The sequence below is a fragment of the Rhinoderma darwinii genome, chromosome 2 (assembly GCF_050947455.1).
Source record: "Rhinoderma darwinii isolate aRhiDar2 chromosome 2, aRhiDar2.hap1, whole genome shotgun sequence".
Classification (NCBI taxonomy): Eukaryota; Metazoa; Chordata; class Amphibia; order Anura; family Rhinodermatidae; genus Rhinoderma; species Rhinoderma darwinii.
The window spans coordinates 259,285,850-259,357,938 of record NC_134688.1 but is presented as its reverse complement, the minus strand read 5'-3'; the positions used below and the strand labels follow the sequence as shown (position 1 = coordinate 259,357,938).

General features: G+C 40.5%; 2 protein-coding genes across 3 annotated transcripts; both read right to left on the bottom strand.

Annotated features, from left to right (window-relative positions):
• Nucleotides 1-16,130: 16,130 nt before the first annotated feature.
• LOC142742933 (gap junction alpha-4 protein-like) lies at nt 16,131-30,949 on the bottom strand. 2 transcript variants are annotated; one of them, XM_075853187.1, is made up of 2 exons: nt 30,864-30,949; nt 16,131-17,804 (listed from the first exon to the last, which is right to left on the bottom strand). In XM_075853187.1, exon 2 carries the CDS (start codon nt 17,784-17,786, stop codon nt 16,728-16,730), a length of 1,059 nt encoding a protein of 352 aa, XP_075709302.1. In that variant the 5' UTR covers nt 17,787-17,804; nt 30,864-30,949; the 3' UTR covers nt 16,131-16,727. The 2 variants fall into 2 exon arrangements, with proteins under 2 accessions (XP_075709302.1, XP_075709301.1); XM_075853186.1 differs by lacking the exon at nt 30,864-30,949 and adding an exon at nt 25,286-25,414.
• Nucleotides 30,950-31,026: 77 nt separating this feature from the next.
• On the bottom strand, nt 31,027-47,290 carry LOC142742934 (gap junction alpha-4 protein-like). Its single transcript, XM_075853188.1, has 3 exons — nt 47,215-47,290; nt 46,295-46,430; nt 31,027-32,071 (listed from the first exon to the last, which is right to left on the bottom strand). Exon 3 carries the CDS (start codon nt 32,051-32,053, stop codon nt 31,049-31,051), a length of 1,005 nt encoding a protein of 334 aa, XP_075709303.1. The 5' UTR covers nt 32,054-32,071; nt 46,295-46,430; nt 47,215-47,290; the 3' UTR covers nt 31,027-31,048.
• Nucleotides 47,291-72,089: the final 24,799 nt, after the last annotated feature.

Genomic DNA, 72,089 nt, shown 5'->3' with positions numbered 1-72,089 from the left:
ACTTTTCTAGGCACCACCAAAAATATACTGCATATTTACTAGGTGCAAAATATGACACACCTAAATTGGACCATGTACAGCATAACCACAAGAAAGCAGTGAGTGTGCATAGAAAAACATTTGCATTCTGTATTTATAAAGCAATTGTTAGAAAGTTTATTCATCCGACATCTATGACAAGGATCCATCCTTAAAATATATACCAATAGACATACATATACTGGATAAAGAATAATGAAACATAAATAATCACAAAGTAAAGTATATATATTGAATATAACATCAGATGTCCAACACGTAAAAATGCAGTATATCTGAACTTTTTTTGTGTGCTTTTCCTACGTAAATTGTTTTTTTTTAACAATTTTTTTCTAAATACAGTATGCAAATTTGTTTCTATACACACCTAATGCTTTCTTATGGTTTTGTTGTGAACTATCCTGTGAATATGCCTTAAATGTCAAAAAGAATAACCCCTTTAAGGGTGGCTTCACTTGCAGCATTTGTTGAAAAAGCGCCACATTTTTTGTAACGCTTCTACTGCTGTCTTTTTTGGCATGTTTTTTTAGGTGCGTTTATTCTCTTTGGTTTAGCGTTTTTTAGCTGTCATGTTTTTAAAAAATAGTCCTCTCAGACCTCATAGGTTTTTTTTGTCAATGTGTGTGGTGTTTTCTTCATGGTGATTTTGGTGGTGTTTTTTTGAATAAATCATGTGTTGCAAAGAGTAAGGGCACGTTCAGACGTGGCAGAATTTTTCCGCTGCAAATGTTGGTGCAGATTTGGGGCAATTACGCAACGAATCTGCACCAACATTTGCATATTTGACAGGTAATTCAGATGTTGCAGAAAACACAGCGGACTTCTCACAGTTTTCAGTTTTTGCATTGCAAAGGCTGAAATCTGCAGTGAAATTCCGCTTCTTCTCCGCAACAGACAGTGTATACTGTGGAGGGAAAATTCCCCATCGCAGCCTATGGTCCACAGCGGAGTTTTCCGCAACGTCTGCATGAAGATAACTAAAAAGGTGTGGAAACCAATGGACAAACTGTCTGCAAATGATTTCCACTGCGGACTGTCCGCAGTGGAATTAAACAGCAATTCCGCCACATCTGAATGTGCCCTAATCCTTGCATCACATGATCTTTGAATCACATGATTAGCAATGTAAGAAAACACCACCTAAAAGAACCGCAGATTGTAAAACACACTATCAGCAAAAAATTCCACCAAATACGCCATATACAACCCATATAAAAAAAAGCATATAAAAAAAATAGTAAAAATGGTACATGCAGTTTTATGCCGTTTTTTTTTGTTGCAAATTGTGTGTATGACTACCTGTGTTTTTTTATGTGCCATTTTTCACATCGCAATTCATGTCATTCAGAGATCATCTGATGCAAATATTCCTCATTGAAAAAACTCCACAAAAAATGCAATGCATTTTTTTGAAGAGGAAAAAAAATCTATTAGGTCCATTAAATAGTAAAAAGAAAAGCAGCACCAAAAAAAGAGAGAAAAATCTCTATAATACTGTGTGTACAAGCCTCAGGACCTCGACCAAGCTTGAGAAAGGCCCACATCGGGGCTGAAACGTCGCACTTTATATGGGTGAATAAAATCTATTTTCACTTGACAAATTTGTGTGGAGTGCTGCCTATCTTCTGGATATCTATTAGGTCCATTAACTACTTGAAAAAAAAAAAAAATGCCAAACCAACCCTTGCTGCAATTTTGAAAAAAAACGCCACTGAGCTAAAAAAATAAATGCAAGACAAAAGAAAAAAAATGCCACCTAAAAAAATGCAAGTGTGCAGTGGGTTCTATATTTCCACATTGACTTCCATCTAACATCTGCCCGAACAACAAGAAAGACGCCTAATAAATTTGCAGTTTTTTTCCAAAAAATGCTGCAGGTGATGTCCACCTAAGGGCACGTTCAGACGTGGCAGAATTTTTCCGCTGCAAATGTTGCTGCAGATTCGCGGCAATCACACAACGAATCTGCAGCAACATTTGCATATTTGACAGGGAGTTCAGATGTTGTGGATATCCCTGCGGACTTGCCGCAGATTTCTGTTTTTGCATTGCAAAGGCTGAAATCCGCAGTGAAAGTACGCTGCTTCCCCGCAAAAAAATGTGCATGCTGCGGAGTGAAATTTTCTGCAACATCTGAACTAAGTTACCTAAAAATCTATAGAAACCAATGTAAAAAACGACTGCTGCAGAATTCCACTGCGCTCAGTCTTCAGCGTAATTCAACGGCAAGTCCGCCACGTCTGAATGTGCCCTAATGGTGACTTCCCTGGTGGTTTAGGGTGGTGAAGGGCATAAGGATGACATCATCGTTTGTTAAGATAATAAAGGGGTTTAAAGCAGATCTGTTTTTTTCTTTGGTTTCTATTGCTTTCTAGGTAACATAGTGTAGACGTTGCGGAAAATAACAGTGCAGAAACTAGCTTGCAGTGCAGAATTTACATTCTGCAGCATGCATAGTCTGTTGCAGAGAAGCAGCGGATTTTCACTGCGGATTTCAGCATTTGCAATGGCAAGACTGAAATTTGCGGCAAGTCCGCTGCTAAATCCTGCTGTATTCATAAGGGGAGTGCCCCTCTGCCTCTCCCTACCTCCTCCCGCCCTCTCACCATTGACTGACGGCTTCCATATATCTGCATGCTTGCAAGGTGTCCGTCATATTAATTGCTCAGGTTAATAAATACTGACATTACCGGACAGTTTGCAAATGTCATTAGTAGGAGAATGTTCTTCACAACTGCATAAAATGAATGTAAATAAACTCACAACAAGCAAGAAAAAAGTATTGTCCAAGCTGTCATGACATCATATGTGTTTTTTGTGTGTTATTTTTTATTTTTTTGAAAACTCCATACATTACTGATAATTGCTTCTTGTGAATGAATCGTTGATCGGCGCTTGTTTTCACGGCCAGTATCGCGCCTTCTAAAAGGATCCTTGCTATTTGTTTTCACAGTTGATACTTATTTTTAAGGTTTATTCTCCTTTTAAGTGAACAGTAGACAGAAAAATTACAATGTTGACAAGTTTGTGGGATTTTCTTTTAACTTGGTAAGATATATTTATTATTACTTTTGCTGAACCTAGTACTGTGTTGTTATAATTATACAGTAGTATAGTTTCTTTCACTTTTCACTTTTCAAAACTATCTCTCTAGTTCATGTTTCACTCACTGTTTTTCCATTTGTGTGACCTTTCCCAGGACATAAGTGGAACAGGAACTATATTCTGTCGCATTTCACTGAATATTTTTTTTCCCTAGAGAGTATCTTTATTAAAATGTCTACCAGAAAATAGTTTATCAAAAATATCCCAGATGTAATTGTGAATCGCTAAACCGGGGGATACTGTATGTCTGATAACAGCTGGAATACGGGAGAAATCTGGTTTAATGGCATATTATCAGAACTTTTCTACACCAAGTAACGATTATTTATTAATATACATGTTGATCGTATGGTCTAAACCAGGGGCGTAGCTAGGGGGCGGGGGTGGGCATTCGCGGCATGTGCCCCAGGTACAACTAGGAGAGAAGGTGGGGGGGGGGGGGCGCCAGGCTGGCCGCAGAATACTCCTCCTGGTGCGGAATCCCCCCTTATGTTACTATCCATATATGGACAGTGACATCGGGGGCTCCCCCAGGAGAGAAGTCATAGCTCCCAACCATCCCAGATTCAGCGATACAGTCCCGGATTCCGGGCGTTGTCTCGGGCAGCCGGGGGTATGTCCCACTGTCAACCGTATCTGCATCAACAGGATGAAGATACAATTAAACCCAATGCTGAAACAAGGGACTCTCAGCTCCCTGATCCATCATTAGTTCAGAGTGGAGGACCAAAGGGAGCTCCTCTGCTCACCGAGGACTCCCTGGACACACCGCTACTTTAAGCCCCAGGGAAGCTACTTTAAGCCCTGTGCCTGGGGAAGCCCTTGAAGTCACTGTCCATATATGGACAGCGACGTCAGTGGCTCCTTTGGAGTTGAATCCCCGCAGCCGAAGCTCTAGCAGGGGATTCTGCTCCAGGAGTAGCCCATGATGTCACTGTCCATATATGGACAGTGACATCAGGGTGACCCCTCTAGGAGCGGAATACCCGGCCTATGCTCTGGGTGGGGATACCGCTCTTAAAGGGAGCTCCGGTGGCGCAATCTAGGGGAGTAGCACTTTCTATAGGGATGGTGACACTATCTTCAACGGGGGGGGTGGGGGGTGTTACTATATACATGGGCACAGTGGCATTACATGGGCACTGTGGCACTATCTATGTGGGTACTGGCACTGGGGCCAGCTAAGAGGGCATATACTTTATGGGGGCATCTATGGCGGTATTATACTGTATAGGGGCATTATACTGTATGGGAAAGCTATAGGGGCATTATATTATATGGGGCAGCTGTGGGGGCAGTATACTGTATGGTCGCAGCTAAGGGGGCATTATACTGTATGGGGCATTATACTGTATGGGGAAGCTAGTACTATCTACAGGAGGGGGGGGTGTGGCACTAGCTACAAGGGGGAGGGTGGAGGGTGGCAATATCTACAGGGGTGGTGTGGCACTGTCTGGAAGGGGGTGGCACTATCTACAGTGGGGGGGGGGTGTGGCAGTATCTACAATGGGGGGCGGGGGTGGCACTAGCTACATTATTTTCTTTTAGTTTACTGATATGATAACTCACTTATATAACTTTATTGCTTGTAAAATGTACAAATGGTTTTATGATCGAGTTACGCAGAAAGAAGGTGGAAAAAAAAAAGACATTTCATTGATTGTTAGAGAAAGCAAACATGGCGAGGGGGAAGGAGATGTCTGTAAAGAAGTTATGGGGGGAGGGGGCGCACTAAACGGAATCTTTGCCCCGGGTGCTGGAGAACTTAGCTACGCCTCTGTCTAAACCTTGTCCTAAGCACAAGAAAGTGAGATTTATTTTCTTCTATTTTTATAATGTGGCATGCTTCCATGTAGAAATGAAAGTACACAAAGTAAGTGAATCTTGAGGAATAGTATATGAGATATATCAGCTATGCAAATTTTAACCAATGCACTATTGGATTGCTGCTATGAAATGGCCCAGTGACATTCTGGCCTTTTAAAATTCAAAAACCTACAAGTGATAGCAGTGGCATTGCTTCGCCAGAGTTTCCCTTTAATGGTTGATTTTAGCCTCATGTATTAGAAAAAACCTTAAAGGGGTATTCTGGTTACAACAAGTTACCCCCTATCCGTAGGGTAAGGAGTAACTTGCTGATCGGTGGGTGTCCGAAAGCCCGGACCTTCACCGTTTACGAGAACGGGGAGCCCATAGAGAATGAATGGAGCGGCAGTGCGCATGAGCGACCTGCCACTCTGTTTAAACTTGGTGTTCGGGCAACTTCGGGCTCCCTGTTCTCGTAAATGGTGGGGGTCCGAGCTGTCGGACGCCCACCGATCAGCAAGTTTCCCCTTACCCTATGGATAGGGGGTAACTTGTTGTAACTGGAATACCCCTTTAACACTTTTATGAAAATAGGATTTCTTTAATCCTTCAATTTAAACATGATTTTATGTACCAAATTGGAACACCCTTGACACCTGCACTACATAGAAGAAAGATAAGCAGAATATAATATTATCCCTGGGATTCACCATTGATAAGTGATCAATGGGGATCTTATCCCCTGGTCATTCATGATCAAGAATGAAGGGGCCACTGCGCTAGCTCGAGTACTTCGTTTTCTTCACTGCAGTACCCCATACAACACCATCCATCAGGTACTGCAGCTGGGTTGCGCTGCGTTGGGTACTGTAGTCAATGGGCCACATTGGTCCCTTTGCTCTGCTGATTGGTGGGGTATCAGCCAGTTTCTATTGGTTAATAGGCTGTATGGCAACCTCTATGTGATCTCGCTTGTATCTGACTCTTAAAGGAAACCTGTCACCAGCATTTCACCTATTGAACTTTAGTTATCCCTCACTGGCCACTGCTATCAAAAGTTCATTGCCGTTATCCCCTCTCCTAATCTCCTCCTCCGACTGTAAATAACGGTCTGCAAACATTTTGTGCCTTTTATTGTAATAATCCGGTGTCCCTTGGTGCACGCACCCCTGAAGAGGACATCAATGCACAAGCGCGTGATTTTGTGTTTGGTGGGAAAGCGAGGAGCATACGGTGTGGGAAAACGAAAAAACTGAATACTAAAGCTACAGAGCCGACTAAGAAGACAATTATAGGTTACATAGAAATGATTTTTTACCCACTACCACCAGGTATTGCTGGTTTAATAGGTGAAATGCTGGTGACAGGTTTGACTTCTTTCTGTCTGGGCATTGGCAGAAGGGAGTCAGGAAATCAGCAATACGTTCAGCAAAATAGGAAGTAGGCAATTAGTTGTGTTCTGGGGCACATATAAGGTCAGAGCACAGGGCACTTACCAACTAGTCCTTATGGTACTTTTTCTTGTATGTTTTTGGAACAGGTTCCCAAGGCTTTGCTTGCGCTTGTTTTGACCCTTTTCCTGTTTGAAAATTATTGACTTGTTTTTCATTCTCTTTCTGCCAATTACATTTTGTGGCTCATCTTCTCCACAAATATACTGAGTACTTTTCCTGCCTTTCTGGATCTATGGTCCTTATCAGCCCCAGTCTAGCCTTCCCTCTAGGATTCTAAAAAAACAAGAAGGTATTTTATTTTATTTTTTGCTTAATTTGCAGTTTAGTTGGTTGATGGAGAATGATGGTAACTGCTGGGTAAACACTCAGCTCTCACCTTCTCCAAAAACACAACCAATGACCTGGAAAATATCCGGACTGTGGCTACATGTTGCTTTTGGAAAGACTTGCAGACCTGTTTCCTCCAGCTGTTTAAGCAGCAGAGGACATACCAGGGCCAACCATTTATTGGAATGTGTTTGTAAGAAGTGAAGGAAACAGTGTTGATTTTATCATTCCAAAACAACAAATGCAATAGTATCTCAACCATCAGCAGATTATAAATTATTATGTAAAACATTACATGAATAGTCAACTACTGTATAAATCACACATAACAGTGAAAAAAATGGGGCTTTTTTTTATTTTATTTTTTTTTAAGAAAAAGCACCATTCCTTTCCATGGGTTGTGTCTAGTTTTGCAGCTCATCCCCATTCTCACAAAGTTATGCAGTCGGCAATATTAATAAAAGGCCATCTGCCAGTGTGTCATATGGTTGCCAAGATCTGTCCTGGATTAAACAACTTGTTCACAATGTATTGTGGGATGTTATCTACACATGTCTACAACACTTGTCAGATGCCGATCCTCCAGGTGTGGTGTCTCTGCTATCGGCGAAAGCCCTGGATCTAACTGAGAAGACAATGAAGGAACTCTAACCAGGACAGGACATTTCCAGGACTCTAACCTTCAGATGGGTGAAATATTTTATTCACATTTGGCAATTTTATTGCATTTGTTTTCTGTAAATTGACATTGAAAAAATATAAAACACAATTTTCTACTTTTTGACATTACTGTCTGAACTCGTGCTTATTTCCTTATATGCTATATCTAAGAGGTTGAAAGCACCTCTTGTTGCACTACCTCACCAACAGGTTAGTTCACTACTAACGTCAGAAACCTCATACCTGAACCAATATTTTCTCAATGTCCCATAGTAGTCTAGAGACCATAAGCCAATTGGAGTCATGGTAAACAGTCAGGGTATGTTCACACGGCCTATTTACGGACGTAATTCGGGCGTTTTAACCCCCGAATTACGTCCGAAAATGCAGCACGTTAGCGTCGGCAAACATCTGCCCATTCTTTTGAATGGGTCTTACGATGTTCTGTTCAGACGGTCTTTTTTTTTACGCCCCGCTGTCAAAAGGCGGGGCGTAAAAAAGACGCCCGCGTCAAAGAAGTGCCTGTCACTTCTTCAGATGTAATTGGAGCCGTTTTCCATTGACTCGATGGAAAAGCAGCTCCAATTACATCCGTAATTGACGCAGCGAAAAAGCGCCTCAACATGCCATTACGGCTGAAATTACAGACCTGTTTTCTCCTGAAAACAGCACCGTAATTTCAGCCGTTACGGACGCTGCCGTGTGAACATACCCTCAAAGAGAAACATGTAATAAAGGCTATATTGTGTCAAGGACGTAGAAACAAAAAAAAATTAACAATACTCATATTACTCGAAACAAAACAAAGTATGGAGCCAAAATACAATATTTAAACAAAAGGATACAAATCCAGCAATACCACCTACCAGAGGTTGGGGAGAAAGTGACTAGAAGCCCAGGGCCAGTAACAGAATTAAAGAGAACTCTATATGTATCCTTCCTTACCTTTTTTTTCCTGTTTCGAGTTATGCCAACATAAGTGGCGTGGGATACCCAGCAATTAAAGAAAAAAAATTTGAACTACTATTTTGAAGGTTGAGAGTAACACAAAATATTTTTCTTTTGTAAAGCTGGTCATCTCACGCTACTTATCTTGGTATAACTCGAACCAGGAGGAAAGTCAAGGAAGGACACAGGGTCAGACTGGCCCACCAGAGAACTAGAGGATCCTCCAGTGGGCCCAGGCTCTAACACAATAAATGTCTAGCAGAAGACAGCTCCCATATGGAGCTTTTTGGAGCCAATCACTTGCCACTAGGGCTATTTTTTTATGGGATGATTCATAAATTACCTATTAGACCTTATTGATTATATATTCTATGTGTACAATGATAACAACAAGGACTATGATAAAATTATAAGTTGACATGTACACGTTCTATATAGATGGAGAGTGGGCCCTCAAAATCATGTCCTCTGGTGGGCCCAAGAAACCCCAGTCCGACGCTGGAAGGACACATCTGTAAGTGAAACAAGTAAGGACAGCTGATGAACGTGCAAACACTCATTCATCGGCTGATCGTATAGTTTATGCAGCAAAAAGTATTATCGTTGTCTGCAGCACATCTCCCTGTGTAAATAGGGAGACGTGATGCCGACATTATGGAAATGCATGGGGACGAGCGATCCTAGCGGTTGCTCATCCCCATACATAACAAATCATATCTCCTTTTGAATGGAGAAAACGAGCGCTGATCAACGAGCTGTTTCGTTGATCGCCGCTTTTTTCACAGCCCATATTGGTTGTTGTAATAGGACCCTTACTCTGCTTTGACTGCTAAGCGAGGATGCGATGGGGCATCATTAATCTGTTGGGATGTGCGTAGACAGAGTGGAAGTCCTGAAAGCATGACTTTGTAAGAGTGAATATTCATAGACTACCTGATTGGCCCAAAGATAGTTACATGATCTGATTGGAACTGTGAGCATGGGCAAGGTGGCGTGGTCTCATGCAGTGCTTCATGCAATGGTATGACAACAAAGACTATTGAGTGGCTGAGGTTCATTTTGGTTTCCTGCAGGGCTGAAATCAAGCGTGATGCATGAAAAGTATTGATAGCTTTTACTGGGTACTGCTCCTTAACATTTTGATCTTTATTCTCCTACTTCTGTTATATTTATCTTCTTGTCTTGCCGTCGGGAGACTTCAGTGAATTTTAACTGTGCTTGATGTCTGCTTAACCCATTAGACATTTTGGGGCATTATAATAATACCAGGATCCTAAATTAAGCAATTCAGAACTACACCTTCTTAAGGCCATTTTACACGCCAGTATTTCGGTCAGTATTTTGCTTCAATATTTGTAGGCCAAAACTAGGTGTGGATCGCTGACAGTGGTGATGCTGTCATGAATAGCACACGATGACTGAGCCAAGCAATTGGCTGCAGCTGCACGTGCCCTCTGTCACGTGACCGATTCAAGAGCTTCCGGGACCGGAACTGCGAATAATGGGGCCTCAGCACTGGAGCAGGGTGGGAACTTTAGGGGGTGAGTATTTGCTAGTTTATTATTTTATACCATCTCAAGCTTTGCTGACGATATTTAAAAGCCCCAGATAACCCCTTTAACATTTTTTTTTTTTGTCCCATTGGGGGACCTTTACATGTCATATATTTTTTTGTGCTGGTATATCTCTGTATATCAGTACCTATAATGTACTGGTATATCTATTTTTTTGTATAATACAAAAGTCATCCTCTAATTATCAGAGAATGGCTGGGGGCCCCTCCCCCCCATGTCAGAGACGTGCTCATGTAACAACACAACAGCGTCCTCTACATATACTGTGGTGGAGAAAATACACAGAACTCAAACTTAGATAGCAGTGGACTCTCCCTCATTCAGTGGGCCCCAGCATCCGCCCGACCTTGCCGGGTGCTGATGCTAGCCCTGTGTCAGTAAAAGAAAGACATAGGAGTGGATATAGATGTGGGCAACTAAAATATTCAAGGAAATTAGTGGCTTTTAGCACTTTGGGTTCAGGATTTTGGGGGTTTCTATTTAAAATGGATGTAACTAAAGCCGTAGAAACAATAGCGGAGAGAACACTCAAGTGCAGGAATGTTTTTGATCCTTTTTTTGTAGGGGGAAAAAGATTCTTTCAGTCTTGCTATTTCCACAATGTGGGTTCTCCTTTGTGCAGGAGATATGACACTATTATCTATCCTTTGGTTCCTGCACAGGTGAATGTAGAAATGTTGATGTTTGCTTTACTACAGTTCTGTTAATGTCAGTCAGCTGCAAGGCCCATTCTTGACTTGCTATACGGCCCTATGAATTCTAGGTTTGGAAAAAAGAGGCAACCTAATTTCTAAGTCCAAATATATTTACACAATACTGATTTCTATCTTAAGATAAACTCATGGGCTGTGACCATAACGGTGGGGTATGGACCACATCACCATAGACTTGGTGGTTTCTTTACGGTAAGAGAAGTGAGACTATGGAATTTTCTGCCAGAAGTTTTGATGGATGACTCATTGAATTAATTTCAATGGTGTTGAATTGCCTTCCTTTAAAAACATATTATTACAAATCACCTGTAGCATATTGCTTGAGATGGGTTGTTGATCCAGAGATTTATAAAATATATTATCATATTACATTACTGAATGAATATGGAAACAGCAGCAGCAGCAAAAAAAAGTTATGATAGAGGTGTCAACCCATTCCTATACCAAGATGTGCAGGTGAATTTATTGGAGACCTGCAGGGGTTAAAGCATGTTGTGTTGTACGAACAAACTATTAGCACATTTTTATTTCTGTGCAAAGTAAGGAAAAAGAACTAGAATAGTGGAAATCAACAAGAACTGCCATCATCATTAAGAGATACAGTTAAGTAAGGTGTTGGGTGGAGATGTGACTCTCATATAATCTAATGAAGGCACCAGGAGTCAGGAAGCAGAAGGAAATAGATTTTAGTGAGAGTTGGGAGGCACCGGCCAAATAAAATAGTGTGTGGTCAGGTGAAAAAACAAGGTTAACTGGCTGTAGTGAAGCCACTCGTATGGTGAAAGGGAAAGTTTTCCACTCAAGCTATTGGGTTAATAGAGGACGTCTATTTAGTAGAGTTGCACATTATTTTAAACATCTTTCAAACTTCTGCGGATCTTTTAGTGAATGGATTATTTTTTTTAATCGAAAAGATGCCGTGTTTTTGCTTGAATGGGTTTGCATAGTTTTTAAAACCACTTTGCAAATGCCCCCTGCATTAGTTTATTGGTAAGGAAGTGGAATATGAGATGGAGTTAGAATTTTATAAGTGCCTGTGTTTGTGTGGTATTCTTCTTATGGTATGTGGCAGATTTGTTATAGACATTTCTGTAAATCCATTCCATTCATCTGAATAGGTTTGTTTCTGCAGCATATGCATGGATTTCTGAAAGCCCCATTAGGATGCATGGGACAGTCTGTCACGATCCGTGGGTATGTGGACCCACAAGGCTGCACCGCTGTAGCGGAGTAGCAGCGGGCCAAACAACAGTTCTAGAACAAGAGTACCTTTAATAGTCCAGACAGTAATGTAAGCTTGGCTCAGATGAACTTGCAGACACCAGACGTGGTGTATATCCGCGGCCATGACAGGTGGCACAACACGACTCCAACAGTTTAAGGCACAGGAACAAATATAGCACGGGATACAGGATACAGGTAGCAGGGCACGGGAACAACGGGAACAGGATAACACTAAGGGACCATTTGCTAAGACTAACATGGGTAAACACAACAACACTCAGGCAAGGAGTAAAAGGGCAGGGCCCTTCTTATAGTTCAGGGTGATCATGGGCTAATTAATGATAATTTTCATGTGCGCGCGCTGGCCCTTCAAGGCCAGGCACGAGTGTGCACGCGCACCCTACGGGACACAGCAGAACGGAGCAGAAGTGAGTGATGGCATCTCCTAGGGAGGAGATGCTGGCCAGCTCTCACAGATCCATGGCTGCGGCCGTCGGGGGGGGGGGGGGGGGGGTGAGTAATCCCGACGATCTGCGGTAGTGGATGCTACACAGTCACATAACAAATCTGCCGCCTATTAACTTACCTTTATGCTAAAAATCATTACATTTTACAACATAATATGAAATTTAATTAAAGCTGACTTTTTTATTTAATTGTATTTTTTTTTCAGATTTGTGATTTTTGTGGTGGAATCGCAGCTTTTCCGCCGCAAAAATTTTAACATTTGCTCTTTTTTGTGTCTTTTACCTCCCCATTATACTCAATGGGGAAAAAACCATACCATGCTGATCCCAAGATAAATATTCAAATCTTTTGTTTCCAAATATGGAATAAAACTGACTTCTTATTACACCTTGAAAGACTACCTTATTGTATATATTGTGGTGGTTTATTGGAGACTACATGTTAATCTCTACCCAACTGCCTACTGTAGAAATCAAGCTTCAATCCCAATTTTGTCTGCTCTGTTTTCCCTAAAAGCAGTCACCCCAGAGATTAACTGGAACATGGCTCCTGGAACCCCCAGTATTCATATACAGTGAAGGAAATAAGTATTTGATCCCTTGCTGATTTTGTAAGTTTGCCCACTGTCAAAGACATGAACAGTCTAGAATTTTTAGGCTAGGTTAATTTTACCAGTGAGAGATAGATTATATTTAAAAAAAACCTGAAAATCACATTGTCAAAATTATATATATTTATTTGCATTGTGCACAGAGAAATAAGATTTGATCCCTTTGGCAAACAAGACTTAATACTTGGTGGCAAAACCCTTGTTGGCAAGCACAGCAGTCAGACGTTTTTTGTAGTTGATGATGAGGTTTGCACACATGTTAGATGGAATTTTGGCCCACTCCTCTTTGCAGATCATCTGTAAATCATTAAGATTTTGAGGCTGTCGCTTGGCAACTCGGATCTTCAGCTCCCTCCATAAGTTTTCGATGGGATTAAGGTCTGGAGACTGGCTAGGCCACTCCATGACCTTAATGTGATTCCTTGTGAGCCACTCCTTTGTTGCCTTGACTGTATGTTTCGGGTCATTGTCGTGCTGGAAGACCCAGCCACGAGCCATTTTTAATGTCCTGGTGGAGGGAAGGAGGTTGTCACTCAGGATTTGATGGTACATGGCTCCATCCATTCTCCCTTTGATGCGGTGAAGTAGTCCTGTGCCCTTAGCAGAGAAACACCCCCAAAACATAATGTTTCCACCTCCATGCTTGACAGTGGGGACGGTGTTGTTTGGGTCATAGGCAGCATTTCTCTTCCTCCAAACACGGCGAGTTGAGTTAATGCCAAAGAGCTCAATTTTAGTCTCATCTGACCACAGCACCTTCTCCCAATCACTCTCAGAATCATCCAGATGTTCATTTGCAAACTTCAGACGGGCGTGTACATGTGCCTTCTTGAACAGGTGGACCTTGCGGGCACTGCAGGATTTTAATCCATTACGGCGTAATGTGTTACCAATGGTTTTCTTGGTGACTGTGGTCCCAGCTGCCTTGAGATCATTAACAAGTTCCCCCCGTGTAGTTTTCGGCTGAGCTCTCACCTTCCTCAGGATCAAGGATACCCCACGAGGTGAGATTTTGCATGGAGCCCCAGATCGATGTCGATTGACAGTCATTTTGTATGTCTTCCATTTTCTTACTATTGCACCAACAGTTGTCTCCTTCTCACCCAGCGTCTTACTTATGGTTTTGTAGCCCATTCCAGCCTTGTGCAGGTCTATGATCTTGTCCCTGACATCCTTAGAAAGCTCTTTGGTCTTGCCCATGTTGTAGAGGTTAGAGTCAGACTGATTAATTGAGTCTGTGGACAGGAGTCTTTTATACAGGGGACCATGTAAGACAGCTGTCTATAATGCAGGCACCAAGTTGATTTGGAGCGTGTAACTGGTCTGGAGGAGGCTGAACTCTTAATGGTTGGTAGGGGATCAAATACTTATTTCTCTGTGCACAATGCAAATAAATATATATAATTGTAACTATGTGATTTTCTTTTTTCTTTCTTTTTTTTTTTATATATAATCTATCTCTCACTGGTAAAATTAACCTAGCCTAAAAATTCTAGACTGTTCATGACTTTGACAGTGGGCAAACTTACAAAATCAGCAAGGGATCAAATACTTATTTCCTTCACTGTACTTTTGCTAGGGAAATTTTCATCTGGCCATACCAGGGGAAATGCACTATTATATGGGGTTCATTCAAAGAAATGGCTGATCATGTAATACATGGCCAAACCGAGCCTTCCTCTTACTTAGTGTTGCTGCACTCTGTCTCATAGAAGGTGTCCCCAATGAAGGATCTGTGGCAAACAACTAAGATTTTATATATATATATATATATATATATATATATATATATATATATATATATGTAAATAAAATATATATTCCTATACTACATAAATACATAAAACAAACACGTACTAGGGATTACATAATAAGCTACTAGTTTAGTGTGATAAGAAAGCACCATAAGATTTTTTTTTTTTATATCACCTTTAGAATGGGTCATTCCAAAGAGTGAAAATTTGTTTCTGTCACCAGTGCTTAAAGAGGCTCTGTCACCAGATTATCAAATGCATATCTCCTATTGCATGCGATCGGTGCTGCAATGTAGATAACAGTGACATGTTTTTTTTTTGGAAAAACGATCATTTTTGGCTAAGTTATGAGCAATTTTATATTTATGCAAATGAGCCTTTCTAATGGACAACTGGGCGTGTTTTCTCTTATTTCCAACTGGTCCTGTATTGTGTTTTTAGCAACTGGGCGTGTTTACTTCTTTCACTGCACAATCACACTGTGCTGTGGATCATGCTGGGCTGGAACAATGAGAAGTGTAGGACGCTGATTGGTCACTGATTGGTCAGCCTCATACACTCCTCTGTACAAAAGTAAAAACACGCCCAGTTGTCCATTGAGAAACTCATTAGCATAAATCTAAACTAGCTCATAACTTGCTCAAAAATGATCGTTTTTCAAAATAAAAACCACTGCTGTTATTTATCTACATTACAGCGCCAATCAGATTATATAGGAGATAGGGCATTTATAATCTGGTGACAGAGCCTCTTTAAAGGACATGAAAGAGTCACCTTAAATTCAGCAAATATTGTATGCTCTTGCAAGCAGTATGTACATTTTTCTTTAAAAAGTTACATTTACAATTATTACAATTTAGCAATTTTTTTTATTACTTTATTTTTTTTTCATATAAAACTAGAAGAACATTCACATTAAACTTTTACAACTGGTATGTTACAATCTCTTTGCAAATATTTTTCCTTGGAAAAAATGGGCAATCACACATTTAAAAAAATAAGTGCTTAACAAGATCTGCTATCCATTGATATTAACTGTAGGATTTTTGAAACTGCTTCAGCAAACCCTTAAAACAATGTTCAAAAAAAACATAAAAATAAAATAAGTGTATGACAAGAATGCGGACTGAGAGGGGTCTGTGACCCTGGGCATTACATTTCTGGGCCCCTTACTAACTATTAATGCCATGATACAGTTGGGTTATGTTAAAGTGCTAGTCCAGTTATACACTACTGCCCGAACTAACATCGGCCGTGGAGAGATGCCCCTGCACGCTGAAGGTACTGTTGCCCTGGCAAACGTATGATGCCCAGAGAGTATCGCACACGGGTCCAATCAATAAGAATTGGACCCGTGCATTATACTCTCTGGGCGTCATACGGTTGCCACGTCAACAGTACCTTCAGCGTGCAGGGGCATCTCTCCACGGCCGATGTTAGTTTGGGTGGGAAAGTATAACTGGACTGACACTTTAACAAATTGCATTAGAGGAGCAACATCTCATGTTAGCTCTACAGTAAATTTTTGTGAGTGCTGTAGCTTACGTAGTAGCTGTGACCTACTCTTACTATGGACAGTGCCAGAATGCCCGTATATCTCCCCCTGTATTCTGCATTCCCAGCAAAACACACTGAACAAAAATCTGTGCTAAACAGTTCGTAAAAATTCATATAGTTATGTAAGCCTATGTATTATAGTCTGACCCACGTTGAAGGTCATACAGATACAGTTTTCTATTTATTGGATGCGAAAGCTTTTTTTGGTCACCAGAAGTCAAAATCAATCCAATGGCATTTCCTAATCATACCCAGGACATTGGCTATGTCCTGGGTAATGTACAGTCCTATGACTTCATTCACATTCATATTAATGATCTTTTACAGTGTTTTTCTTTATTATTCACTAGGCAAGGTTAATTGCATAGGCTAGAAGACTGACAAACAAATATTATGCAGTGATAAGAAACTATTCATATGTTGTAGTTAAAAACCACTGCAAAAACGGCAATATGACCATGATGTGTGAATAGACCCTAATAGTTTTCTCAAACATATTGTTGCTTAGAGGCCGAGCTACTGGCTCTACTTGGTTGATTCTCTACTACTGCATGTGAACTGGTAGGCACAGGAGTGAAACTACTAGCATAATGTTCAAGATTTGCTTGTTTTCCAACGTGCATTGCTATTTGTTTTTCTGTATTGAAATTAGCCCAGTTGTCCTCATTCTGAATTTTGTATCCTGGGTAGGGAATGTTTTCACTCATGGGAAGGTACATGTAAGATTTGTCATGAAAAGGAGCAGTAGCAGTTTCAGGGCATTTATTAGGGTAAACATCTTCTTCTTTCGGGTACCTTGGGTTAGAATTGTAAGGGGAATATTTTCTCAAGGTGTGTAGCATACTCTTGAAGACTAGATGGATGAGTTCTAGAAGGTTGAGTAGAAGAGAAATAAGTGACACCACTAACATAAAAAGGATGAAAATGGTTTTCTCCATGGGTCTAGACACAAAGCAATCCACTTTGTGAGGACATGGTTTTCTTTCACATACATATACAGCGGGCATAACAAAACCATAAAGGTACCACTGACCAAGCAGGAAGCCAGCTTCAAATATACTTTTGAAAATGACGCTTGTAACATATGTATACATCAGAGCTCCCCTGATTTTAACTCGGCCATCTTCCTGAATGCAAATTTTTAGCCGTTTCTTTTCTATTACTGCTATGGCTTGGTCCACTTGATGATCTTTGTCACTTATAGCTCTTAGCTCCTCCTCCTTTTGCTTGAGCTTCTCCTCTTTTCTAGACAAATAGATCACGTGGCCCAGATAAAATAATGTCGGGGTGCTAACAAAGAGAAACTGAAGTACCCAGAATCGTACATGAGAGATTGGAAAGGCTTTGTCATAACACACATTTGGGCACCCAGGTTGGTCTGTATTGCAGACAAAATCTGATTGTTCGTCTCCCCAAACCGATTCGCCTGCAAGACCGAGAATCAATATGCGGAAGATAAACAGCAATATTAGCCAGACCTTTCCAAAGCCAGTGGAGTGTTCTTGCACCTGGTCCAGCAACTTTTCAAGAAATTCCCAGTCCCCCATTGTGCACGAGACCCTGCCCTGTAAAACAGAAGGATTGAAATGTATAGTATTTTCTCATTTGTGATTTATACTTCAATTCATACATTATATGTATGTCACCATAAGTATAATAAGTGACCTAAAGCAACATGTTAATAGTTTACAGATACAATACGTTTCTTTACTTCAGCACAAACGGGATCAAACATTTGCTGGATTATCAAATATTTAGTATTATCAAGCAGGCACTGAAAATGCTTAAAAAATTTGAAGGGGCTTGTATGTGCTGTGTCTGGTATTGCAGCTCAGCTCCATTCACGTAAAGAGGGCTGAGTAGTAAAATGAGACATAGCCTATGGACAGATTGACTCTGTTTCTAAACAACAAAAGTAGAATTTTTTTTCTGATCTTGTTAATACCTTCAAAAGCAAATAAACTGAAATTAAAAAAAGATATATATATTTTTTTATATAAAATATACTATGACTTTTTATGTATGTTCAGGCCCTTTGCTTCTGGTCTGGCTTCCAAACTATTTTCTATTTATGTGGCAGTAAGAAGTGCCAGACTATCAGACTTTGTGTGCCATAAGAAACCTGATTAAATAAGTTTTTATGTAGAACCATAAACATTTGAAATTCCGGAAGTTTAACCCTTTCCCGACATGCGCCGTACATGTACGGCGCTGTCGGGAGGTGGTTCCCGCAAAGCGCCGTACATGTACGGCGCAGTGATTGTGCGGGCTCAGAAGCAGAACCGGCACCATCACCGCGGGGTGACAGCTGTATTATACAGCTGGCACCCTCCTGTAACTGCCAGGACCGGAGCTATTCTCCGATCCGGCAGATTAACCCTTCGGCGTGTCCTCATAGGCTTGCTGTCAGTGAATAACTGACAGCGCTAATACACTGCACTACGTATGTAGTGCAGTGTATTAGAGTAGCGATCGGGGCATCAGGCCCTCATGTCCCCTAGTGGGACAAGTCAGAAAAGTAAAAAAAAGTTAATAAAAATGTGGTAAAACAATAAAAACACACACATTTCAAATAAAAATAAAGCTAAACTGACTTTTTCCCCATAGTAAGTCTTTTATTATGGGAAAAACCGTAAAAATAAAAAAAACTATACATAATTGGTATCGCCGCGTCCGCAACGACCCAAACTACAAAACTATTATGTAATTTATCCCGCACGGTGAACGCCGTAAAAAAAAAACATGAAAAACAACGCCAGAATCTTTGTTTTTAGGTCACATCTCCTTCCAAAAAATGCTATAAAAAGTGATCAAAAAGTCACATTTACTCCAAAATAGTACTAATAAAAACGGCAATCCGTCCCGCAAAAAATAATCCCTGACACCGCTTTGTGCACGCAAAAATAATAACGTTATGGGTCTTACAATATGGCGACACAGAAAACAAATGATTTTATAAAAAAAGTGATTTTATTGTGCAAAAGCTGCAATACATAAAAAAAACTATATAAATTTGGTATCGCCGTAATCGTATCGACCCGCAGAATAAAGCGAACATGTAATTTAGGGCGCACTGTGGATGCCGATAAAAAAAACAATAAAAAACGATTCCAGAATTGCTTGTTTTTGGTAATTTCCTTTACCAAAAAATGAAATAAAAAGTGATCAAAAAGTCGTATGTGTTCTAAAATGGTACCAATAAAATCTACAGTCCGTCTTGCAAAAAACGAGCCCGCACACCGCTCAATCAACTGAAAAACAAAAAAGTTACGGCACTAGTAATGCGGTGATGAAAAAACATCTCAATGCGCAGGCTGGAGGGGAACATTCCTTCAGTTTCAGGGCCCTAGTATTGAGGAACTAGGAAAGGGAAGAGACATAGCACATCTGCTGGAAGCGAGGGCGTCCGTATTATACCAGCGCAAAACTTTCCCAGCAATATTTCCCAAACTACGAAGGAGAAAAAGTCCCCAAAAGGTGCAGAGCGTTACAAAAGGGGGATAAGAAAGAAAACCGTTTATCAGTGTGACACTGGCCTGCGCATAACGGATCGCTTCACAGCGTAACACACATCTATGGATAATTGTATTATTTACCAGATTATTATACCCTCTTATTATGCCCTGATGTACTCCGCACAGATTACATATACCCTGATGGACTCCGCACAGATTACATATGCCACCACATTATAAACTGAAATAACAGCAAAACCCCAAACAAAACTACCAAGCAAAATCCATGCTCAAAATGGCGGTCTATTCCTTCTTAGCCCTACAGCTTAGCCCAAACAGCAATTTATGGCCACAAGTAAGGCATTACCATACCCGGGAGAACCCGCTTAACAATTTATGGGGTAAGATTCTCTAGGGGCACAACATCTTGTGCGATGAATAGGCAGATCAGTGGAGAAATTGCAATTTTCACTTTGTACAATCCACTGCGTATTCATTTCTGAAAAACACCTGTGGAGTCTAAATTCTCACTACACCCCTTGATAAATGCCTTTAGGGGTGTAGTTTCTAAAACGGGGTCACTTTTGTTTGGTACATCAGGGGTTTTGCAAATGCAACATGGCGTCCGCAAACCATTCCAGAAAAATCTACGCTCCAAAAGTCAAATACCACTCCTTTTCTTCTGAACCCTCCCATATACGTAAACAGCCGATTATAACCACATATGGGGCGTTACTGTACTCGGGAGAAATTACTTTACAAATGTTGGGGTGCTTTTTCTTCTCTATTCCTTATAAAAATGAAAAATGTTGATCTAAAACGACATCTTGTTGGAAAAAATATATATTTTTCATTTTCATGGCTTAATTCTAATTAATTCAGCAAAAAACCTTTGGGATCAAAATTTTCACTATACCCCTAGATGATTCCTCAGGTGGTGCAGTTTCCCAAATGGAGTCAATTTTGGGGTGTTTCCACTGTACTAGTACTACAGGGGCTCAGCAAATATGACATGACACCCAGACACTATCCAAAATCCAAATGGTGCTAGTTCCATTCTGAGCCCTACCGTGTGTCCAAACAGCCGTTTATGACCACATGTGGGGTATTGTTTTACTCGGGAGAAGTTGCTTTACTAATTTTATGGTGCTTTTTCTCCTTCAGTCCTTGTGGAAATGAAAAAAAAAACCTAAACCTACATTTTATTTAAAAAAATGTCGATTTTCATTTTTACGGCCTACTTACAATAAGTTCTGTAAAACACTTGTGGGGTCAAACTGCTCACTGTACTCCTAGATAATTTCCTCATGGGGTGTAGTTTCCAAAATGGGGTCACTTGTTGGGGGTTTACCACTGTTTTGTCCCCTCAGGAGCTTTGCAAATGCGACATGGCCTCCGCAAACCATTCCTGCTAAATTTGAGTTCCAAAAGCCAAATGGCGCTCTTTCCCTTCTCAGTCTCGCCGTGTCTCCAAACAGCCGTTTATGACCACATGTGGGGTATTGTTTTACTCGGGAGAAATTTCTATACAAATTTTATGGTGCTTTTTCTCCTTTAGTCCTTGTGGAAATGAAAAAAAATTAGCTAAACCTACATTTTATTTGAAAAAATGAAGATTTTCATTTTCACAGCCTACTTCCAAAAATTTCTGCAAAAAACCTGTGGTGTCAAAATGCTCACTATACCCCTAGATAATTTCCTCAAGGGGTATAGTTTCCAAAATGGGGTCACTTGTTGGGGGTTTCCACTGTTTTATCCCATAGGGGGCTTTGCAAATGCGACATGGCCTCCGCAAACCATTCCTGCTAAATTTGAGCTCCAAGAGCCAAATGGCGCTCTTTCCATTCTAAGCCCTGATGTGTGTCCAAATAACCGTTTATTACCACATGTGGGGTATTGTTTTACTTGGGAGAAATTGCTCTACAAATGTTGTGGTGCTTTTTCTACTTTAGTTCTTTTGGAAATGAAAAAAAATTAGCTAAACCTACATTTTATTTGAAAAAATTTAGATTTTCATTTTCATGGCCTAGTTCCAAACATTTTTGCAAAAAAACTGGCCGGTCAAAATGCTTGCTACACCCCTAGATAAATTCCTCGAGGGGTGTAGTTTCCCAAATGGGGTCACTTTTGGGGGGTTTCCACTGTTTTAGTTCCACAAGACCTGTTCAAAGCTGACATGGTGCCTAAAATATATTCTAATAAAAAGGAGACCCAAAATCCACCAGGTGTTCCTTTGCTTCTGAGGCCGGTGCTTCAGTCCAGTAGCACACTAGAGCCACATGTGGGATATTTCCTAAAACTGCAGAACCTGGGCAATAAATATTGAGTTGCATTTCTTGGGTAAAACATTCTGTGGTACAAAAAAAATGGATTCAAAATGAATTTCTGGAAAAAAATAATGAACTTTGTAAATTTCACCTCTACTTTGCCTTAATTCCTGCGCAATGTCTAAAGGGTTAAGAAACTTTCTAAATGCTGTTTTGAATACTTTGAGGGGTGCATTTTTTTAAATGGGGTGACTTATTGGGGGTTTCTAATATCTAAGGACCTCAAACCCACTTCACAATTGAACTGGCCCCTGTAAAAATAGCATTTTGAAATTTTCTTGAAAATGTGAGAAATTGCTGCTAAAGTTCTAAGCCTTATAACGTCCTAGAAAAATAAAATGATGTTCAAAAAACGATGCCAATCTAAAGTAGACATATGGGGGATGTTAGTTAGCAACATTTTTGTGTGGTATAACTGCCTGTCTTACAAGCAGATACATTTAAATTGAGAAAAATGCAAATTTTTGCAATTTTTCGCTAAATTTTGGTGTTTTTCACAATTAAATACTGAATGTATCGGGCAAATTTTGCCAGTAACATAAAGTCCAATGTGTCACGAGAAAACAGTCTCAGAATCACTTGGATAGGTAAAAGCATTCCGGAGTTATTACCATATAAAGTGAAACATGTCAGATTTGAAAAATGAGGCTCTGTCAGGAAGGTCAAAAGCGGCCAAAGAGGGAAGGGGTTAAATGGTTTTCTCACAATTTACTTTTATAGCAGACAAAAATGTCATAACAGCAAAATAGTGGGGATCCATCAGTTGGATTCTCCCGTTGAATTCAGGACTGAAGGAAAAATTACAGGTTTGCATGTGGGGGCATGAGAAGGACTGTGCATATGTGTTTATGTATCTATTGAAATCAATAGGTGTCATTAAAATCTATGACTAAGAGTACCATATGGGAAAATCAGACTCGCCAATGCTTCTCGGCAGCCTTGAATACTGGATGTACGGAACTGTAGCCCCAGGCCGGACCGACCAGCGGTTCCTCTGGTGAGCCCTGGTTCTACCAAAGTAAAGGGCGGCAAAGGTCCAACAGAAAGCCCCATTTGACTCTTATTTAGAGCCACCACTTGCTATTAGAGATGATTCTGGGGGGTTGATTTTTAAATAATTTCTTAAAATGAATTTATAATAGGATTTGTGTGTGCAATGATAATTGTATAGCTTAGGATGTAGTTAAAAGAGTACATGCATATGTTCTGAATAGATTGATGGTGGGCCCGCAGGTTAGTAGTTTGATCTGGTGGGCCTAAGGTACCCCAATCCAACACTGCTGCAGTCTGTATTCTTTTGACAAAGCCAAAGTGTAATGCCCGTTGCACACGACCGTGAAAACGGACCCGACTTTCCGATCGGTGGAAAGATAGGACATGTTCTATCTTTCCACGGATCACTGACGGGACCCGGCCGGCGCGCACTGTCCTGTGCATGAGGCATAAGGATTCTACTTCCTTGCTTTATTTTCAGAATCTTGGGATCAAGTGGTTATAAATCTGCCAAAGAGAGCATATACTTTTACATGTGTATTTACATAATTATTATTTTTTTCCGTATTAAAATGGGCACTTTGTGAAACCCATCACTACATTCCTGAACATAATCCATTATTGTTTCCACATTTTTGCATTCATTGCATAAAAATCCCAGTCCTAATGTGTATGGCTCAATATGAAAAGCAGATGGTACTGGGGATAAAAAAAATATTAACATTAGTGAAAAGTTTTCTGCTTTGGGTTTTGTTGTAGCTATAACTTATTAAAACTTATGAACATTTGCCAACAAAGAAACTACTGTATATACTTAGTTTTATAATTAACAAGGAGCAATGTTATCCCGTACATTTTGTCTAAGTCTGTCATATATGAGTAACCTCAGACAGAAATATTCAAAGATACGACCATCGAAAGGAAATGTGCAGCAAGCTGATTAATTGAGTCATCACTGCACTTCCCATCTTTTCCTCTCTCACAGCAGTATAGTAGTTAGGCTTTTTCTTTACCTGGGACAAACATTCAGTTCGCTGCCCTAGCCGTATATCGAAATATTTTTGAGAAGGCAGGCTGCTCTTTGAACCCACTCCCAGAGATAGGCACACTGTGCATGTAGCAGCAAAACCCCCCAAGGTATACCCCTCCATAGCAGACTATTTCATCAACAATACTATGTGGTTATCTGTTTTTTATCTCTCACATGATCTTTATATGAACAAAAATTGGAACAGATGACATCACTAGGTGGGTTTATTAGGGATATTGTCCTTCATTGATTTGTCTTCTCTATAATATAATAAAAACAGGGAACAAAGGCATATATATGACAGACAGATGATTGTGACCTGGTGTCTGTACTCAGGAGTAAGATGAAATTATGACACTAAAGTTAGAATTTACTAGATCTGTACAGTGTCAAAAATGTCCAGGTAATTCTTTAATAACAATCACATACATAAAAACCATGCACATACACAAAATAATATCTATCTATCTATCTATCTATCTATCTATCTATCTATCTATCTATCTATCTATCTATCTATCTATCTATCTATCTATCTATCTATCTATCTATCTATCTAATCTATCTATCTATCGCTCATGGAATGTGTAACTATGGTTATACTTTTCCCCCCGCATAACCACTTTTTTTTCTCCAGGAAAATCCTTAATCTTTTCTGTTTTTAGACTATAAGGGCATATGGGAAGGGGCTATGGCGTAGTATAGCTGTGTGTAAGTTAGTTGTTGCATGATCGCTTTAACATATACAGTAGGGCTACATAAAATATGTATTTATTTGTAAAATGTTGATGATGATAATAATACCAATAGTAATAATAATAATAATAATAATAATAATAATAATAATAATAATAATAATAGTTTAAACCTTACTACTAATGTGATGTTCAGTAGAAGTTCATCATGCCACATCTTATGTACTCATGGGTTTACAATTACATGGCAGTTTTGTGAGAATATGTGTATTCTTCAGACCACAGCAAATGTTAATGTTTATAATGTTTTAAATAAAAATATATATGTTCTTGACAAATATAAATTACATAGAGTTCTAATTCTCAAGGGTACAATTTAAACAATAAATTCCTTCTTGAATTTGCTTCTTAAAATATTGCACCACACTGACCACATTGCTATATTCTCTGCATAAGTGTGCTACACTATAGGATATTGCTATACCATGCTGTGTCTAGCACAAAATAAAAATCTGTTTCAATATTGTAAGTTAATATTTAACCTACCTTATAATCAGAGTAGGACCTCTACCTATAAGAGAATAATGACTTTACCACGTGCTCTTGCATGCCAGGTAAAGTCACTGTAACCAACAGCAGTACAAGTCTTTCTTGATAGAGCCATATGAGGTTTGCAGTGCCAGTGGCTGTGTGATAAAAGAGCTAGACAGACGATGCCCTTGTTTAAGAAAAAATAGAAAAAATCCCACAGGGAAAAGAGGAAACCATGGGACGGACTAGAGGAGGTGCAGGATATTAGGGGTGTACCCAGATGACAGCTTGTTATTTTATGTGTGGAATATTGTTTTTAACATGTTAGATGTAAGAATAATGCTCGGTAGATGGCGTTAGATATGCAATATAAATAGATAGAAAAATGGATAAACATTAGATAGATAGTTCAATATATGGATGGTAATTAGCAATCAGACCGTGAAAACATTAATTTCCCAGGAAAATGGGAAGGAAAAATAACTGATTATAAAAAAAATGCAAAGATGATTTAAGTCATTGGGCTGTTTGAGGCCAAATTACATGCTCCACAATTTAGTGCAAACGAGCTAAATATTTGACAGCAGTGGCATAGTGTGAAGTCATTGCATGTAATGGTCTGTGCGCCTGGGGCATACACAATATGGATGAAAGTATTGGGACAAACCTCTTATTCATTGAATTCAGGTGTTTCATTCAGTCCCATTGCCACCGGTGTATAAAATTCAGCACCTAGCCGTGCAGACTGTCTTTACTAACATTTGTGAAAGAATGAGTCCTTCTAAAGAGATCACTGAATTCCAGCGTGGTACTGTAATAGGATGCCACCACTGAACAGTTCGTGAACTTTCTTCCCTTCTAGATTTTCCACGATCAACTGTGAGTAATATTATTGTGAAAGGGAAGCGTTTAGGAACCACAGCAGATTAGACAAAAAGAGCAAACCATGTAAAGTTACAGAGCGGGGTCACAAGGTGCTGAGGCGCATAGGGCATAAAAGTCACCAACGCTCTGCTCACTCAATAAATGCAGAGTCCCAAACCTCCTCTGACATTAAGAACAGCACAAAAAGTGTGCGCCGGGAGCTTCATCGTATGGGTTTCCATAGCCAAGCAGCTGCATGCAAGTCTTACATCACCAAGCACAATCCTAAGCATCGGGTGGTGTAAAGCAAGCCAACACTGGAGCAGTGGAAATGTGTTCTGTGGAGTGATGAATCACCCTTCTCTATCTGGCAGTCTGATGGACGAGTCTGAGTTTGGCGAACGCCAGTAGAACGTTATCTATGTGACTGCATTGTGCCAACTGTTAAGATTTGTTGAGGAGGGATAATGCTAGGGGGTTGTTATTCCGGGGTTGGCCTAGGCCTCTTAGTTCCAGTGAAGGGAAATCCTAATGCTTCAGTATGCCAAGACATTTTGGACAATTGTATGCTTCCAACTCTATGGGAACGGTTTGGGGAAGGGTCTTTTCTGTTCCAGCATGACTGTGTCCCAGTGCACAAAGCAAGGTCCATAAAGGCATGGTTGGATGAGTTTGGTGTGGATGAATTTGTCTGGCCCGAACAAAGTCCTGACCTCAGTCCCATCAAACACGATTGGAATGAACTAGAACAGAAATTACGAGCCAGGCCCTCTCATCCAACATCAGCGTCTGACCTCACAAATAATCTTCTGGATGAATGAGACAAAATTCCTACAGACACACTCAAAAATCTGTTTATGGGTATGAGCACACAAGCTTAATGTGTCTCATCTTTCGGCTGGCTTGCAAGGAGTGCGACCGCGATCGGGCCCTAACCCCCAATTGGAAATAAAAGAAAAAAATATGTACACTCACCGCTCCACTTGGCTTCTCCCCACCGTGTCCCCGCAGGCTCTCACTGCAGGCCGCAGCTCATGCAATTATATGCGAACCAGCACACAATGTCCTGAGTGCTGCATCAAATACAACCTCTTGGTGCTGCCCGGTGTCAGCACCTTGTATTAGATGTGGCATGCTGTGAAAGCACGAGGGGACGAAGTGGAGAGAAGAGGAGCGATGAGTATATATATTTTTTAATCTTAATTTATTGTCCGATGGGAAAGGAGGGGTACTCTGATCAGGGGAGGCAAGGTGCGGGGCCCAGCATGGGCCTCTATCTTGCTATGCCACACTGAGTGAAATCTATGCCAGCTAGGAGCGGACGTAGTTTTCCGCTATAATTTGCACAACTTTTTTTAGCCAAATTAATAGTAAATCCTTTGTTAAGCCCCGAACCCTTTTTCAAAGTGGCAAGGGCTGCGTAAAATGCCAAAAATGTCATTGTAAAATGCGACTTTTAGGCATTTTGCTACTTTCTACGCTAGAAAACTGGCATAGAAAGGTTAATAAATGCAGCCCAAGGTGTTGTCTGATTGCTCCTTTCCCCTCAGGTGTAGTAGAATAATGACCACAACACATGCTCAAGATCATGAAGAATTAGCTCCAAAAGAAAGATATCTGGGATTACTTGCAGAGGTAGAATCAAATAAGAATACTATTTGTCCACCAGGTTTAATGTTTTCAGTAGTTTTTCTGATTGTTTTCTTTAAATGATTATGGGAGCAGCCATCTTGCCTAAGCGCTGAGAGTAAGGGTATGTTCACACGATTAACAAAATACGTCTGAAAATACGGAGCTGTTTTCAAGGGAAAACAGCTCCTGATTTTCAGAAGTTTTTTGAGCAACTCGCGTTTTTCGCTGCGTTTTGGCAGCGTTTTTTAGGGCCGTTTTAGGAGCGGTTTTCAATAGAGTCTATGAGAAAACGACTCCAAAAACGTCCAAAGAAGTGTCCTGCACTTCTTTTAACGAGCCGTCATTTTACGCGCCGTATTTTGACAGCGACACGTAAAATGACAGCTCGTCTGCACAGAACATCGTAAGACCCATTGTAAGCAATGGGCAGATGTTTGCCGACGTATTGGAGCCGTCTTTTCAGGCGTAATTCGAGGCGTAAAACGCCTCCATTACGTCTGAAAAGAGGTCGTGTGCACATACCCTTACAGTTCCAGATATTTACTTTACAGCAGCAACATGGACATAAGATAGCTCAATCAGAAAATGACTTTGACTGTTGACTGGGAAAGTTTTGGGAACATGTTCTCTGACATGTGCAGAGGTCACTGTGCTGGGAGAGGGAGGAAGGAGGAGAAGCTAGTCTTTTCCATCATCTATTTTCAATGGTGTGATCCTGTTTTATCTGCCTCCAGATGTATAATAGAGGTGTTACGTTTCGTTGTAATTCTGCCTGTGATGATAATGAGATATCTGCTGAAAAGTGATCTCTACTAATCACTATTAGTCTTAAGTTTTAGGTAATATAGATAGTACCATGGACATTTTTCTTAAAAGAAACCCAAATACCATTTAAAAAACCCAAAACACATTTAACATAAAAACTTGTTTTAAACAATCAATCACGTTCTAAACATACATTCTCATTAAAGGAAGCAAAAACATAGAAAATGGACAATAAGACAAAAACATATATCCCAACAATTCTTCCCTTTATATCTCCTTTCGTTTGATCCTCTTTATCTCAAATTTTAATTAAAACAGAAATATATAAATAATTATTTTCTGTGTGTTCCAGGAGTTCAGCCAAGTACCCTTTCCTCCTCCTCCTCCTCACTGTCCTGCATCTGGTTTTAAAGAGGCTCTGTCACCTGTTTATAACTGCCCTATCTTCCACCTAGTCTAATAGGCGCTTTGATGTCACTTACTCCCGTAGTAACCTCACCGAAGCGTCGGGAGAATGACCGGACATCGCCTCCATCCTGGAGGCGATGTCTGGTCATTCTCTCGTCGCTTGTGTGAAGGAACTACGGGGCTAAGTGACAGCACAGCATGATCTCGCGAGATCACGCTGTGCTGTGGATTAAGCTGGACATGAATGAAGAGAAGTGTATGACGCTGATTTTTCTGCGTCATACACTTTTCTTTACTACGCCTACTTGGTCAAAAGCAAAAAAAAACAAAAACGCCCAGTTGGGCATTAAGAACAAATTTGAATAATACTTAAAATGTTCATAACTTTGTAAAAAAAAAAAAAAAAGACATTACTTATCTACATCAAAGTGCCTATTAGATTAGGTAGAAAATAGGGCAGTTATAAACTGGTGACAGAGCCTCTTTAAGGCTATGTTCACACGGGGTCTTTTGCCGAGTTTTTTGACGCGGAAACCGCGTCGCAAAACTCGGCAGAAACGGCCCGAGAACGCCTCCCATTGATTTCAATGGGAGGCGTCGGCGTCTTTTTCCCGCGAGCAGTAAAACTGCCTCGCGGGAAAAAGAAGCGACATGCCCTATCTTCGGGCGCTTCCGCGTCCGACCTCCCATTGACTTCAATGGGAGGCAGGAGAAAGCGTGTTTTATGCCCGCGGCGCTCAATGGCCGCGGGCGAAAAACGGCGCGATAATTGCTATTCACACGGAGTATTTTGGGGGAGGAATATCTGCCTCAAAATTCCGTTTGGAGCTTTGAGGCAGATATTCCTCCCCCAAAATACTCCGTGTGAACATAGCCTAAGACAACTGGATGGAGCAGGAGCCTCCCCACAATGATCTGTCTGTAGTAGGACAAAAAGATTGATAAAAACCCCATCCTCTTGGCTAAACTCAGCTGATCCCTAGCTGAAAAATTAACCAGATCAGTAGGAGACTAACTTCTATGTTCTCTGCAGGATTTCTACAAAACTGTTTGTTTAAGGAACATTTAGAAAATCCTGCAGATTGACAAACCAGTTATGAGGGACTTGCTTGCTTTTTCCCCAAAAAGGCTCATTTACAGGAATTGAACTATTTGAAACTACTATTGTTGGTGTTGAATGATTTCAAATGTCCAGTTCTGCCCTTTTTTCTACCAACTGACTGCCCAATGCATGATAGTGGCACCAGAGATTCTAATCTAATAATAAGTGATTACCGCCTAAGCAATCCTTTAAAGGATAAGTACACTTTTAACATAATTTTTTTTAAATAAAAAGGTCTGTCACATTTGTTTGTTGCAACTTTCTAAATACTTTTTAAAGAATTATTTTTACTTTTTAAAATACAGCTGCTTTGTGTCCTGTATACAGATCAGCTGTATCTAGCGCTGAGACCTAAATCCGTCAGGTCAGTGGAACTCGGACATGCAGAATCGAGCTGTTACCGATCACTTCATAACTTAAATGTGATCGATAATAGGTGGATCCTGCGTGTCAGAGATACGCAGGACCCGATGACACTGAATCCGTCAGTCCCATTGACCAGATAGATTCAGGCCTCAGGGCACTATACAGCTGCTCTGTATACAGGATACAAAGCAGCTGTATCTCAAAAAGTAAAAAATACTTTTAACAAAAAGAATTTAGAAAGTTGCACCACAAACATTGATAGACAATTTTATATATATATATATATATTTTAAATGTGTAGATAGCCTTTAATAACTGGTGCCTATTAAAAGCTACACTAAAGTATCATACAGGTCTCAAGGTATTTCCTAGGTTTGTGCAATGTTTTAACAGAAAATTCAGCTTTACCACCGTGTTGTTATGACAATATATTTTTTACACATGTTTTGTACATACCTAAACTGGTTGAAAAATATGTTCCTGGAATCACATATCCAATTGTGAATTTTTATTTTTTTCAAGGCAGGAATAACTTAAAAAATATTATAGCAAAATTAAGAAGCAGCAACAAAAATACTCTATTTTCAGAATACATGGAGTTTTCAATGGAGTTTTCGTAGAGTTTAGTCAAGGTGGCAAATTTACACGTATTGCTTTTTCCACACAGAACTATTTGATCGGCTGGAAGCTTTAGTAGAGTCATCACAGTAAACATTACATTCCAAGGTCGAGTGTAATCCAACATTTAATCCCAACTCCTTTTCTGTATTGTAGTTAGCCCAGTTCTCCTCATCTGATATTTTGTAAGCAGGACATTTATCCTTGTCTATAGGAAAATAAAGGCAAGATTTGTCTAGCACTGGTGCACTTGGTGAGCTGTAGGACTTTCCGGGGAATATCTCTTCTGCACCTGTATATTTGACTGATTTACAACGTTTTACCTTCCGGCAAATGCTCTGAATAATAAGGATAGTCAGCTCTAGTAAATTGAGGAATAAAGAGATGAGAGATACAACAAGCATGAAAACAATAAATATAGTTTTCTCCATGGGTCGGGACACAAAACAGTCTACCTTGTGAGGACATGGAGGTCTTTCACACACATAATTCGGAGCCATCACAAAGCCATAAAGATACCACTGACCAAGTAGAAATCCAGCCTCAAGTACACTCTTGAAAATGATACTACTGATATATGTGCACATCAAAGCTCCCCTAATCCTGACCCTTCCATCCTCCTGAATCAAGAATTTCCTAGGTTTCTTCTCATCATGGTTTTCTCGATGGACTTTATGCTCCATTATATTAAACTCATTTTCCTTATTTCTTATTTTTGCTTCTTTCCTTGATATGTAAAGCACATGGCCCAGGTAAAATAGGGTAGGAGAGCTGACAAATAGGAATTGTAGCACCCAGTAGCGAATATGGGAGATGGGAAAAGCCTTATCGTAACAAACATTGGGACATCCAGGTTGTTTAGTGTTGCAGATGAAGTCTGATTGCTCATCTCCCCAAACGGACTCTCCGGCTAAGCTCAGAATCAGGAGACGGAAAACAAACAAAACCACAAGCCAGACTTTTCCAATCGCTGTAGAATGCTCCTGCACTTGGTCCAGCAACTTTTCAAGAAAACTCCAGTCACCCATTTTGCTTTGTTATAGTATCTAAAATAGGAAATAATTAGAGTGAAATGTTAGCATTGCTTATATGAGTGGATTCCACATCATTGGTAAAGAATTGCTGGATAATCACCATGATGAAAAACAGCTAAAAAACAATAATGCTTTTTACTTTACAATTTTTAACAGAAAGTATAGTAGATGATACAGTATATCTAAAAGCTACCGAACATTTTACGACTCAATATTTTGCTTTGTTACAAATCTTTTGAAATAACTGTGCTGTTCGGTGACATTATGAGTTCACATCAATTTTAGTGTTTCGTCTTGAAGGTGTTGGTTGTATAATGAATAGTTCGGGTATGTTCACACGGCCTATTTTCAGCCTTTTTTCGGGCCGTAAACGCCCGAAAAATGGCTGAAAATTCGGAAGCAGAACGCCTCCAAACATCTGCCCATTGATTTCAATCGGAAAACGTTGTTCTGTTCCGATGGAGTGTCTTTCGCTGCGTTTTTTTACGCGTAAAAAAACGGCCGCAAAAAAGAAGTGCAGGACACTTCTTGGGACGTTTTTTGAGCCGTTTTCCATAGACTCTATTGAAAAAAGCTCCAAAAACAGCCGTATAAAACGCTGCGAAAATCGCGAGTGGCACAAAAAACGTCTGAAAATCAGGAGCTGTTATCTCTTGAAAACAGCTCCGTATTTTGAGACTTTTTGACTCTGCGTGTGAACATACCCTTATGCTACATTCTAATATACTTAGTATTTCAATTCCTCATTATTTTCAAGATCTCTTCTTGCTGTCAGTACAAAATTGCATTGTTGTTTATATCCAAAGGCTGAAAACCTGTCCTAGCTATATCCAACTTAATCATGCACGTGTCAGTTCTGGTCTGTAAAAGAGACAAGGCATCCGAGGGGATATAAGATGTATTTACTACAGATATATTGGAATAAACTGATGCCCTACTTTGTACCCACTTAAGGCTATGTTCACATCTGCATCAGAGGCTCCGTTAGGGGCCGCTGTCTCAGATCCGTAACAGATCCGGCAGGGTTTACCGGAGACAATAGTGCAGCATGCTGCCCTATTGTCTCCGGTAAAATCATGTATACCCCGACGGATACCATTAACATCAATGGGTTCTGTTGGCAACCGGCGGTATTCGTTGTGCTGTTGGTTCCGTTATTCCCTTTTTCGGCTCCTCTGATGGAGAAGAACAATGGAACACACCAATGCAGGTGTAAACCCAGCCTCAAAGATACACCATGATAGTGCTCCCTTTACAAGTAGGAGAAATCCGCTTCTCACAGAAGGCACTGTTTATTGCATCCTGTGTTCTCTCTGGGAGGCAATAATTTCTAATATACACTCATCAATTATCCCAGTGTAATAAAGTGACATACATTGGTCAACACTGCACATCACGTAGCTATTAAAGGGGTACTCCTATCTTATAAAGTTATGGCATATCCGACCTCTGGGACACCAACCGATTCTAAAAATGAAGGGGCCCATTGCTGATTTAATACTGTGTCCCCTCACTATTTTCTCTGCACAAGTTTTCCCGCACAGCCCTGTGGCCAGATGAGCCGTTGTGCAGGCAAACTTAAAATGAGATGCATCACTAAATCAGTGCTGTGGCACCTTTATTCTCTGCATTGGTGGGGGTTGGATCCTCTAGGATAAGTGATGGCATTTCCTATATATGCCATCACTTTATGATGTGAAAAACTCTTTAATATGTGTAATAATACACAATGACATGATTTGTCATACAACTTTTCTCACCTTTAGTTGCACATCAATGGAAAATATTGCACAATAGTCACGTAAATAGGTGTGACTGTGAAAAAACTGTTAAAAGATATCCTGAAGATGCGAGAGGCTTTTACGTGGCATTGTGAATTTTTTAATTCTGAATTTGTCAAACTTGATTTAGCTGCATTTTAACAGTCAATGCTCTGAGAGTAATTTCACCGGGGATTACTCCGGAGTGGTCCTTGTGTTGTGAGGCATCTCTGGCCTGCTGTTGTCTTTTATTTAGATAGATAATGTATATATATATATATATATATATATATATATATATATATATATATATATATATATATATATATATATGTATATGTGTATGTTTTCTTTCAATAAACTCAATAAATATGTATATGTGTATGTTTTCTTTCAATAAACTCAATAAAGATATGTGGATGAGTAGATGAAATTGCTACTATAAGGCAGGCTAGATTTCTAACATCTCATGGTCTATGCAGCTTATCTGTATACGCTGTGAAGTACGGGCTGTCAAAGGGGCCATTTACATATAGGTAGGATAATAGTTAGTGAAATGCATGGGAATTGATATAGCAAATACATTGAACGAGTTGCTAGTATTATGGATGGGATTATTAATGAGACCACTAGTTCTATCCATGCTATCAATGAAGAGTTGGCCCAAGTTAGGAAAGTTGTCCTCTAATATAAATTGGTTCTTTATTACACCTTAGCAATATAGGGTGGAACTTTTTCTGTTATAATGTAACATATATGTGGGTGATAATGAAATGATCAAAAGGGTGAGAAATGTGAAAGAAATTAACTCCACCATCTTGTCCTATACTCCATTTTATCTCCAATATCAGTTAGGTCCTTAATTGGACACTTACTTTTCAAACAACTTATGTTAATCTGCTAGTATACTTGATATACACAGTCGAGTCACATTATTCTGACCACCAGCTAATATCCAGAGTAACCGCCGTGTATAGCACAGACAGCAGCTAGACGGCTGGGAGTGACTCAATAAGGTGCTGGTAGGTGTCTCAGGAATCGAGAGCCATGCTGACTGCAGTGCATCCCACATTTGGGTGCGTGGGGGAGGATCCATAGAGCGAAAAGACAATCGGGGTGGTCCCACAGATGCTCGATTAGGTTCAAGTCTGGTGAAATAGGTGGCCAGGGAAGTACTTAGAAGTCTTGGTCGTGCTCTTCCAACCACTGTTAAACATTTCTAGCCGTGTGACACGTCGCATTGTCTTGCTGGAAGATTCCATCTGCCCCCGGGGAAGACAAACAGCATTTATGAATGGATGTGATCTGCAACGATGGATTCATACCTAAATCGGTTCGGAGTGCCTTACAAATGGATGAGTGGGCCCAGAGAATGCCATGAAAAAATTCCCCAGAACATAACACTGGTGCTACCAGCTCGTGTTCTTCCAGCAATGGTTGCAGGGTGCTTGTTCTCTGATATTTCTTGCCTGACATGCAAACGTCCATCCGTTCGATGAAGCAGAAAACGTGCATACAAGTCTATGGAGAGGGGAGGGGTGAGAAGGGAGAGGAATCAGGAGCTGAGTGAGAAAGACACGGACACGCTCCTGGTAATTTTCTATGTCACCCCAGTGCTGGATTCTCAGCTACACTAATCAGTACTGATGTATAATGTCTTCCATGCTGCTGCTTCTATATATGTGATAGATAGAGATAGGAGAGCAGGATTCTACTCTTCTATGTGTGCAGTGTATAGAAGACTGATAGTCGTTAGGCTCCACTTACTAGCTCAGAGAAAACTGCGAATTAGATATAGAACCTGCAGATGGGAAAACTGCTAAAAAAAAAAAAAGTTATTTAATAGCCAGAAATAGTGTTATTCCCCATGTACACACATATGACAGTTTATTCTGAAAAGTTAGGTACACTTTAAAGAAATATATTTTTCTGTGTTTACAGAAAATGTTGCTGTGTACAAAAAAAGATTCTTACAAAACCACACAGAGGGATTCAAGAAAGACCCAACCACACAATCCACATCCTTCTGTAGAAAGAAGATAAGGAGACAATTTAGAACATTGTGTATGCATGCTCTTGGATTGGCTGGATTTAAATGACGGTTCTTACTATACACTGCAATACTTATGTGATACAATGTGTAATACTCTTAACTGGCTCCTAATAAACCCTGCCAGAAAGATGGCAGACCTAGGGGTTTTCATTAGGCTCCCAGGCTGCCATGACAATCATCGGCACCCTGTGATCATAAAGGCGTAAGGTAATGACTTACAGAGGGGGCTACCTGAGGATAGGTCATCAATTTTTATTGCCTGGAGAACCCCTTTAATGAAGAATTTATTTTTATCCCTAATCATGTAATCTGTCGTCGGATTTTCCGGTGTAAATACAGTAGAGAAGAAAGCATTTAATAGATTGGCCTTTTCCTCAATCATTACACCAAGATTATTTCTCAGAAGGCTAACACTTTTAGCTTTAAGTATCTCATTATTTATGTAGTTGCCAAAAAAAGTATAAGTAGTCTTAAATTTGTTTCTCAACAACTTTCTCAGTTTCAATCTTTGCTGCCTTTATTTGTCTATTTCACAACTTTTTTTTCCCTTTTTAATTATTTAATGCCTCGTCACTACCATCCTGCTTTAGTAAATTAAACTCTATCATTTTATCATTTATTGCGTCACTTACAGTTTTATTTAATCACATTGGTTTCCTGCTGTTTCTAACTTGTTAATTTCTATAAAGTATATACAGTGAATTCGAGAAGTCTTCAGACCCTTTCATTGTTTTCACATTTTGTTATGTTGAGGCCTTGTGCTAAAATAAAAATAAAAAATTCAAGTTTCCCCCCATCATTCTGCACTCAATACTCCATAATGACTAAGTGAAAACAGAATGTTAGTAATCTTTGCTAATTTATATTGCATTGACATAAGTATTAAGACCCTTTACTCAGTACTTAGTTGAAGCCCCTTTGGCAGCGATAACAGCCTCCAGTCTTCTTGGGTATGATGCCACAAGGTTTGCACACCTGGATTTGGGAATTTTTTGCCATTCTTCTGTGCAGATCCTCTCAAGCTCTGTCAGGTTGGATGGGGACCGTCGGTGGACAGCCATTTTCAGGTCTCTCCAGAGATGTTCAAGTCAGGACTCTGGCCGGACCACTCAAGGACATTCACAGAGTTGTCCATAAGCCACTCCTGTGTTGTCTTGGCTGTGTGCTTAGGGTCATTGTCTTGTTGGAAGGTGAACCTTTGGCCCAGTATGAACCTTACAGCACTCTGGATCAGGTTTTCATTAAGAATATATCTGTATTTTGCTCCATTCATCTTTCCCACAACCCTGACCGATCTCCCTGCCTCAGCTATTTGCTTTATTAGTAGATTTTATGCTGCTTCCATTATACTTAGAGACTTATAACAAACCCCTATCAGTATTTTATTATTCTTTCTCCCTTGCCTTATTTCCACCCATAGGGACTCCACATGATCATTTCCCTCAAAGATATCATCACACAGAATGAGCTTTAGGCAGGATTTAACATATAAGCTGTAACGTCCAGGGCCGCGGACCGTCAGAATTAATCACCCCTTGACGGCCGCGGCCATGGATCTGTGAGCGCTGGCCCGCACCTCCTCCTCAGGAGACGCCAGCATTCACTTCTGCTTCGTTCTACTATGTCCCGTAGGGTGCGCGCGCACGCTCGTGCCCGGCCTTAAAGGGCCAGCGTGCACACATGTAGAAAATCTGTAATTAGCCTATACTCACCCTGGACTATAAGAAGGGGCCTGCCCCTTCCTTCAGTGCCTGAGCATTGTTGTGTTTACCCGCGTTAGTCCTGAAAATGGTCCCTTAGTGTTTTCCAGTTCCCAGTGTTCCCGTTCCTGCTACCTGTATCCCGTGCCTCCTTGTGCCTGTGCTTTAGAGAGTTGGAGTCATGTTGTGCCACCAATCACGTCTGCTGTGTTACACCACGCCTGGTGTCTGCTGCCAAAGTCCCATCTGAGCCTAACCATCAGTACTGTCTGAACTATCACAGGTACCCTTACTCGGACTATACACTTTACTTGGTACACTGTGTGGCCAGCTGCTATCCCGCATTGGCGGTACGGCCCAGTGGGTCCACATACCCACAGATCGTGACATAAACAAACCCCTCCCGCTTTCTTATTAGTGCGATCATTTCTAAACAGACTGTAACCCTGAAAATTAACAGCCCAGTCATAGCTATCATCCATCCATTTTTCACTTATCCCCACTATGTCACAGTTCTCCTCCTGCATTATCAATTCTAATTCCAGAATCTTGTTAGTGAGGCTTCTGGCGTTAGCATACATGCACTTTATGGGGGGAATTTATGAAGCCCTCTAAGCAAGTTTTCTGGCGCGGAAAACTCGCAATTTGCACAAAAGCGTGTTTTTTGCTCAAAAATCTGCAGTGGGCATAGCTTAGGGGGAGGGGGCCCCATTTGTTTACTATAATTTACGCCTGAGATGGCCAAAGATGCACCTAATTTATTAAGAGTTGTGCGCTTCTTAAAAAACTGGTCGCATCTTACTCCAATTTATTTAAATTAAGACTAGCATATGGAATGCCAATCTTAATAAATTGCCCACTGTGTCCCTATTAACAATTTCAACCCCATCCTCCATTTCATCCCCAATTTTATTATTTAGCCCAGGGGCCTTAAACACGCTGCCCGCGGGCCACATGTGGCCCCTGAGGCTGTCATCTGCAGCCCTCGGGAGAGGACAGCGCAGTCCGGAGGAGGAATGCGCAGGCACTCCTTCATGACGTCATAAGGGAGGGCAGTCCATTGGTGGTAGATGAGCAATGGCCACACGGCCCCCTGTACATAGTGCAATCCCCATGTAGATAGTGCTACATTCCCCCGGGGCATACCTCCCAACCGTCCTGGATTCCAGGCTGTGTCCCGCTCTTTCGGGCGGCAGAGGGTATGTCCCTCTGTCAACTGTAACTGCGTTCTCAGTACGCAGATACAGTTGAACCCAATGTTAAAGCAAGGAACCATCAGCTCCCTGCTTCAGCATTAGTTCAGAGTGGAGGAGCAGAGAGAGCTCCTCCGCTCGCCAGGGATTCCCTGGGCACAATGCTACTTTAAGCGTTGTGCCCGTGGACGGCCTTGATGTCACTGTCCATATATGGACAGTGACGTCAGTGGCTACTTCTGGAGCGGAATCCTCGTTGCCGACGCTGTAGCAGGGGATTCCACTCCAGGAGTAGCCCATGATGTCACTGTCCATATATGGACAGTGACATCAGGGGTTCCCTCTAAGAGCGGAATCCCCGGCCTATGCTCTGGCTGGGGATTCCACTCATAGTGGGAGTTCCAATAGCACTATCTATGAGGGAGGGGGGTTAGCGCTATCTACAGGGGGTGGTGCTAACTTCTAGGGGGTGTGGCACTATCTACAGAGGGCACTGTGGCAGTATCTACAGAGGGCACTGGATTGTTAAGATAAGCACGTGGAGTAAACACACAAATTTCCCTTAGATTTCAACCTAGCGGTATTATTATAGTAATGTAGTATTATTATAGTAATGTAGTATTGTTATAGTAGTGTAGTATTAGTATTGTAATGTAGTATTATTATAGTAATGTAGTATTGTTATAGTAATGTAGTAGTCTTATAGTAATGTAGTATTGTTATAGAAACGTAGTATTGTTATAGTAATGTAGTAGTATTGTTATAGTAATGTAGTAGTATTGTTATGGTAATGTAGTATTGTCATAGTAATGTGGTATTATAGTAATGTAGTATTGTTATAGTCATCTAGTATTATAGTAATGTAGTATTGTTATAGTCATGTAGTATTATTATAGTAAGTGTAGTATTGTTATAGTAACAAGGTATTATAGTAATGTAGCATTATAGTAGTGTAGTATTGTTACAGTAACGTAGTATTGTTAAAGTAGTGTAATAGTAAAGTAGTATTGTTATAGTAATGTAGTAGTATTATAGTAAAGTAGTATTGTTATAGTAATGTAGTATTGTTATAGTAATGTAGTATTATAGTAAAGTAGTATTGTTATAGTAATGTAGTATTATAGTCATGTAGTATTGTTATAGTCATCTAGTATTATAGTAATGTAGTATTGTTATAGTCATGTAGTATTATTATAGTAAGTGTAGTATTGTTATAGTAACAAGGTATTATAGTAATGTAGCATTATAGTAGTGTAGTATTGTTACAGTAACGTAGTATTGTTATAGTAGTGTAATAGTAAAGTAGTATTGTTATAGTAATGTAGTAGTATTATAGTAAAGTAGTATTGTTATAGTAATGTAGTATTGTTATAGTAATGTAGTATTATAGTAAAGTAGTATTGTTATAGTAATGTAGTATTATAGTCATGTAGTATTATTATAGTAATGTAGTATTGTTATAGTAATGTAGTGTTATTATAGTAATGTAGTATTGTTATAGTAATGTAGTATTATAGTAATGTAGTATTGTTATAGTAATGTAGTATTATAGTAATGTAGTATTGTTACAGTAATGTAGTATTATAGTAATGTAGTATTGTTATAGTAATGTAGTATTATAGTAATGTAGTATGTTATAGTAATGTAGTATTATTATAGTAGTGTAGTATTGTTATAGTAATGTAGTAGTATTATAGTAAAGTAGTATTGTTATAGTAATGTAGTATTATTATAGTAATGAAGTATTGTTATAGTAATGTGGTATTATAGTAATGTAGTATTATAGTCATGTAGTATTTTTAGAGTCATGTAGTATTATTATAGTAATGTAGTATTGTTATAGTAATGTAGTGTTATAGTAATGTTGTATTGAGAGTTGAGTGTTTTCGGACGTTTTTTGGGCCCTAAACACCAGAAAAATGGCCGAAAAACCGGAAGCAGAACGCCTCCAAACATCTGCAAATTGATTTCAATAAGAAAAACGGTGTTCAGTTCCCGACGGGCCGTTTTTTTACGCGGCCGTTTTGGAAAACGGCCGAGAGAAAGAAGTGCAGGTCACTTCTTGGGGCGTTTTTGGAGCTGTTTTTCATAGACTCTATTGAAAAAAGCTCCAAAAATGGGTGTAAAAAACGCCACGAAAAACGCCGCAAAATTCGCGAGTCGCTTAAAAAACGTCTGAAAATCAAGAGCTGTTTTCCCTTGTAGTATTAGGCCTTATTCCCACGACAGGGTTTCCCGGCCGGGCGCCGGCCGTTCATAAATCGGCCGGCACCCGGCTGCATTAGGAATAATAGACCCCTAATAGGGCTATTCACACGACCGATTTTTTGACGGCCTGGAAAACCGGCCGTCAAAAAATAGGACATGCTCTATCTTCGTCCGGGTACCCGGCCGCCCGGCTCCCATAGAAGTCTATGGGGACGGGTAATACACGGCCATCACCGGGATGTGTCCCGAGTGATGGCCGGGTTTTCCGTCACTTGCGCTCTATCTCCTCCTCCTCACAGCGCAGAGTGCATGTGAGGAGGAGGAGTTGATGCCATTCTGACGAATAGCTGTGCGCTGTACACTGTGTGGCAGGGCTGGGGTGTACAGCAGGTGGAAGGGAGCACTGCGCTGGCTCCCTTCCCCTGCTTGTTTTAAAAGCGCCCTGGCCCGGCGACACCTTCGATGGCGCCGCTAGCAGCTGCTGCTGTGGCTGTTACTACTGTAGCGATGCCACTATAGCAGAGCAGGGAGGTATCTCCCCGCTCTGCTATGTGCTAGCCGCACTTTAGCTCCTTGAAGGAGCGGAATCCCCGTGTTTTTGGGGATTCCGCTCCTGGACAGAGCGCTTGATGTCTCTGTCCATATCTGGGCAGTGACATCAGGGGAAACTCCTGAAGCGGAATCCCCGAACACATGGGGATTCCCCTTCAGGAGTTGCCGCTGATGTCACTGTCCAGATCTGCCCGGCCCGGCCCGGCACGGATGCAAAACTTTATGCAAACCGGCCGGGCAGAATGGCCGATTTTACCGGCCGGCACTCGGGCTCGGGCGGGACCCGGTCGTGTGAATCCCGCCTTATAGTAATGTAGTATTGTTATAGTAGTGTAGTATTATTGTAGTAATGTAGTATTATTATAGTAATGCAGTATTATTATAGTAGTGCAGTATTAATATAGTAATGTAGTATTGTTATAGTAATGTAGTATTATAGTAATGTAGTGTTACAGTAATGTAGTCTTGTTATCCCAATGTAGTATTATTATAGTAATGTAGTATTATTATAGTAGTGTAGTATTATTATAGTAATGTAGTATTATAGTAATGTAGCACTGTTATAGTAATGCAGTATTATAGTAATGTAGTGTTGTTACAGTAATGTAGTTTTGGTATCCTAATGTAGTATTATTATAGTAATGTAGTATTATTATAGTAGTTCAAATAACTAATTGGTTAACAATAATCTTGTATTGTATCAAATTTGAAAGTAATGCGGCCGGTCAACTTCACATTTTTTCTATATGCGGCCCATTTACCCAGCCGAGTTTAAGACCCCTGATTTTGCCCTAGTTCACCATCTACACTGCCTTCTCCTCCTATAATATAATTACCCTCCTGCTAAGTCCTTAATTTAAACACTCTTCCATCCTTCTAGCCATCTCTCCCCCAACATCGCTGTACCTTCACCATGCAGATGCAGCCCATCCCTCCTGTAGAGCCTGTAGCCAACAGAGAAGTCAGTCTAATTCTTCAAGAGCCAATACTTGAGCCACTTATTTACTTCCCTAATCTCCCGCTGCTTATTTAGTATGGCATTTGAGGTTCTTGCCCTGAGCTCACTTCCCAAGTCCCTGAAATCATGTTAAAGGCTCTTTCACCTACCTCTGACTTTGTCATTGGTGCCAATGTGCACCATGACCTCTGGGTCTTCATTAGACCTTCCCAATAACCTGTCAACCCAATCCGCAATATGCCAATCTAGCACCCAGAAGACAACTAACTGTTCGATATTCCCAGTCTCTGTGACAGTTTGCCGTTACCCTAATTATTGAGTACCCCACTACAAGGACCTGTCTGGCCTTTCCTTTGATCCCATTATTTCTCTTACTGGAGCAGTCATTCCCTTGGTCGCTAGTGGAAGTGTCCTGCTGAAGCAATGGCACCCCTGAACTGACGACCCCTCATTCCCAAACTTTTTAGGGTAGTCTAGATCAGTACTAGCCTCCCTGACACTCTTCCCTCTACGCCTCCTTCTAACTGCTACGCAGCTAGCTGCCTCGTCGCCCTGAATCTCCAAGCTACCATCCCCACTCCCATACAACTTATACATTACTATTATTAAATTTATGAAATGTCAAGTTGTAGCTTACAACAAGCAATGTAAATGAGCTCAGTAGGCACTATGTAACACCAAATAATGACAACCATACAATACACTGACATTGTTGTCAGTCATTTTTCTCTGGTATCAGCCAGAAATAGCCAAGCATTATGATTCAAATGAATCCATAGAAGGTTGACTTCATCAGACATAAAAAAGAAATTGAATATTTTTTTTTTCCCCTGAAATGGGGTGGGAGAGAGAATGGGAGAGAGAAAGAGATATGAAAAGAGGGTAGGAGAGAGGGAGGGAAAGAGAGAGGGAGAGAGAGATGAGAGGCAGGGGGAGAGAGAGGGAGAACCCTTCACCGATTTAATGGAGAGAGAGAGAGAGAGAGATTTATTCAGCCATGATCAGATTGCAATGTTTCAAACCTTTTGTTGGGGAAAAGGTCTGAAACTTTGCAATCTCTGAACACGGGTGAATAAATCTTTCTGGTTACAATTGGGAGTGCTGCAAATTCTTCATTTGTCTATATAGTTGAGATTGAGGTCCGGTGAACTATATATTCTTCTAATTGTTACATGTACAACAATTGCAATCTGATAAATATTTGTATATAGTAGAATTTCCCTTTAAAATATCCCTGCTGGGAAAAATGTTTTGGGAAAGGCATAAAAGCGGCACGTTTTGTGGTACTGCTAAGTGTCAGTTCCTCCCTATTATTTATGGAGCTTTTGTTTTTAACGAGTCAGCTCCGAAACCTGTATAAATACATCATATCCTTCCTGAATGAGAACTTTGTGAGCACAGAAAGGAAAGACAAATCTCAGTTTTTATCTTGTTCTGCTAAACTACAAGTTTTGTTACATGCTATCAGAACGAGCACTATACAAGTACTGTATATTAAACATAATACTATAGAGATATCTACAAAGCAATGGTCATACACTTACTGTACATTTTTATTGCCTTATCTGTATTAAACATATGCGGTATCCATTATAGCAGTGTGAAAATACACCGTGCTGGCAGAAAATATAGAGATAGTTCTTCCAGGAAAAACGTAACGCTGACTCTACCTAAGGTAGTATACATTGTTTAAACATCAAACTAAGGGAATTTCATGGACTCCATTATATTCATCTTTAAAATCTTTGTTTTTTGAGTATGAAAAAACAGCCTTTCACAGGTTAATTATTTCCCCTTTTCCCTAGCAATGTATAGATTTCCATATTTTCTTGTTAGTAATTATGATTGATGATACTATTACCATTACTACGTGGTTATTTTACTGATGGCCTATCGTCAGGCTTTGCCGTCAGTGTCCAATCGTTGGGGGTCCAACCACTGTGACCCTGGTCGCTAGAATGAAGAGGCAGTGATGCTGGCAAAGTGTTGTGGCTCTTACAACTCTGCTTGGCTTTCTCCAGAGGCCGTGTGGTTGGCCATTGACTGTGACATCAATGTCTATCCTGAGAAAACTCCTTTAAGTTAAATGTCCTGTTTTTCTAATCTCATTTTCTTTCTATATTAATGATACCATTTTCTTTACTCCATACACAATGGGATTAGATTTAGTGTTTTGCTTAGTACTGGGATTAAAGGTGTTTTCTCAACAGTTTATGACCTATCAACAGGATAGGAAATGAATGTTAGATCAGTTGGGGACTACACTAGAGGACATACTGTGGCTTGCTCGGTATGGAGGAGCAAACTATGTCTGGCACTGTATGGAGGGGCACATTGTATCTGGCACTGTATGCAGGGAAACATTGTGCCTAGAACTGTATGGAGGGAACAATATGACTGGCTCTATATGGGGGCACACGCTGGGTGACATTATATGGAGGGGCAAATTGTGTTTGGCACTATATGGTAGGAATTCTGTGACTAGAACTGTATAGGGAAACACACTCGATGGCACTGTAATACACACTTCAACTGCTGCAGTCTCTTGTTCTAAAAAGATTGACAGTAATTGAAATACAGCTTTCACATCCTCTTCAAAAAGAGGTTCTGCAGCAGATGAGGTGTGTAGAACCAGTAATGATGACTAAAATAACAAATGACTAATTTCTACTTTTCTTGTCCTCTTTTGTCAAGGATTCCAAGTCAGAGAAACGCTTTTAGCGGCATTCCTATTTAAAGAGTTTTTCAAACACATATATTCATATTTAGAGGCAATCGGCATCTATGTGGAAATATAGCATGAGGTTAATTTTTCACGACAGTGGGGTGGATTTTTTAAGACTGATTTTCTATACGCTAATCTTAATAAGAAACAAGCTGGAGTAACATGAGACAAAGTTATTATAATGGCGCCAGAAAACTGGCATGGAAACGGTCTTAAATTCCACCCAATGATTTTTCGCAGCAAGATATCCTATTGAAATTAGTGTATGGAAGAAGGGAAGTGACAAACCCCTTGTGCAATGTTTTGCAGAGCATTTGCCATTTTTATTTTGTGTAGCCTCAAGGGGGTTTCCAATTGTTCACTCTTCTTCGAACCTTCCCTATAATTATATTCCATATATACCTAACAGAGAGCCTAGTCTCGCCTCCAAAATAAAGGACTGCTTCAGTAATATAACAAATTCTATACATTGTACCAAACCTTTACTGGTCAGATATGCCATCCATATACATATACTGTACACATATGTACAATATATATTGTGTTTTCCTATTATTAAATATAATTGGGGCAGATTTATCAATGTATTTACTAAAGTTTCTGCTATAAATATGTTGAAAAATACGGTGTAAGGTTCGAGCACCATGTTTATGAAGCCCCCTGCGCTACTATTCCAGACACACACGCATGTGTCTGAAAATGTAGGCGTTCCTTTAGAGTCACGCTGATCGAATATGCAAATATTTTCTTTAAATGTTCTACATAGAAAAGTGTCCAAAAACAACACCAGGTCCAAACTGGCATTGTATTAAGCCTACGCCAGATTCATTAACCAGTCACGCGCCCTGTTGACGATTCTGGCGCACTCCTTGTTAATGAATCTGGCGTAAACTAAAAACAATTCTATCTCCGTCAGTGTACCAGTATTAGAAAATTTTCCCTTTGTTATATAAACTCTTACACCTATACATTTCTTTATTCCATTATGATTACTCTGTGAATAAATTATGTATTTGATAGGTATTAGTTATATAATTTATATCATCTTGGCTATAGTATTTGTATTATATCAAAACCATTCTTTACCTTTTTTTACATTGTACTTTCCCTCTTACCATCAGTACAGAAAGCTGGTGGCTAGGTGTCCGACATGTCTATATCAGGCTGTGTGTTTGTCAGTAATCTTTCTGCCTTAACGGTGAAGACATTATCCAGAGATGCCCTGAAACAATGCAAGGAGACAGCCAAGTCTTCAAGTAGCTTAACCTTAACATTAACGGAACAAATCTTGTACAAAAATTATGTTAGGTGTTTTATACTCTTTACCCTTATATTCGAAATCTTGCTACGATTTCATGATATTGACACATTCGAAGTGTCCTATGCAGTAACGCTACTTACTGTTTTAAACCATTCATGTCATTTATTCAAGATATAGGCAAAAAGTGTAGATAATGATCTGATTCAATAATACTGGATACATTTACATACTAAATAGGATCTTAATATCCTGTCCAATCCAATATAAACTTCAATCCATAACATTAACATTTCTTACACATTTCGCTTTTCTTAGTTGTTGGTTTTAAAAATACATAGGAAACAACTGATCCAAGTTGTTATACAGTATTCTCCAATTGATGCACTCATTATAGTTAGATGTATATAATAACATAAGGATGTTCTTAAATATCTGATGTCCTTACATTTTAAGATTTCTTTGGTTTGTTTAACCACATACACCGATTGTAATACCTATACATCAATGTTTAGTTTAAGACTCATAAAGAAATTCATAAACTCCATAAACTTTCCTCTTTTAAATAGAACAAACGGTTTAATTTTACTAGGTATATATCAATTTTGTTAAGATGTGCCATAGACAAACACAATAAAAAGTGCGGATTTCCTGGATTAGCATTACGTTGCTATTGAGGTGCTCTTCAGCAAGCAAAGCATTAAAACTATCAGCAAAGGGTAGTTAGTACGCAGTGAGTAGGACTTACCTTAAGTAAAGTGTTTGATAACTTTAAAAAAGACAGGCAGTATACTGAGGGTTCCAATTTAGATAATTCCGAATAGTACACAGATTAAGTGACGGGATGGCAGAAGATTTTTGAGAGCAGGATGCTGAGAGGAGGAGCAGGGAGAAAAGGGCAGGACATGATTTGACTCATTTTAACTCATTGTCTGTATTCTCTGTACAATATAAAATGAATAAATATAAAATAAATAATTGAACATATAAAATAAATAATTGAAACGTAAAGTGTACATCACACTAGAAAAAGTGCAAAAATATCACAGCAGAAAGGAAAAAGCATATAAAAATGAAAAATATATAAATTAATAAATATAAATATAGAAAATTAAAAAAAATATGTGCATTGACCATCTGCACCTTATGTATATACTGTAGCTATATATTGTCCTATGTAGGATTCACAATCTAAGGCTTTGTTCACATCTGTGTCGTGGGTTTCCATTATTCTGCCCCTGTCAGAGGAACAGAACAAGGGAAAACCAGAATTGACGGTTCCGTTGCACCACGGATACCACAGGCGATTGACAGAACTTATTGACTTTAATGGGTTCCGTTGGCTTTTTTCATGATGTCCATGGCTGCACTATTTTTTCCAGTAATTTCTGCCGGAACTGCGACAGAGGCCCCTAATGGAGCCTCCAACGCAGATGTGAACAGAGCCTAATTTCCCTTTTGTAGACACAGACAAATAGGCTGGGTTCACACTGCATTTTTGTTGCGTTTTTAACAAAAAAAACCTGCATTTTAAAAAAGGAACAAATACGCACAGTGTGAACCCAGCCATACACATTGTGATTTATTAGTTGGGGGAAAAAAAATTATGCCTTTTGTGTTCTTCAACGAATGATGATTACTTAAACAGCAGTTGGAATAAAAGTCATTAAGGCTCTTTCAAACTTGCGTTGTGGTTTCCATTTATAACGCAAATCACAGATCTGTGGCACAACACATACATTGACTTACAAACCTACACGAAAGAGGAGTCTATGATCCACCAGTATCAATATAAAAACGTATACATTTTATTGGATACAAAATATAAAAACAAACACATTAAAACAGAGATGATTAACCACAGGACGAGAAGATAAATGCCGGGCAGCAGATAGGCTATACAGACTTGGTACGAAATGAATTGTATCAGTACATCTAACACTTTGCATAAACATCATTAAATATGGGAGGTGAAGTCTCAAGATATATTATAAACCCCACATCTATGATGGTAACGGTGGTAGAGAGCCCCGCGCATGTATGTTACCCACAGATCAAAATTAAATCAGCATCTCCCGGGACTAAGATGGAGGCTCCGAATTAGTATTACTAATCTGTGTTGTACAGATCTGTAGGACAGATCTATATCACAATATAGATAGTTATAAAACAAGAAAGATGTAAGAGTATGTAAACAGTATAACATCTTACCCATCATCTTTCTTTGTTTTAGTGTGTGTGTTTTTATATTTTGTATCCAATAAAATGTATACGTTTTCTATTGATACTGGTGGACCATAGACTCCTCTTTCTTGTAGGTTTTCAGTTCCCTTTAGTGAGTTTCCATGACTTACAGCATGTGTAGATTGGGCTGTATAGGCCCATCCCCCAACATATAATGTATATTATAAATATGCGATTCTTTCTATGATGGGGTGGGGGATTTTGGTTGTCCTATGTATTGGTTGTATACATTGACTTTCAGTCTGGTTCCGTTGTGGTTTCTATTACACTATTCTTCCTGTCAAATCTGCCGGGACTAAGATGGAGGCTTCGAATTAGTATTACTAATCTGTGTTGTACAGATCTGTAGGACAATGCCCACAGCCTGTCATGGGGTCATACTGCCTCTGTGTACCTCTGAGGTAAAAAGAAAAAAAATAAGTGGCATGCTCCAGCAAATATCATATTACATTGGTATTCTGCTCTGAAAGGATTGATTCTAGGGGTGAATGTGGTGCGTCATGGAGGGATGCGGACTGCTTCCGATTTCACCCTTTGCAATGCAATTCCGTGGCAAATCCACAGCCAAGACTTTATGTAAAACATGCAGAAACGCACATACTGGGAATTATAGACCAGTAAGCATAACATCCATCATGGGAAAAATATTTGAGGGACTATATACAGGAGTATATAACAGAAAATAGAATTACAAGTGACAGCCAGCAGGGATTTACTAAGGAAAGAAGTTGTCAAACCAACCTGATTTGTTTTTATGAAGTGGTGAGCAGAAGCCTAAACAGAGGGGCCGCTGTGGATATAGTGTTTTTGGACTTTGTAAAGGCATTTGACACTGTCCCTCATGGATGCCTAAACCCCACTGTGTTATATATCAAGTCCAGAGTCAACACAGCCGTCTACCAGGACATTTTTCAGCACTTCATGCTTCTCTCTGCTGACAAGCTTTATGGAGATGCTGATTTCATTTTCCAGCAGGACTTGGCATCTGCCCCCCCTGCCAAAAGTACCAATACCTGGTTTAATAACCGCAGTATCACTGTGCTTGATTGGCCAGCAAACTCGCCTGACCTAAACCCCATAGAGAATCTATAGGGTATTGTCAGGAGGAAGATGAGACACCAGACCCAACAATGCAGACGAGCTGAAGGCCGATATCAACGCAACTTGGCCTTCCATAACACCTCAGCAGTGCCACAGGCTGATCGCCTCCATGCCACGCCTCATTGATAACACCTCAGCAGTGCCACAGGCTGATCGCCTCCATGCCACGCCGCATTGATGCAGCAATTCATGCAAAAGGAGCCCCGACCAAGTATTGAGGGCATATACTGGACATACTTTTCAGTAGGACAACATTTCGGTATTAAAAATCATTTTTGAAATTGGGCTTATATAATATTCTAATTTTCGGAGACATTAAATTTTGGGTTTTCATTATCTGTTACCATAATCATCAACATTAAAAGAAAAAATGCTGGAAATAGATCACTCTGTGTGTAATGAATCTATATAATATATGAGTTCCCCTTTTTGAATTGAATTACTGAAATAAATTAACTTTTTGATGATATTCTAATTCATTGAGAAGGACTAGTAATATTACCACTTTACAAAGCATTAGTGAGGCCTCATCTAGAATATGCAGTTCAGTTCTGGGCTCCAGTTCATAGAAAAGATGCACTGGAGTTGGAAAAAATACAAAGAAGAGCAACGAAGCTAATAAGGGGCATGGAGAATCTAAGTTATGAGGACAGATTAAAAGAATTACACTTATTTAGTCTTGAAAAGGGATGACTAAGGGGGGGGGGGGGGGGGGGGAGACATGATTAACTTGTATAAGTATATAAATGGTCCCTACAAAAAATAAGGTGAAAAACGGTTCTCTGTAAAATTTCATCAGAAGACAAGGGGGCACTCTCTCAGTCTGGAGAAAAAAAAGGTTCAATCTGCAGAGGTGACAAGCCTTCTTTACTGTGAATCTATGGAATAGTCACCACAGGAACTGGTCACAGCAGGGACAGTAGATGGCTTTAAAAAAGGCTAAAATAATTTCCTAGAACAAAAAAAATATCAGCGTCTATGTCAATGTATAAAATTTAGAATCTTAATCCAGTCTGTTCACCTCTTCATATAAAAAGGATTTTTTTTTCCTTTTTAGGGCAAATTGATTAATGCCTTATACGCATTTAAAAACAAAAAAACCCTCTACATTGATAGGGGTAACAGAAAATGTCATAGTTTTTTTCCATCCCTTCCGCTTCTCCCATACCTTGGTTGAACTTGATGAACATATGTCTTTTTTAATCGTACGAACTGTGTAACAACAGTGAAATAAGCCTACATTACATTACATTACCATTTCCTATGTACAGTATATAAGTACCATCCACATATAAGGAAAGTTAACTCAGTTTTATGGAAACTTTGGTTAATTCTCACTAGATCATTTCCGAAAGAGGAGGAATTTTAAAATGTACATCTTTCATTCTATAAAAGGACACTGAACATACAGGATAAATTAATAAGGGCTTATTTGGGAAGTGTGCTGAAGTTACCACAACAAACATTTAGAAGATACAGGCCGTTCCCATGTTTACACTAATATTATCAAAGGCCTCTGTCCTGTGCAGCAGGGTAATTGTAGTTATGTAACATTCGCTACGGATAGGTGTAACAACATATTTAAATAATTACCCAAGAGGAGACGTACTACAGGGACCATTTACTTCCCTGCATCCTCTCCCCCATCCTAATGTTATATATTGATGGAAGCAATCATTTTAAATGGATCCATAACCCAAATATAATAAGCTCTTTGGCTTATGTGGGTAACCCTTAGGCTGGATTCACACGAGCATGTTACGTCCGTAATGGACGGAATGTATTTCGGCCGCAAGTCCCGAACTGAACACACTGCAGAGAGTTGGGCTCCTAGCATCATAGTTATGTACGGTGCTAGGAGTCCTTGCCTCTCCGTGGAACTACTGTCCCGTACTGAAAATATGATTACAGTACGGGACAGTTGTCCGGCTGCGAGGCAGGGACTCCTAGCATCGTACATAACTATAATGCTAGGAGCCCGGCTCCCTGCAGTGTGTTCGGTCCGGGACTTGCGGCCGAAATACGTTCCGTCCATTACGGACGTAATGTGCTCGTGTGAATCCAGCCTTAAATTAGCTTTTGGGTCAAAGAGAGAGACTTTACAGGTTTGGAGCTTGACGTTCTGTCTGGACAAACCAGGGGAGCTTGGCCTGCATCTTGGGCACAATGCCTCCTTGGGCTATAGTGCCTTTTTTTTAGCAGTTGGTCCAACTCCACATCTGCATGCATTGCCAGCCGCAGTGGATGGGGTATAATGTCATGGCTGTTCCAATACCAGGCTTTGAAACCAGCCAAGAACACGATCTCCGCAGTCATTTACTATACACAGTGGCCAGGAACACTGGAGCATCAGATCTGAATCATTTTCCATAATTCCTTATCTTCAGAAAGTGGTTTATGGGGCCACCAGGAAACTTCAGGCCAGCTCTGGATGTCGTGCTGCTCCTGGCTGTGGCTCTGCTTTTCCATCTGTGACTTTCTCTATCTGACATGTTAACAAGGAACAAAAGGCTACTGCATGAAACAAAACCTGAAACAAGGAGAGCACGACACTGCTATTTATACCCAGTGCTGCTCTCGGATTGGTGGACATCCAGTCAGTTTTGTGACATCACTGTCAGCATGACTTTTACCTCAAATTCTGTTTGGATCTGCTCTCTGATTGGTGGATATTCAAGTCTGCTTCATGATATCACAATTAGCTATTCGTGGCTATTACCGCAGATATTCAGTATGTTAGCTGCCGTCCTGTTCTCACTGCAGATACACAAATAACAAAATGAAAGGGAAAGGGAGAAAGGATTGTCACATTCATATTACAAATACTATGAGCTGTTCTCTGAAGGGACCACATGATGGCAATGTTGCTCTACTTACTAAACATACTGCCTGGTTAATAAGGAATTATAATAAAATATTTGTCATATAGTGTTTCTACTCTCCAATCTGTAAAATAGCTTGATCTACACAGAGCCTCCACCAGACATTTCTTGGCTCCACACTGTAAAATGATCTGGACCTCTAAGACGTTTTCCAAGTCTGTTAATGTTCTAAGAATTTAGTTGTTGAGTATACGATCTATGTGGAAATGATTAAGCTTTCAGCTAATAGAACTTATTCATAGTATATTAACATAATTAATACTTACATAACATAGTTTGTAAGGTTAAAAAAAAAGTCCATCCAGTTCAACCTATTCTTCTGCAATGTTGATCCAGAGGAAGCCAAAAACCCCCATAAGGGAGAAGCCAAATTATCTTTACGTTAAGGAAAAAATTCCATCCCGGCTCCAATGTGACAATCAGAATAAATCCCTAAATAAATAAACCATCTCCAGAAATCTAGTAACCGGAATATGTTTCTAGTAGTAATTATATGGTACTAGTAACCATAACTTCTTGTTATATTATACTTAAAGAGGCTCTGTCACCAGATTTTGCAACCCCTATCTCCTATTGCAGCAGATAGGCGCTGCAATGTAGATTACAGTAACGTTTTTATTTTTAAAAAACGAGCATTTTTGGCCAAGTTATGACCATTTTTGTATTTATGCAAATGAGGCTTGCAAAAGTCCAAGTGGGCGTGTTGAAAAGTAAAAGTACAACTGGGCGTGTATTATGTGCGTACATCGGGGCGTTTTTAATACTTTTACTAGCTGGGCGTTCTGATGAGAAGTATCATCCACTTCTCTTCAGAACGCCCAGATTCTGGCAGTGCAGCCACAGCCGTGTTCTCGAGAGATCACACTGTGACGTCACTTCCCCAGGTCCTGCATCGTGTCAGACGAGCGAGGACACATCGGCACCAGAGGCTACAGTTGATTCTGCAGCAGCATCGGCGTTTGCAGGTAAATCGATGTAGCTACTTACCTGCAAACGCTGATGCTGCTGCAGAATCAACTGTAGCCTCTGGTGCCGATATGGCCGACACGATGCAGGACCTGTGAGTGACGTCACAGATCTGCACTGCCAGAAGCTGGGCGTTCTGAAGAGAAGTGGATGATACTTCTCATCAGAACGCCCAGCTAGTAAAAGTAGTAAACACGCCCCGATGTACGCACATAATACACGCCCAGTTGTACTTTTACTTTTCAACACGCCCAGTTGTACTTTTGCAAGCCTCATTTGCATAAGTACAAAAATTGCCATAACATGGCCAAAAATGCTCGTTTTTTAAAAATAAAAACGTTACTGTAATCTAAATTGCAGCGCCTATCTGCTGCAATAGCAGATAGGGGTTGCAAAATCTGGTTACAGAGCCTCTTTAACAAAGGCACCTAGGCCCCTCCGGCAGAGAGTTCCATAGTCTATACTACACTTACAGTAAAGAATCTCCTAAGTTGGTGTAAAAGCTTTATTTTCTCTAAATGTAGTGGATGCCCCTTTGTTATCATTACAGTCCTGGGTATAAATAGATTATTAGACAGATCTCTTTATTGACCTTTGACATATTCGTACATATTTACTAGGTCACCCTTCAGGCGTCCTTTTTCTAAGCTAAGTAACCCCAATTTTGATCATCTTTTGGTGTGCTGCAGTCCACAGATTCCATTTATTACTTTAATTGTCCCCCTTTGATCCCCCTTTGAACCCAAGTCTTTCTTGTACAGTTTGCCATTATACTTTCTGTGTTAATTTCTCATGGCTTTTAAGATCTCTGCTTGCAGTCATTCAGTGGCAACGTTGTTTACTTTGACTGCAAATAGAAATCTTGAAAACTCTGTGGAATTGATACAGAGATTATATTGGAGAATTGTATAACTTTTGATTGCACAAAAATTAAGCTTTCTTTGAAATTGCAATACTTTACTTTCCAAAATTCTATTGGGGTTATAAATTTCTTTTGTGTGAAGTATGTATGTACAGTGAGTATATAAGAAAACTAGCATAATTACATTAATAAATATCCCTAGTATTATCTGTGGAGATTTACGGTAGTAAAGAGGTTAAAGCTTACCTGTAATCTAATATATATATATATATATATATATATATATATATATAAAAATATATATAGATTAAAAAATAAATATATATATATATGTTCTTTGCTGATTAATGTCATAATATACTGTATGTGATATATATACATACATATATACTATACACAAGAAAATGGCGACAGCACTCTGCGAGCACCAATGCCACCTAAACACTATATATAAATAAATAAATATGCATTGCAGCTGAATCTACTTACAATAGTGAGGTTCTTAGCGCACATTTTGATCAAATTGTGTGAACCCATCTGCCACGACAAGGCAACCTCACTTATTAGGTGGGTCCCTACACTGCACATACACCCAGTTTTGGGACTAAGCCTACATATATGTGGGGATGGTAGGAACCAGCATTAAACTAATTAAAATCATCCAGGGCAGAATGGGAGGAGTGCAAGATCAAAAATGTATATATTTTATATATATATATTTACACATACAATATATTGGAGCTCCATTTTTCTTTTACAGAGCTTCAAATCCCCTACCTTGCTTCACAGCCATAAGTTTAAGTGATAAAATTCTGCCTGCCTGGAACCACCATTAGGGGGAGCTCACTGAATACAAATTCGTACAGCTCCCATTGAACTCAATACTAGATAGTACTATATAAAACTATGTAAAATCAGCTCCTTCTAGTGACAAATACAGGGTGTCGTTCAACGAGGAAGGCAGTCTGCGGGCGCAGTAGAATGTGTTGTCATCAACACATGCTACTGGGAGTCTGTGATCAGTTTTTAGCCTGAAGGGGAAGTGAAGGGTTTGGAGCTCAAGATGCCAAACACTTCCCCTTTCTACTGACACTGAAAACCTAATTTGCATATGGCACGTGGCATAATAAAGAATAATTTGGAGTATAATTTGCACTGATGCAAGGACTAAGATATTCAATAGATGTATGTTTCTATTGCTTTCCTTTACAGCTAACAAGCGGTTCTAGCAGTTTGGGAGGCTCAAAACTGATGAAAGACTCCCTTTATGTACTTCTCTTTAACACCTTAAGGACTGAGATATTTTTTTATTTTTCATTTCCGTTTTTCACTCCTTGTCTTCTAAGAGCCATAACTTTTTTATTTTTAAGTCAATATAGTGGTGTGAGGGATTATTTTCTGCCGGAGGAGTTGTAGTTTGTAATGGTACATACGATTTTTTGATCACTACCTATTAAATTTTTTTTTTAGATCTAAGGTGACCAAAAAGCAGTGATTTTGGCAGTTTAAATTTGTTTTTTTTTTACATCGTTCACCGTGCGAGTTAAATAATGGTATATATAACAGTTCAGACTTTTATGGACGAAGCGATACCAATTTGGTTTATATTTTACATTTCTTTGAAAATGGGAACAGTTTTATTTTTTTTTAAGTTTTTCTTTTCACTACTAATAACTTTATGTAACTTTTTTTTGTACAAATTTTATTAGCCCCCCCTAGGGGACTTAAACCAGCGAGCGTTAGATAGCTGGTACAATACACTGCAATACTAATGTATTGCCGTATATTTACATTTTTACAGGCTTCTGCTAAGCTCTGCCAGAGGCACGGCTTAACAGAAGCAGAGTAAAGGCAGTCCTGGGGGCCTTCTTTAGGCCCCTGGGCTGCCATGGCTAACATCGGCACCCCCCGTTTGTGTTGTGGGGGGGCCGATGAGTTGTTGGAGGGGGCCACCCTCCTCTTTTCAACTCCTCAGATGCTGCAGTCGCGATTGACCGCAGCATTTGAGGGGTTAAACAGCCAGGAACAGCGCAATCGCTGTTCCTGTGCGTTAATCCTGGGTGTCAGCTGTTAAACATAGCTGACACCTGCAGCGTATGATGCGCGCTCAGCCTGTGATACCCTCCATAACCTATAACGCTGATCATATACATGTATGTGTGATAATGCGTCAAGGGGTTAAGCCATACCTCCCAACTTTTACATTCCTAAAAGAGGGACATTTTAAGCCACACCCCCTAACCACGCCCAATATCCCGCATAAACACATCAAATCACAGCATGATCCTTCTTCAAATAACAAGCGCATATTCTCACTGCGGATCTCTAGACTGTCTGGATATCACAGATATTATGGATCAGGTTATATCGTCTTTGTGTTACTTTTCCTAACTTGGGTATAAAATTTGTGGATGACTTTTCAGTTGACAGGTAGCAGAGTTACATGATGGGGAATTTTTTTTCATTGATGTCTAGTTTCTATTGCAGCGCAGGGAAGAAAACAGAAGTCGCTGGAGGTGAAGAGAAGTTTTTTTATTCTTTATATTACTCACTTTATTTTTTTTGTTTTGCAGGTTCCGCTGGACTGTTTGCACTACCTCGTAGATTCGTTGGACTACTTCGATGATCTACAGTTTTTTAAAATATAATGGTCAAAGAGGGTTGTGTGGAGGAGTTCCTATTTCAATAAAAAATATTTTCTTATGTGTCTGTATTTTTAATCCTTTATTAGCGCCTTGGTAATGGCAGTAGTCTGATTGACCGCGTCCATTACGAAGGTGGGGCTTAGTGTTAGCCAGTAAAAAGGCTGCAACTAACACCCCATTATTACCCCAGTACCCACCACCACCAGGGGTGTCGGGAAGATACTGGTACGATCCAGTACCCGACCATGTGTAGTGATGGGCGGATACTGGGGCAGCCAGCCGTATTATGAGGCTGGGAAAGGCCAGAAACAGTGGCCCTTCCCATCCTTGTAATGCTAGCCTGCTGCTATGTTGAATCTGGCTGGTTCAGATATGGGGGGGAGACGCAAAGTCGTTTACTTCATCTTTTTTTATTTTATTGTAATTATTTTCCATAACCATCCAGGTACAACACAGCAGCAGCCTAGCATTATAAGGGTGGGAAGGGCCACGGTTTTTGGCCCTTTCCAGCCTCATAATACCAGCCTGCAGCCGCCCCAGTGTCTCACCGTCACTACAGATGGTCAGGTACTGGACCGTTCACGGCTCTTCCCAGCACCCCTGGTGGCGGTGGGTACAGGGGTAATAATGGGTGGTTAGCCTTAGCATTTTTACTGGCAAACACTAAGCCCCACCTTAGTAATGGACGCGGTCAGACTACTGCCATTACGAAGGCGCTATTAAAGTATTTAAAAAAAACACAGACCAAAGAATTTTTTTTTTTTATTGAAATAACTTCCCCACACAACCCTCTTTGACCATTTTATTTAAAAAGACAAAAAAACTTAGATCATCGAAGTAGTCCAACACATCTACGACGTAGTCAAAACGGTCCAGCGGAACCTGCAAAACAAAAAAAATAAAAAGTTAGTAATATGAAAAATAAAAAATCTTATAGTCCCCTTCAGCAACTTCTGTCTTCTCTCCTGTGACGCAATAGAAATTAGACATCAATGAACTTCTAGAACGTCATATATTACAAATTAAAAGGGTATTCCGTGATCGCTGGATGTCCGACCACTGGGGCCCCCAGTGATGAGAACTGGGGACAGAAAGTCCCCCGATGTGGCCAGAGTTCCATTCATTTCTAGGGACTTAGGGGACCACTGTCTCTGGCAGCTCCATAAAAATTAATGAAGCAATGGTCGAGCAAGTGCACTAGCGCTCCATTCTCATGGAGCACTTCGGGGGAATTTCAGTCCCCCGATCTCATCACTGGAGGTCCCAGTGGCCAGACCCCCAGCGATCACACATGTATCCCCTATTCTGTGGATAGGGGAAAAAATGCTGATCATTGGGGGGTCCAGGGAGTCGGCCCCCGACCCGTCATCTTTTGATGGCCTATCCTGAGGATAGGTCATGAATTTTTAGGTACTGGATAACCCCTTTAACTCCAAACAGAGCATCCATTTAAAGAGGCTCTGTTACCAGATTCTCAAACCCCTATCTCCTATTGCATGTGATCGGCGCTGCAATGTAGATAACAGCAACGTTTTTTTGTTTTTTTTTTAAAACGTTCATTTTTGGCCAAGTTATGAGCTATTTTATATTTATGCAAATGAGCTTTGAAATGGACAACTGGGCGTTTTTTTTTCGTTATGTCCAAATGGGCGTGTATTGTGTTTTTAACTGGGCGTGTTTATGTGTATGACGCTGACCAATCAGTGACCAGTCAGTGTCATACACTACTCAACATCTGCACGCTCCTCTCCTGAAATATTCTGTGCTGCTGTGAACTCTGCTCTTACCATTACCTAGCTCTCAGTCTGTTACCTCTCCTCCACTCCTGTCCTCAATAACACCTTCACATGATTGGCAAGTCACCACCCCGCACAAGATCCTACTGCACGGCTGACAGCCGTCAGCTGTATAGCTAACAGCACGGTTGTGTCGGAAGCGCGCGCTGCTGTGTCTCACTTAGCAACTGGGTGTGTTCCCCTCATCTAGCTGCTACGTTCTATCCTGACTGCCAGTGAATTGTCCGTGCGGTCTTCGCAGTGCTGCTACCCCGTTTACCTACGGGAGCAGAACGCGGCTCCTGAAATACTCTGTGCTACCTTAAACTCTGTGGACAGGTCAGGCTGACGTTTAACAAAGTTCTGACATGTCATAGTGACATGTGAGAAGTTTTGATTGGTGGGGGTCCGAGGACTGAGACCGAGCACTGAGCAAAAAGAATGTCATTTATTTTATGATTTTAGAAACGCTAGTATTCCCAGGCACTACATTGTTTAAACGCTGTACTCACTGTCCTGTGGTTTCTTTTTCTCTGCAGTGCTCCGCTCTGGAGTGTCTGCTACGCTCTGCTCCCTCGCTCCAGGCAGACGGCTGTTGCTATGTTGTGCTGAGCGTCACAGTGAAGTTGTCATGATGAGTGCAGGCAGCGTCATTGCGGGAGTGCGTGGCTGGCAACATGGAGGGTTCGAACAGGCCGGGACATTGTTGAGACCGCCCGGGACGGCAGTGAAAAACCGGGACTGTCCCTCTGGATCCGGGACGGTTGGGAGCTAAGGTTAAGCTAAACATTCTAAAGTCTAGACTGATATATTTTAAACACACTGATACATTGTAGCAAACTACCAGGCTAGGAGAGACATTTCAGCTGCTGCTGATGTATTGACAAGTACCTGAGTAAGAAGAGAATGCCTGCTGAGGGCATGCTACAGAGAGGGGTAGGTGTAGTATTGGCAGGCCTTTCTCTAAAGGAAATTCATGGAGTGTGATTAGAAGAGGGGAAGGTCGTCTCTCTATTTCTATATACAGTCATATGAAGAAGTGACAGCACACAAGAAAATGGCGACAGCACACTGCGAACAATAATGCCACCTAAGCCACTAAATATAAATAAATATGCATTACTGCTAAATCTACTTACAATAGGAAGGTTCTTAGTGCACATTTTGATCAAATTGTGTGTGCCCCCCCTGCCACGACAAGGCGACCTCTATAAGGTAGGAACCTACGCTGTACATACACCCAGAACTGGGACTAAGCCTTCATATATCTGGGGATGGTAGGAACCAGTATTAATATTAAACTACCACTAAAATCACCCAGGGCACAATGGGAGGAGTGCAAGATCAAAAAATGGAGGCAGTCACTAACCCCACATATATGGATCACCAAAACACAAGAGTTTGAACAGCACATTCCAACAAAATGAAACAAAGCGTGTTGTTTATATGAAAAAGTAAGACACCCAATGCAAAGATTTTTACTTTTAAAGGTGTGGACAGAAAAATAATCTGTTCCCACACAATCATCAGCAGGAAGGTAGCTGTCAGTGACATCTGTAGTCCCAACTCCAAAAGTTTAACAATTAAAACACCTCAATTAATGATAATTACTGTGTTAAAGAGGTATTCACATGAATCATGTTCCTGCCAAAAGTCCAGAAATGCTGTTAATAGCTGTTTTAATGTAATTTGCAGTATTTCTGGCAACTAAAAATATCTTTCTCATTGTTTTTTGCTTTACTATGTCCCCCTTGGTGTTGTTGATAAACTGTGATCTTGGAGGCGGGCTCTGCGCAGAATCAATTTCCTTTCCCCTATGACAGATGACAACATAGTCCCTTTTTGCTTTCACTGCAGATAGGTAACATGGGATCCAGAGTAGTTATACAGTGTGACATCCACATTATGTACTCCCTTGGAAAACAATGAAAATATGATAAAATAATACTAAGTGGGCATGTGCAGGGTTCATAATAGCTGTCAGGATGCAAAACTTTACAGTCCTAAAAAGCATCTTCTCAGCTATACGGCATGGTACTGCAGAGGCTCTGCTTCTTTCCTGACAAGCAGGGCAGAAAGCTATTTCTATTGGCTGCCCTGCAGTGAGCAGAGGATTAATATGCAGTAGGCCTGGCTGTGAGGAGAGTGACTGAGCATGCCTGTTCACCAGTACTAAGCTTATTAGGTAATTGTGCACATTGCTATACACTTTGAACACCAGGTGCCACCATACTATGTAAGTTAATGTCATACAGTTGCAAGAAAAAATAAGTGAAACCTTTGGCGTTATCTGGATTGCTGCATTGATTACTAATAAAATGAGGTCTTATTGTTATCTACGTCACAATTATAGACAAACACAATGTATCTAAACTAATAACACAAACAGCTGTACTGATCATGTCTTTTATTGAGCACATGGAGTAAACATTTACATTACAGTGAGAAAAATTAGGTGAACTGTGTTAAATAAGTGAACTTCTCCAAGGGCTAACTGGCAAAAGGTCTTTATTGAGCAAATTGACCTAGACCTTTGTTATTTACCGCTTATATTTGTATATTTTCTCTATCTGGCATCACTAATGATGTTATACGCTATATCATTGTCCCTGTATAATCATATGCCACATTGCCATTTATTTAACCCCTTCAGGACAGACTGTTTTGGCCTTCAAGACGAAGCCGATTTTTTTAAATCTGACGTGTTACTTTATCTGGAATGGAAATCTTTGGAATGCTTTTACCTATCCAAGTGATTCTGAGATTGTTTTCTCGTGACATATTGTACTTTGATAGTAAAAAAATTTGGTCGATAAATGAAATATTTATTTGTGAAAAACACCAAGATTTAGAGAAAATTTGCACAAATTTGCATTTTTCTAAATTTAAATGTATCTGCTTGTAAAACAGATAGTAATACCACACAAAATAGTTACAAGTTTACATTTCCCATATGTCTACTTTATGTTTGCATCGTTTTTTGAACATTCTTTTATTTTTCTAGCACGTTACAAGGCTTAGTACTTTAGCAACGATTTGTTATATTTTCATGCAAATTTCAAAAGGCTATTTTTTCAGGGACCAGTTCAGTTCTGAAGTGGCTTTGAGGGCCTTATATATTAGAAACCCCCAAAAAGTCACCCCATTTTAAAAACTTCACCTCTCAAAGTATTCAAAACAGCATTCAGAAAGTGTTTTAACCCTTTAGGCGTTTCACAGCAATTAAGCAAAGTAGAGGTGAAATTTACAAATTTCATTTTTTTTTATCCAAAATTCATTTGTAAGACATTTAACACAAAAGGTTTTACCCAAGAAATGCAACTCTATTTATTACCCAGATTCCGCAGTTTTTAGAAATATCCCAAATGTGGTCCTAGTGTGCTAATGGACTGAAATACAGGCCTCAGTAGCAAAGGAGCACTTGGTGGATTTCGGGGCCTCTTTTTTTTTTTTAGAATATATTGTAGGCACCATGTCAGGTTTGAAGAGGTATTGTGGTGCCAAAACAGTAAAGAACCCCGAAAAGTGACCCCATTTTGGAAACTACACCCCTCAAGGAATTTATCTAGGGATATAGTTATCATTTTCAACCCACAGTTTTTTTTGCTAAATTTATTTGAATTAGGTTGTGAAGATGAAAATCTACTTTTTTTCTATAAAAAAACAGACATTTTTAATTTTTACAAGGAATAAAGGAGAAAAAACACTCCAACATTTGTAAAGCAATTTCTCCCGATTATGGAACCCACAGTGGGGCTTAGAAGTAAAGAAGCACTATTTGGCTTTTGGAGATCAAATTTAGCTGAAATGGTTTTCGGGTGTCATGTCGAATTTGCAAAGCTCCTGAGAGACCAAATCAGTGGAAACCCCCAAAAGTGACCCCATTTGGGAAACTACACCCCTTAAGGAATCTATCTAGGGGTATAGTGAGCATTTAGACCCCACAGGTCTTTTGCAGATTTTATTAGAATTAGGGCTCACGACATGTTCGTTATTTGTGCGTTATTTGCGCATCACGCACCCATTGAAGTCAATGGGTGCGTGAAAATCACGCGTAGCACACGGAAGCACTTCCGTGTGACGCGCATGATTCACGCAACAGCAGTAAAAAGTATGAATGAAAACAGAAAAGCACCACGAGTGTCATAATGATGGCGGCTGCGCGAAAATCACGCAGCCACGCACCATACGCAGCTGACACACGGAGCTGTTAAGTACCTTTTGCGCACGCAAAACGCCGCATTTTTTGCCCGCGCAAAAGGCACACGCTCGTGTAAATCCGGCCTTAGGTCCTGAAAAATGAATATCAACATGATTTCCACTAAAATGTTTAATTTTTTCAATTTCACAAAGATAAAGGAGGAAAAAGCACCCCAACATTTGTAAAGCAATTTCTCTCGAGTACAGCAATACCCCACATGTGTTTTTTTTCATTAGAAATTAATTAACCCTTTCCGGACTGATCGATTTTTTGCTTTTTCTTTTTCGTTTTTCCCTCCCCGCTTTCCAAGAGCCATAACTTTTTTATTTTTCTGTCAATAGAGTGGCGTGAGTGCTTATTTTTTGCGGGACGAGCTGTAGTTGTTATTGGTACAATTTTTTGGTACATAAAATTTGGCGATGCCATATATGTGGACTTAAACTGCTGTTTGGGCACGCTGTAGGGCTCAGAAGGGAGGGAGCAGTATTTGGCTTTTGGAGCGCAGATTTAGCTTGGTAGTAGTTTTGTTTGGTGTTTTACTGGTATTTCAGTTTATAATGTGGGGGCATATGTAAGCTGTGCGGAGTACATCGGGGTATATGTAATCTGTGCGGAGAACATCAGGGAATAATAAGAGGGTATAATAATGGGGTAAATAAATAATAATAATCCACAGATATGTGGCCAGTGTCGCACTGATAAATGGTGCCCAATCTTATCCGATTTTGGAACGCTCTACACATTTTGCATCGCCATATTCTGAGAGCCAGAACGTCTTTATTTTTTCTTTACTGGAGCTGTGTGAGGGCTTATTTGTTGTGGGACAATCTTTAGATTTCATTGGTACCATTTTGGGGTACATTCAAGATTTTTTTATCACGTTTTATTCAGTTTTTTGGCAAGCAAGGTGACCAAAAACCATCAATTCTGACAATGTTTTTGATTCTTATTTTTTTACGGCGTTCACCCTGGGCTATATATGACAATTTAACTTTTTTTCTGTGGGTCGGTATGATTACGGCAATACCATATGTATATAGTTTTTTTATGTTTTGCAGCGTTTGCGTAATAAATCACTTTTTCACAAAAAAAAGTTTTTTGTGTCGCCATATTCTGACAGCCATAACTTTTTTATTTTTCAGTCAAAAAAGCTGTGTAAGGGCTTGTTTATTGTGGGACGGGTTGTAGGTTTTATTGCCACTATTTTGGGGTACATGCAACTTTTTTATCACTTTTTATTCTGTATTTTGCGAGGGATGGTGACCAAAAAATAGTGATTCTGGCATTGTTTTTTACTTTTTCTTTTTGTGGTGTTCACCGTGCAGAAAACTTTTATTTTGACACTTTTATTATCTTTTTTTTTTACTTGTCTCACTAGGGGACATTTAGACTTGCAGCTCTGATCGCTGCTATAATACATTGCACTACCTACGTAGTGTAATGTATTATAACTGTCATTGTGACGTGACAGTTACTCTGACAGGAAGCCATTGTCTGACTTCCGTTGCCGTTACAAGGATTGCCAGCCCCCGCAAATGCATGTGGGGGGCTGCTGCCGATCTGCTCCAAACCTCTTAAATGCGGCACATTTGAGGGGTTAATTCCTGAAATCAGCAGCGATGGGCCGCTGATCGGCAACACAGAGAGCAGGACAGACACCTTGCACTGTTAACCGCTGCTACGGTGTAGAGCCACGCGGTGGTTAACTGTTAAAGCGCGGACGTAACTGCACGCCCAGGTGCGCGAAGTTACTGACCACCTGGACGTGCATTTACGCACAGGTGCGCGAAGGGGTTAAATGTAAAATTGTGCTTCAGTTGATATAAATAGATATAGCCTTAGGGTGAGTTCACATTACTATTAGTATACATTTACCTCTCTTCCGTCAGAGGAAGAGAGGATCGAAACATTAAACAGAAAACAAACAGTTCCGTTAGAATTACCATTGATTTCAATGGTAATTATTTTGTTTCAGTTGCTTTCCGTTTGTCTCCGTTCGCTAGGTTTCCGTTTTTTTTTTACGAAAACAAAAGTTCTGCAGACTGTACTCTATGGATACCGGGTATTATTATTGTTCTATTTAACTAATCGCAGACGCTTGACGTCTAAACTCATCTTGAGCGATTGGACATTGCCGTATCAAATGAGCATAGAGGTTATGCTGATCACATGGGCACAGAGGTTGAGTCGTGCGATCCGGAGAGGGGCAACAGCTTTAATACATTGCCACAGCCCCGCTTTTAACCCCTTGAATGCCACGATCAAAGCGGATCCCGGCATTCAAAGGGATTATATGGGTGGGGGAGACCACCCTTTGATCACGTCACAGGGAATCCTGTATGAACTTTAGAGAGTGCTAAATTTAATATTTCTTGAAAACGGTGAGGAACAGAGACTCCATGAATATGAGAAGTTGATTAACTTCATTGAACAATGAGCTTTATTTACATGGAACTAGAAAACCCTTTATTTAATTTGATAATAGTACAAATCATTTAATCTTTTAGGGCATGTTCACACGGTTAACAAAATACGTCTGAAAACAGCTCTAGATTTTCAGCCGTTTTTTAATCAAGCTAGCATTTTTTACGGCCATTTTTGGAGCGATTTTTCTATTGAGTCAATGAAAAACGGCTCCAAAAATGGCTCAAGAAGTGACATGCAATGACATGCACTTCTTTTTACGGGGCATCTTTTTACGCGCCAGGTCTTTAAAATGAGGCGTAAAAAAAATGCCCCGTCGGAACAGAACGCCGTATTTCCCATGATGTTTGTAGGCGTTCTGCTTCCGATTTTTCAGCTGTTTTTCGGGACATTTACGGCCCGAAAAACGGCTGAAAATAGCCCATGTGAACATACCCTTACATTCACCAGGCTAATATATTCAGAGGAATAGACATATTTCAGAATTTTGTTTCAGGGTGGTTAAATAACTTTTTAAATGTAAGGTTCAGATAGATAGAGAGATATACTAGTCCTTCTTAATGAATTAGAATAGAAATCAAAAAGTTAATTTATTTCCGTAATTCAACTCAAAAAGCGAAACTCATATATTCTATAGATTCATTACACACAGAGTGATCTATTTCCAGCATTTTTTTTCCCTTTAATGTTGATGATTATGGTAACAGTTAATGAAAACCCAAAATTTAGTGTCTCAGAAAATGTGAATATTAAATAAGCCCAACTTCAAAAATGATTTTTAATACCGAAATGTTGGCCTACTGAAAAGTATGTACAGTATATGCCCTCAATACTTGGTCGGGGCCAACACCAGCAGATGACATGGCTCCCCAAACCATCACTGACTGTGGAAACTTCACACTGCACCGCAAGCAACTTGGATTGATGCCTCTCCACTCTTCCTCCAGACTCTGGGACCTTACATAGTTACATAGGTTAAAAAAAAGACACCTTTCTCAATAAATTACCCATCATTCATTGCTTGATTAGTTATAACCCTCAATGCCATTCGTAAATAAATAATCATCTAGCCTTTTTTTAAATGCGGACATAGTATCTGCCATCACTAACTCTTGGGGAAGGGCATTCCATAGCAATGAGTATTCCCTCGTCCTTTGTAGAGTCCTTGGAAGGAACAGATCATGTGCTAGTTCTCTGTATTGGTCACACATATACTTATACATATTAATAAGATCCCCTCTAAGACGTCTTTTTTCTAAGCTGAACAAGCCCAATTTTTCTAGCCTTTCATTGTAAGCGACACCTCCCATCCCATTTAATAATCTCGTTTCCCGCCTTTAAACCCTCTCCAGTTCTCCTATGTCCTTTTTACAATGTGGAGCCCAAAACTGAATTCCATATTCTAGATGTGGCCTTACAAGGGATTTATAGAGTGGTAATATTGCATTTGAATCCCAGGTTTTTAGCTCTCTTTTTATACACCCTAAAATCCTTTTGCAGCTGCTGCCTGACATTGAGTGCTGCTGCTGCTCAGCTTGTTACCAGAATACCCAGGTCCTACTCCAGTTCCGTTATCCCCAGTTTTATTCCATTTAATGTATATGAATTAATGCTATTATTGTGTCCTAAGTGTATTACTTTACATTTATCAACACTAAATTTAATCTGCCATGTTTTTGCCCATGCTGCCAGGTTATCTAGATCTTTCTGTAATATTTTAAAGTCAAGCTGAGTTTTAAGTATCCTACAAAGTTTTGTATCGTCAGCAAAAACTGACACCTTGCTATCAATCCCATTCACAAGGTCATTAATAAAGAGATTAAAAATAATTGGGCCTAAAACCAATCCCTGTGGTACCCCGCTGCTGACTTCAACCCATTTTGAGTAAGTTCCATTTGTAACAACTCCGTTTTCTTTTCTTTAAAGAAATGCTTTATCCACTTGCATACATGTCCCCCAGTCCCTGTAGCTTCAGAACAACACTGTTGTGTGGAACAGTATCAAATGCTTTTGAAAAATCCAAGTAAATCACGTCAGCCGCATGACCAACATCCAGATTTGCACTTCTTTATGGAAACCAAGCATGTTGGTTAGGCACGACCTATTTTTCATGAATCCATGCTGGTTAGCAGTTATTAGACTTTTCTCTGCTATATACTTTTGTAATTCATCTCACTTTTTGAACGGAAATACGTTAACTTTTTGATGATATTCTAATTAATTTGGCAGCACTAGTATATAGATATATCGGATACAGGAAGGCTTAATTTTAACTGCATTTTTGTAGAAATTATCTTATTTTTCATGTTTATTAGAAAATAAGCAACAAAAACAGATCTGTCCTTTCTGAATTAATTCTTTTGGTAGCCTCTTTGTAAATTTTTTTTCCATTTGGGCACTTATCAAACAGTTTGACAAGTGTAGAAACATCGCCATCTTGTGGTCATTGTTGAGAATAGCTCATAGTATCCGTAACATGAATGTTGCATAGCTGGTAAGATGCAAACCTATCTTCTTAGGTCAAGTTGCCTAGATTGCCTCTCATGCTATTGCCTAAATGACTTACCCTACACATTTGTATCTGATAACACATACAGTGAGGCTGTTCAGGTGAAAAAAATGGAACATCTCCTGCAGTAATATTGATACTGAATGTGATGTTATAAAGCTCAATTGAATTTCCACCAGAGGGCAGTAGTAGTGAAATTCGGGAGAACTAGTTTGTGAGGTATTAGCCATCCTGAATAAGATGGACATAGATTTCCATCCAATCAGAAATCGTACCACATAGAAGAAAGAAATAAAACCACCCATGAGGTAATAGTCATGTTGACTGTAATGTTATAAAGCAGACTTAGATTTGGATGGTGTAGATCACTACAGAAATTATGTTCTTGGCTGGGTTTGAAGCCTGGTATTAACACAGCTCATGCATTATACCCCATCACTTACAGCTGGCAACGCATGCAGATGTGGAGATGACAAGCTACTAAAAAAATGTCACCATAGCCCAGGAAAGCATTGTACCCAATATGCAGGCTGAGCCACACGCTCTAAACCTCTTATTGACCCAAAGACCCATTTAAGGTCCACTTCATTACGTAGTGACTACTACACTGACAACTGATCTCAGCTAATTCAAATCTTCACTCCTCTCTTTTCAAATTGTATTGAGTGCAACTGCTAGCCGGTAAGAACATACCTTCTTGCCCGGTTCTTACGTAAGCATATAAGGATGTCATATTCTCTGCACCATGTCTATGCCTGATGAAGGGACCTGTTCGGTTCTGAAACGCGTAGAATGTTAATAAAGAATGTATATTGAAAAATACCTGTAGTCTTCACTCCAACAATTACCTGCCTGGCGCCGGGTCCCAAAAGCTATACTTCTTTCCTTCTATTCGAGTACATTTCCATATAGCCACTCAGTAAGACACTACATTTTATTTTTTCTTCTAAATTCATCATGAATACGGGACAAAAAAATAATTCTCCATGTGCCTCTGTATAATATTGAAGGCCGAGGCAGACATAGTATGGACCCATACCAGTCTATGGTTACCGTATTATGGATCCATACAAAAAAAAAAAGAGCTGCAATATGGCGGTGTGTAGAGATGAGCGAACCGGGACAACCGAATCCGGTTTCGGTCCGAACATCGTGAAAAGTTCGGTTCGCAGCGAATCCGAACTTCACCGGGTTCGGCCGAACCCGTTTTGACCGAACCCGGCTACATTTTGGCGCCTGCCACATGTTAGATGTAAAATGGAGGATTTCACAATATCACCTGACATCAGGCTACCCCATAATGCCTTGCAAACAGTTCTCCCAGCCAATCGGGAGGCAGCATAGGGGCGGGCTCAAGCCTGCAATAAAAGTCTATGCACGGAGCTCAGCGGCCATTTTACAGACAGGAGCTGTAGGGATAGCATCTCTGTGCAGTAAGGGAAAGCTTTAGGAATCTAAAAGGCAGGAATCCAGCAATCAAAAGGGCTCATCCACTACTCACTACTCAGCCAGTGTGTGAATACGCTTTTATAAGGGGCTCATCCCTGTTGCATCCAACTTGCAATACAGGCAGCCTTTGTAGTAGTACTACAACGCCCAGTATTCCCTGAGTGCACCGCGGCGTGCCTGATAGAAATTCTCATTCATCTGCCATTTGCCAAGCCAGTGTGTGAATACGCTTTTAGAAGGGGCTCATCCCCCGGGTTTTGATTCAACTTGCTGCACTCCAGCAGTGAAATGTCTGGTAAAAAAAAAGGTTGTGAAAGGACGGGGTAGAAGAAACACCCATGCCGTGTCCTCTTCCAGTCCAAATGTTGGATCTGTTGGTGCCACACCCAGTACCAGCATTTGTGGCACAAGACATGTGCCCAGTTCCACTAGTAGCAGCAGCCATGTGCCTGCTGGTAGTAGTAGCAGTATCAGCAAGCCAGACTTGTCCATCTCCTCCGGTGGGCGGGTTACTTTAGACAATACGGCCATTGTGGACTGGTTGGCTGGCTCCCGGTCATCTCAGCAGGAAGACTCTGACGATCTGGCTTCAAGCCGGGTTTCGTTGGATTCCAGATCCTCTACAGTTCCTTGGCACAGTGACAGTAGTAATATGGGTATTTCTAGCGTTTCCATTCCATCATCTATGTCTTCACTCCCCCTTCCTAGCGGGAAGCCATCTTTCCTGAGAGTCCTAAGAGACATCTCCTCGGGTGCGAAGGAAGATACTTAACAACATAGTGATGATGATTTGTTTTTCGCGAGTCAGCCAACGGAGTGTGTTGCGGCGGTGGTGGAGGTGGAAGCGGTGTCCGAGACGCATAGCTGTAGTAGTGGGGGTGTTGGTGGTGGTAGCCGACGCAGTAATGAGGGGGGGCATGGAGCCCACCATGATGTCACATCACATTCACAACACAGTGACAGAAGTGGCGGGGATGATGAGGAGGGCTATGATGATGATGTTGTTTTAGACAGGACGTGGGAACCAGGTGACGAGGTGATGACGGCGTCAGAGGAGGAGCGTAGTAGTGGCGGCACTGGCAGTGATAAACAGCCAAACCGAGGTAGGGGCAGAAGTCAATCTGCAAAACGTTGCAGCGGTAGGGTCAGCTCAGGAGCCGGTGACGGCGACACTGATGGTGGTGTAGGCTCCCGAAAAAAGCCTGCCAGACAAGGGGCAAGCTCGGGTGGTGGTGGTGGTGGACGTGGTACTACCTCTTTACGGTACTCTGCCATGTGGCAATTTTTCTGTACCTTCCCGGAGGACGAAAACATGGCACAGTGCCGTATCTGCAAGCAGAAAGTAAGGCGTGGGCAGGGCAGCAATGTAGGAACTACCGCTCTACGTAAACACATGGAGCGGCATCACAAGGCCATGTGGGACAATCGACATGCCCCACCATCATGTACATCTAATGAAGACCCCTCTGCCGCTGCTGCTGCTGCTGCTCCGAGTCCCTGTCATCTAAGTAGTAGCCAGGCCTTATCCACCATGTCGTTGTCATCATCATCATCACTGTCATCTAGTGCTCCTCCTACGTCCCGTCAGTTATCCATTACGGAATCGTTGTCCAATAAGCAACAATATATACCCAGTCATCCACTTGTCGTGCGGCTTAATTCACACCTGGCTAAGTTGTTGGTGGTGCAGTCACTGCCGTACCACCTGGTCGACTCCGCCGGCTTCAAGTAATTGATGGCTTGCGCTCAGCCTAGGTGGCGAATACCTAGCCGACATTACTTCTCCAAAACAGCTGTCCCTGCCTTGCACAAGCACGTGGAGGAAAAGGTGTGCCAGTCCTTGCAATTATCTGTGTGCAGCAGGGTACATGCCACCGTCGACACGTGGAGCAGCAACTATGGGCAGGGACAGTACATGTCTTTCACGGCCCACTGGGTCAATATTTTGCAGTCCGATGCACCACCGCAGCAATGCCAGGCATTACCACCTCCACGCTTGTATCTTTCTGGTTCAACTCCGGACACCAGGCGCCTACCATCCTCCTCCTCCTACTCCTCCTCCTTGCCCTCCTCAATGGAGGTATTCCCGTCCCCGACAGGACACAGCGTATCTTCCACTCCTCCTCCCTCCTCTTTTCATAGGTGCAAGGTGAAGCGCCACAACGCTGTCTTACACCTGCTGAGCCTGGGCGAGAAAAGCCACACAGGGCAGGAGCTGCTGCTGTGCATCAAGGAGGAAATCGCACGCTGGCTGTCTCCTCTGAAACTCACACTGGGCATTGTTGTCTCTGATAACGGGAAGAACGTTGTGGCTGCACTGCGTCTAGGTCACCTGACACACGCTCCTTGCATGGCACATGTGATCAATCTGGTCATAACACGCTTCTTAAAGTCATATGTTGGTTTGAAGGGTGTGCTGGCCATGTCCAGGAGGGTTTGCGTTCGCTTTAGACGTTCGTATGCATTTAAGCACGCCCTCCTGGACTTGCAGCGTCAAAACAATCTCCCAGAACACAGCCTGATTTGCGACGTTCCAACACGCTGGAATTCCACACTGCACATGTT

Bases quoted from the DNA above. Each gene is read 5' to 3' on its own strand.
- LOC142742933 (XM_075853187.1), bottom strand. From the start codon at position 17,786: ATGGGGGACTGGGAATTTCTTGAAAAGTTGCTGGACCAGGTGCAAGAA.
- LOC142742934 (XM_075853188.1), bottom strand. From the start codon at position 32,053: ATGGGTGACTGGAGTTTTCTTGAAAAGTTGCTGGACCAAGTGCAGGAG.